Raw genomic sequence first — 71,333 nt, 5'->3', positions numbered from 1 at the left:
TAATGGTTGTATGTCCAATTGATGTCTACACATTCGACATTTAACCAAAGCATATGCATTCATACATAACAATATCTGAAAAGAAATTATGCTCTTCTATTTTCCAATAGAACACAGAGATCACAAATCCTCTCAACACTTAAGATTGACCTCTAACATGGCAAAGTATCATGCAAATCAAAAACTAATAGATGACATTAAAGAGCATATGCTTCTCACAGAACCAGTCATCATCACAAGGACTAAGAACAGACACCAATTATATTTGGTGCCAAATATAACACAAAAAATACAGATAATATTAGCTTGGTACTTAGAAAGAAAACAGCTTCATAATATGTGATTCACAAGGCAAACAGAGAGAGCAAAAATTACCAAGCACAACATACAACTAGTTAAGTCCAAGGAGAACAAAGTTACCTGCAACTGTCAAGATTCATTTTCTTCTTTGCAAGCATATCTTTGAGTCTTCCTGGCGTAGCAACCACAATGTGAACTCCTTTCTTCACAACCTCCAACTGAGACTTCATGTCAACTCCACCAATGCAAAGCAATGGCCTTAACTCTGGATAACCGTACTCCCTCATGGGTGCAAGAAACTGCTCCACAACTTCATAAGTTTGCCTTGCAAGTTCTCGTGATGGACATACAATTAAACCAAATGGCCCTTCTCCAGGGGCAATTGGCATCATTATTTCTTCTTGAAGTGCCACCATGATCAGTGGCAAAACAAACACCAGTGTCTTACCAGAACCCGTAAATGCTATGCCTATCATATCCCTTCCTGCTAATATAACAGGAAGACCTTGAACCTGAATAGGGGTTGGTTGCACAATCCCCTTCGCTTTCAGCTTCTTCAAAATCGGGTCAGGAAATCTCATATCCTTAAAATTCTTAATTGGTGGAGGAATATCTTCGCCATCCACAATAATATGCCACTGCTTCCTTATTGCATCACACACTTTCTTAGACAGCCTCCTTATATTCAACGGCGGTTTCCACCCCGTAAACAATGGTTCCTTGTAAGTAATCCCTTTAGCCAACTCCCGAACAGACATCAAAGTTTTGCGATCAGAGAGATGCTCAATCATCTCTTTCTCCTGCTGTACCATTTGTTCAGTAGGGCTAATTTCAGGTTGTTCTTTTTTCAACTGTGAGGCCTTTACTAGCAAACTAGGCTTTGCTTCTACAAGCTTCAATTTTTCAGCTTCCTCTTCTTCCAGGGTAGAAGATTTACCTTTCCGTTGCAATATTTTCTGGGCTTCTAATGCCCTCCTCTTTGCAACTGGGATGTACTCAACATAATCATCGTCTTCCTCCGTCATCATTATCTCCTGTGGAGTCTAAAATAGGCTAAATAAGTGAAAGAATTTGCGAAACAACAATGGAGTGTTTTATAAAAGGAAAGAAAAAAAATGTTGGCTTTTCTGTCTAATTCGCTATTCTTCATAGGGCTCTACCTCCCTCCAAGGACGATTAGAGGAATAGCATTCCGATTTCCATTAAGATAAGACAGCTGTTCTGAATATCAGCAGTGAACATGGAGTGTTATATAAATGACCTCAGTAACACTTTAGCACACGCTGTAAAATATCACCATAGAAAAACTAAACACGCTGTAAAATATCACCATAGAAAAACTAAACACGCTGTAAAATATCACCATACAGAAACTAAAATGACACCATGCAACCCATGCCAATCATGAAAAAGAAAATCCAGACTACTATCGTCATGGCACTTGATAGCTTTGTCAGATGGATTTTTCTTTTATAAGTCAAACTATTGTAAAAAGAAATCTCAACTAGTAACCATTGTTGTAAATCCAGCTTGCCCAAACTGTTAAGTGTTTTGTTTAAAGATCAAACTTCTTAAGTAAGAAACTAAACGATCTTATCCTACCTTCCTACCTAAATGCCCATGGAAGACAATGCGGAAGGGCAGAAGGGACAAATAAGGCAAGTAACAATCAAACCCCCCCCCCTCTCTCTCTCTCTCTTAAGGCAGGAAAACACAGCTAGCACTCTCAAATGTGCTCTACCAGTTCATTAGCAATGTCTGCTTTCTTATTGCCACCCAACCACAGAAGAGAGCCACAGAAACAACACAACAATTGTCTATTGAGTCATAAGCCACTATTTTTTTGCTAAATTTTTGGCAATTTTATCGAATTCAGTTCTCGAAAAGTAATTCATACTCGAAACAGATACTAAAGTGTAAAATCCCAGCCAAAAAAAAAAAATCATCCCAAACATCGACCTAGATAAAAGACTAGAAAAAGAAAGATTATGCGTATAGCGCTTCACAACCAAGAGATCAAACGCCAAATTTCTAAAATTTGATAAACATAGGTGATCACATGAACTGAAAATAGAGGTCAAATGAAATCTAAAAAAATCAGAAGCTAACAAAACCCATAAACAAAAGTACAATTTTCAGTCTAATTCACTCAAGAATCAGCTGTAACAAGTAAAGACTAAATCTTTTAAACAAATTTATCAATGCATGCATAAAGAATTTTGCACACTTCAACACTGATTTAAACCCTGACCTAATGCTCAACAAAAAGGGAAAAAAACAAATAATTATTTACATACGAATGGGAGAACCGATGTAGAGGCGTCTGACTGAAGGAAAAGTAAAGTGAGGAAGAAAATTACCAGAAAGGCGTAGCGAATTGAACGTAAAACCTAGAATTTGGGGCTGTTTCGGAAATAGGGAGAAAAAGGGGGAATGATACAAGAGATAACAGCCACAAGGGAGAGGAAGGCAATTGAAGAAGTGTAGCGTCTGAGTAAATTATGTGCGGAGAGGTACGAAGCTGAAAATCCTTTGAGAAAGAAGTGGAAAAATTATTAAAGAAGGTGAGATTTCAGCGAAAACGAAAAAAAAAAAAGAGAGAAGAAAAGAAAAGGAAGGGAAATTATATGTTTGGGACCTTCAAGTGAGACGGAAAAGAAATGGAACGAACGGATTTTGAAGCATTCCAAGTGCGGAAAGTAAAGGAAAATGAATTTGTAAATCTTTTTCTGACCAAAACGGGGCGGAAGGCAAAGGAAAATGCATGGAAGCTTACAGAACTTTCTTTCAAATTGTCCATTTTATCCTCACGAAACTTTATTGATATGTATACCCAAAATCGTTCCCTTCTAAAAACTCTCAAATAATATCAAAATTTCTTCTCCTTTCCCTTCTTTTGTTTTCTTCAATAACTTATCATTACATTACTCTTCTTTTCTTTTTTATCATAAACTCCCAAACTAGTCTAGGGTTATAATGAGGCTCGACAGTGATTTACTATATTATGAGGGGTGGGTTTTATTGAAATTTCTGGAAATTTAATTAATATACAATTGAAGGACGTGGTAATTTGGATTAGACATCATTTACTTGTAGATTGAATTAAATTTTGTACTCTACCTCTTCCCTTTATCTTTTTATCTTTTTTTTTCCTCAGCTTTGAAATTAAAAGTTTTAGCAAGAACAATCATTGGATTAAGTGGTTAAACTCATTATATTTTCTCAAGAATTTGATCTTTGCTTTGCGCAAGGTATTGTAGGTAAACACTACATTTGTAAAGTAAAAGACGTTAGCTAGTATAATCAGTCTTTAAAAAGTTAACAATATTTCAAAAAGTCAAACTTTTAGGAATAAAATTCAGATGACATAAAAGTTTATTCATTTTTTAGAATACCCCCGTACAAACAAAAAATTGCTATTTTCATGTTCTTTAAAATGTAAATTCCAAGTTTTATGAGATAAATTCTGCTTGTGATGTTCTCATTTACTTTTCTATGTCTTATTTTTAAGTTCAAAAGTTTATTTAATAACTTATGAGAGAGTACATCTCAAATGACTTTTTCATAAAAAAAATAAAAATAAAAAATAAAAAGCTGAAGCAAAAGAAACACACTCGCATTTATAAGTAAAATAGAAATTTTCTGGCTCTACAAGGCACAGCCAATGCGCAATTTGTTGTGTAAAAAATATTAAAAAATTCCCTATAACTCTCATTTTTAAAATTAATAGAACAAGAAAGATCTTAATTGTCATCATGTTGAGAAACCATGTCCATGTGCAAACTCTTATAGCAGTAGGGTAATTAAAGCAATACCCATGTCCATGCGCAAAACCAGAGAAACTAATATAACAAGGAAGCTGCAAAATAATTGAAGACTGAGGTATGTTAAAAGTCTCTGTCCCCCCAAGTTAGGATCCGTCCATTGAACAATCCCCTTTCAATGAACCAAGGTATGGAACTCAAAAGTGCTTATCTGTGCCAGGAATTAATCAGTGCATGACCAGTTCCTAAAACTAAAATTTAAGCAGAAACCAAATTATATCAAACAAATCGTGATTTGAGTGCAGATTCTACTTGTTGAGCCCCATAACATGTGGAAAATTAGAATCAAGACAGTAGAAGCAGGGGAAATGCTCTTTAACTGGTCTTTGGTCCTAAGTATGATAGTCACTAAAATGACAATGCAGTAAAAGTCAAAAACAATTGATAAAATTATGAGTGTGTTTGGATTGTGAGTTATTTGGCCAAATATATTTGCTTACATCACCATTACAATTTTCAATACACCTTTTTATCTTCCCAATTACCTTTTTATCTCACATACATCACATCACAAAAAGTGCTACAGTAAAAATATCTCAAATAACTTACAATCCAAACACACTAATGTTTCTGGGTCTATCAAAGTATTATTTCCAATGGAATTTAAAGATAGTTCGAGCCATTGCAAGACATTAAAGGATCATTCAGCATACAAACACAAAGGGAAAAGTAAAATCATTTTTGTTTAGGACCAAACAGTAAGCTAAAGAACATCTCTCAAATCATCTAATACTCCATAACAATGGGACACGTAAATTTTCAGAAAACTAAACCAGTGTAGTGGTAAAGCTACCTTTAGAAGCAAATCATCAAACACAAAACATGCTACTATTGTAAGAGATGATCACACACCTTAAACACTGGATGTTTACTTTGCTGTGCTTCTTCTTGATTCTTTCAAACTTACAAAACAATCAATAATAAAAAAAAGCAAACATTTCGGCTAGGAGGTCAATTTTGGGGGGAAAAAAAGACTAGAAAAACTCAACAATAAATTCATCAAGTGACCAAAAATTGATGTGAAAGTGTGAGTTTTTCTTCATGTTTTTGGCTAGGAAGGCAAATAGGAGTGGGGAGGGGAGATGTATAGTGCTTTCCCCTCTTTGATTCTCTCCTTTTTCTGGGAAAAAAAAGAATTGCATGGTTGGGAGATGAGATAGTGTACATAGAAGGTAAATCTGAAGGCCAAGCATAAATTGGGGAGGAAAATCACTAATTTTTTGGCCAATAAGAATGTTTTTTAAAATATACTTTATTAATATTTCGATGCCTTAAAATACCACATAAAACCAGTAACACGCGGCTATATCTTCGTAAGAAGCATAAGCAAAATGTGACAGCCCCATCTCCCCCTAAGGCGTACCAAAGGGTTCGGCGGGTCGCCTGCCCAACTCTCGCCGGGACTCACTCACTCACTACAGTCCTCCAATGAAGTATAAAATAAATCTCAAGTATTACATCCAATTCTCCAAGAATTACATATCACGAGTACCAGAAAGTAAAACCTAGAAAAACTGATAACTACAACCACCACGCCAACTATATACACAAGAAGAAATCCAAAACTCAAACCATACGTGAGATAATCCATCCGGTCACATGAATACGTGCTACAAGCACTTCCTTCATCTCGAGCCCTGTGGAGGGGAATAAAACATTTTGGGGGTGAGCTAAAAGCTCACCGAGTAACCAATAAAATCGGTAAGCAAATCAGTTTCACAGTCGTTCATTTAAGTGATGTCATGATTCTAAGATCAAATGTACATTTATTGCTCTCGTGAGCCAGTGAAATCGTTGTACTTAAACACCCAACGCTCCAAACAAACATTTAACAGTAAATAGTCAGAGGGGGAGCCATTTGCTCCAAATGAACAGTACACAGAGGTGGAGACGTTGGTGTTCAGCACACGAATTCCAAGTACTCATTTAAGCCAAAACATGTCATGGGCCACATGCAAGCACTCATGATATGCAATCAAGTAAATAGTACAATAAACGGTTCATAAGTAACTTTGGAAACACTTTAGGGTCACTCACCTCCACGGCTCAGAACCCATCCGTCATATACCATTATCTTGTCGGAATCCAAGCCCTAAAACCCAAAACAGATTTGATGTCATTAGCGGTTTTGGCACCATTGGCACTACGATTATCGGATGGGGGTGTAAGATACACCGTTTCGAAGCTAAAAGACAGGGCTACAACATTACAGAAGGTCACTCAACCCAGTTTTGAGTGCAAACAGGTCAAAAATGCAAGATACTCTATCGAAAACGTAAAACAGATTCACCAAAACGTATTCTAGCGGAAACATCATAACTCAGGCTCTACAAGTCCAAATCCAGAAATTCCAAAGGCATATGGTAGCTAATACATCAAGCTACATTTCATCAGAAGACCTCAAAGGCCAAGTCGTGCATTTTCATGATCGAAAATGGAAGACTACACGAAAACAGAAATCTGGGCGCGAAACAGGTTTCAAAAACAGTCAAGGGTATTTCGGTCATTTCACATGCTACAGTGGTCGGATCAAGCTGAAAATTTACAGGCAACTATTTTATAGCCTTGGCTACAACTTTCATGTTTTGGCTAAAATCTAATTCGGTGAGAATCAGGGTGAAAGGTCACGGTCAAATTGAGTGAAAAGGCAACCCTGTTCGCAGCACCCCTTCCCAGACCAGTCTCAGTATTTCCGACTTTTCTCACTGCACACTACTCCAATTGACCTGAAATTTTACAGGCACCTTTAAAACATCAATACCTACAACTTTTATGTTTTAAGCCAAGACCAATTCGGCTTCTAACCATGAGATACAAAACCGGACAGAATTGGGGATATAAAACCCTAACTTTCTCAAATTCCTTCCAAACCCAAAATTGGTTGCAATTACCAATCATTTACACCTACTAGAGTTATTAAACATCATTTCCAACCATCATGGACAGCCACAACATCATGATCAAATTAAACCAGAAAAATCATCAATAAATCAAAAACTTCACCAATTCATCTCAAACCAAGAAATAAACCACAAATTTCAGCACTTTAGCTCCCACTAGGCATAACTTAAGCTTCATTAAGTGTAGGAGGAAACTCAATCACCACTCACCTTAACAATAGAAGAGAGAGAACAACTAGGCACTTTAACCTTCCAAATAACTCCACCAAGAGCTTCAATCTTCCTTAGCTAGCAAGTTTTATAGAGTAATTTGCAATTTAATCGGTTGGAACTCAAGATTTGAGCAAGAATTGAAGTTGAAGTTGAAGAAACTCTCTCTTGTTCTTTCCTCACCAAAAATTTCGACCAAGACAATAAAAATGGAAGAAATTGGGTCAAAATTTGGTTTAGTAAAGGTTAAGACAAGTCCAAGTCAAAGTCAAGGTCCAATAGTTAGGTGACAAATGGTCCTCTAGGATTTTAATCTTATCCTTTTATCTCTCCAAGATTAAACCATCTAAGTAACCTCTAATTATCTCTTAGCACCTTGTAAAATAATATCACTTAATACAAAATTCCTACAAGTTGTCAAAAATATAATGCATTTACCGCACTAGCGGGTCCCACGTCCAAAATACGCTTTTAATTTCTCAAAAACAAACCGATACTAGAAAAATCATTTTAAAACTATTTTTGCTCATAAACTTTATCTGGGAAATTTTTCTAGTCAAAAAAATGTAGAAAAGGCGGGCGTTAAAAAAAAAATAAACCCTAGAAAATTAGAAAATTTCCGGGTTCTCAAACTCTTTTTTTTCGAGGCGTCACACAAAAACTTATCATAAGAGTAAATAGCCAAACATATAGGCACATAACACTAATATTAAAATATTTAAAATATCAGCCCATATAATATTAACAAAAATTTCAGCAAATTAATGATACAAATCAGAGGTAAACTAACCTGGAATGAACAGAAATTTTACTGTAAAACCTTTTCTATTTTCGGACCAAAGCTGAAAATTACAAAAAAAAAATATTACTGATCAGTATATATGTCCGTGGTGAAAAAAAATAAAGAGAAAAAGAATGGCAAGAAATGTATTTACCAAGATGCAAGGGAACAAAAGGCACCAAACCCCTTGCAAGGATTTTCCACTTTCCAAACAAAGCTGAAAATACCAAAAAAAAAAAAACACTAATTGTGTAGCATTCGTGTGTTTGCTATGCGAAGAGGGAAAAAAGCAAACAAGTTTTAAATTTTTCTTTACCATAGAGGAATACACCAAAAGGCAAGAAACCTCTCTATTTTTCTTTTCACCTATGAGAAAATGTGTGACGCCCCGAAAGAATGAGTGCGAGAACCCGAAAAAAATTCTAAATTTCTATGGTTTATTTTACTGATCACCCGCCTTTTCGACATTTTCTTTATTAGAAAATTTTTCAGATAATTTTATTGAGTAAATATAATTTTTAGATGATTTTTCTAGTATCAGTTAGTTTTTGAGAAATTAAGAACATATATCAGATGTGGGACCCACTAGTGCGGAAAGTTCGATAAAATTCGGCCAGTTAGGTTAAGTAATGGATACTGGGTTTATTTTAGCAGGTGCTAAGAGATAACTAGAGGATATTAAGTGAGTTGGTGTGAGAGAGACAATGGGATAGATATGCATTTAATGAAGTGACAAGTGTCACTTGGAGAATAAGTCTTGAGTTATGACTACTATTCATCCTTTTACCATTTAAATCAAAATATTGACCAAAATTCACCCTTATTTTTCAAGCTTCTTGGCCGGCCCTTGCTCAAGAAAAAAAGAAGAAAAACTACTCAATTTTCTTACCTTCAATCTTGCTCAATCTTTCATTTCAACCGGTTAATCTTCAAATTACTCCATAAAACCTATTAGTTTAGGGGTATTTGGGTGATTGGTGAAGTTATTTGGAAGCTTAAGGTGCTAAGTGGCCTCTTTCTTTGGTTACTAAGGTGAGTGACTATGGAACCCCTCTCTTCTATCTAATGATGTTTAATTAAGGACTTATGGTGGTTATAAGTGTGATTTGGTGGATTATTTCTTGATTTTAGTTAAGATTAGTGAATTTTTCTATTTATGTGGGATTTTTCTGTTTTCATATGATTAATATTATGTGACCATGTATGATAGTTGGAAATGGTTTAGAATGAAGCCTTAGTGTTAAGATAGCGGCTATTTGCGGAAAATTTCCGCATTGAACGGAAAATTTTGGAATTAGGGTTTCAATTACCCCCTTTCTGCCCGGCACTATTTATCATAGTTAGAGGCCGAATTAGCGTTGGGTTAAAACATAAAAGTTGTATGGAATAATATTTTAGAGATGCCGGCAAAATTTCAGCTCAATCGGAGCAACGTAGCTGGTGAAAAGACCGAAATACCCTGCTGCCCTGTTTCTATCCGAACTTGATAATTGCTTCTGTAATTGGTTAATTTGGTTGGGAATACTTATGATTTGGTTGTTGATGTCTTCTTAAGAAATTTATCCTGGTGTCTTAGCTTTCGGATGGCTTTGGAATCACTTGATTTGGACTTAGGTAGCCTGAATTACGGTTTGTTAACCAGAATGCGGTTTGTTAACCTGTTTTTACGGTTCTGGTTTGGTACATTGACATTTTGACCTAGTTTCACTACAAACTGGACTGAGTGTCCTTCTTCAAAATTGTATCCCTTTCTGTTAGCTTCGAAAAGGTATAAAATTCATCCAAATCCGAGTCCCATAGCTCCGGTTATGACCAAAACAAGATCCGTTGTCAGAACTACCTTCGAATTTGGACAGTTCTGACAGGAATGTTTGGACCCATTTTCCTCCATGCTCTGTATCGATTCAGCTTCTGGTCTAAACATAAAAGTTATAGCCTTATGTACTAGCTTTCCAACGCCTTTGGAATTTCTTGATTTGGATTTGTTACCTGTGAGTTATGGCCCAGCAAACAAACCCTGTTCGTCACCCTAAGACGTAAATTTCTGGTACTGTTTTCCATAATTTCGACCTGCTTCCATTCAGATCTAGATTAAGGTGTCTTCAGGAGAATTGTATCCCTTCCTCATAGCTTCGAAACGGTGTCTCGCTCACCTTGATCCGACATTCCTAGCCTAACGTTTGATCAAAACGGTTGGAGATGACAGATTTGGCCATTTCCGTTTGCCGTTCCGCGCGTGCGCGTGCACCCATTTTACCGTTTTTGCACTTGCATGTGTCGATTTTGCCGTTTTACTTGTTTTGGGCATGTTAGTGGCCGTTTGTAATAATATGTGATACAATCTTCTATTTCAGACAGTGATGAGTTAGGCGGAGTCGGTGGGGCCCACTACTAGCGAACACGCGCGAAGTGCTTTTGCTCTTGTACTACTTTTGTATTTTGAATAAGTATTCAGGCCGTTTATGTGTACAAACTGCTTATATGTTTTGATGTGAAAAGGGGGACTTAGGCGAGGGTGTACTTTATCACACTCGACCTAAACCCTAGTTTGTACCTATGTTTCTCCATGAGATGTGTATATATGAATTATTTTGGGTTTGAACCCCTTGAGCTTGGAGCTCGAGGTGACTTTCATGAGTTCGTGAAATATGTTGAAATTGTGGGCCCGATCTCAAGACTTGGATGGACTATTCGAGTCGGCCGGGGCTTGGTCGGAGCCAGTCCAACCTAGTCTGAGGTCACCAAGTTCGTAGGTTCCAGTTGTGAACCAAGTTTGTGACCCGAGCTTGTGACTCAAGCTCAAGTTTGTGATTTCGTTCGCCCGGGCAAGTTTGTGAGGTGACTGGCCAGTGAGGGTAATAAGATGTTCGGTGGGTGTACAAGTGGAGTTCTACGGACTTTATTTATGGTCGACGAAGTGTCGACAGGAGATCACGTATGGCAAATGACTTGGTTTTGGAGCCAACCTGTATCCTTCCTTTGTATTGTTACTTTTGTACTTGACTTGACATTTTGTGCAATAGTTGTTTATTTAAATGTGAAATTTACGCTTTTACCCCTGTTTACTTACTAAGCTTCTAACTTACCCCGTTTCCTTTGTTTTCTTTAGCAGGGGACGACGCGGGGAACTTTGGGACACTGTTGCTAGTATAGTTAGGTTTAGTTTGTATTAGTTGGACAGTTAAGATGATCCTTTTTGTTTTGGTAATTTGTATAAGGACCCACCTTAGGGTCCATCTTCTGCTGGTTGTTATTATAATGTATTAGAGTAGTTTGACTCGATACTTTTGAAGATGTAAATAGAACTTTTTGGCGTTAGATATATTGTGAATACTACGCTTGTGGATTTATCTAGTTTTATTGTTTTGAAATTTTGAATCCTGGCGCGAGCTAGGCAGGCGTCCCGCCGATACCCTAGGGTTCGCCCTTGGGAGAAGCGGGGGCGTCACAAAATGAAATAAGATGTATATCCTATAAAGCCTCTAACCTCAAGCGCCCTTTTCTATTCCTCCGGTTTTTAATACTAATTCTACTTCCCTCTTACTAAGCAGCCATCAAATCGAAGCCGAGAGAGTAAAATTTAGAGTCAGAAATTGTTGACAAAGATCTAAAGGTTGAGAAATAAGGGTTCGTACGGGCTTAGTGAATCAGACAAGGGACCATTTTTTGAGCAAAAAATCCGGATTTTAGGGTAAAAGTGTACACTTAATCTATGGAAAAATTTGTGGGTTTCATGTCTGCAAGTATAAATACCTGATAAAAGGAAAAAATCTACAGTGAAAATAAGAAAGAAATTGTGGTGATTGTCAGGCATAAAAAGGGAAGAGAAAGGAAATAAGAAACAGAGAAGCCAGATAGAGAAGAGAGGGGAGACTTACCCCAAAAAGAGAAGAGACGGGAGAAGGAAGATAACAATCATCAGTTCGTGCAAACTCTCCAGGTAAGGAAAACAATCAATTCTTTAATCATCATTAGGAATGATCCAACAGTTCTCAGGCATCAATCTTAGATTAAGACACGATCCAACGGCAGAATGTTGCTAGAAAAATCTTTATTACCCTAACAAATGCAACTAAGGGGGAGATATGATTCGAAATTACAATAGTACCCCCCAACAGTTAGGAACTATTCTGGCCTTCTTTTATCCCTAAAGGGCTTAGTGGACATTTAACACTTGGACAAACGAAAATGCCCATGAATAGTAGAGCACTATTTGCCAAAGCAATCAAAACTCAAGGGCTTAGTTGACATTCGCCACTAGGGGTGTGCATTCGGTGCAAAATCGGTAATTCGGTGCAATGAATTCGGTTATTCGACTTATAGAAATCTAAACCGTTTTCAATTTTGAATTGGTCACAACTGAATTCATTCCACAACCGATTTCAAATTCAAGAACGGTAATGAATTTGGGCTAACCGAATTCATCTTAGAAAAGAAAAGATTAATCAAACATTTGATAGAACACCTTCCGAGTCTGCTCCATATGAACCACACAAAAGTGAAGTAAAATCTCTACCATATAAGGATGATATGCATCTCAATTCTGTCAAGGTCAAGATTTCCAGTATATTGTTCATAATGCCGACGAAATCAAGCAGTATATTTTCAAAATCCAGTGAAAATGCAACAAGATAACCTAGTAGTAGACAAAATTATAATTCGACATAATGATTTTCCGATTGCAGAGCTAAATAACAAGTATATCGACTTAAAGCTTGCAAAAAGAATTAATATTTCGAAGCACCGGTGACATATATATACAGGCGTATTAAAGAAAACGGAAAAAAATTTAAGCTTTACCTCAAGTGGAGTCCTATTGGTGATTTCAGAGAGGCCGATTACGTTTTCTTGCGGTGAAGCTGTCGGGAGGGAGGTGCTGGGAGTAACGGTGGTGGAAGCTTAGACAAAAGTGACAACCAGGATGGGTTCAGTGATAGCGAAGGGCTTTTACCCTAAGGCGCCTGTTTCTGAAAATGGATAATTTCATTTTCCTCCCCTGATGCATATATAATATCAATTGTATCCCTAATATCTTTTATTTATTATTTTTTTAAGGAATACATAAAAAGTGATTAATTTAAAATAAACCTTAGACTGTATAATGATTTAGTGATAATTTATGAATTTATAATTTACAATGATTAATAATAAGTAATATTAGTTAGTAGTTACAATAAATTTATAATTTACAATGATTAATAATAAATAATATTAGTTACAAACTTACAAATTACAATGATTAGTGATAAGTTATATTAGTTACAAACTTATAATTTATTTAAAATCAAAATAAAATTTATTTACTTACATATGTTATTGTGAAAATCAATGCACTAATATATTGATTTGCAATTCACATGCATTCACTTATACTGTTTAGTTGTCTTGTCTATGCTTAAACCCTTAAGATTAGTAAATAGATAATATGAATTTTAACTTATTTGATTACTTATACCTAGAATCCTTAGTCTATGATTTAAGGAACACATAAAAAGTGATTAATTTAAATTAGAATAAATCTTAGACTATACAATGATTAGTGATAATTTATGAATTTATAATTCACAATGATTAATAATAAGTAATATTAGTTACAAACTTATAAATTACAATGATTAGTGATAAGTTATATTATTTACAAACTTATAATTTATTTCAAATCAAAATAAAACTTATTTACTTACATATGTTATTGTGAAAGTCAATACACTAATACATTGATTTGCAATTCATATGCATTCACTTACACTACTTAGTTGTCTTATTTATACTTAAAACCTTAAGATTAGTGAATAGATAATATGAATTTTTATTTTAAATATGTAATGTGAATTTAGAGCACACTAATACTTGCAAATTACAGATTACGCATTCAAATATTCAATAATTCAAACATGAATGATGTATCAAATTATCAATATCTAGATTCTAATTACTAATTATGTTTATTGTTTAATATTTAGTATTATACATATATGTATTAATTATTATCTAATTCTAGTCATGTTACTCATGTATAAAATAATAAGTATTATAGTTATCTTATATTGTTATGTATTACTATACATTTGTATTATTATAGTCATATAACAATTAACAAATACTAAAATAATATGTTGTACATTATTATATATTATAAGTACATGATATGATGATAATACCATATACTAATTATTATTAATAACATTTACCTATATAATATAATAATATATTAGTAGTATATACTAATAATAAATAGCATTTATCTATATATTATATAATTTTATATACCAATTTGGTATTCGAATGCAGTAATGCGGTACCCTATTTCAATTACCAAATTTGATTGCGAAATCGGTTATTACCAATTTCATAATCTCGTTACCTATTTCATACCATATTAGAATTCGGTGAATTCGGTATGTACCGAATTTGTACCAAATTACCAAATATCTGATTTCAAATTACCAAATTGAATTTAAATTCGGTTATGAATTCGGTATGAACCGAATTTGCTCACCCCTATTTGCCACAATTTCAACACAAATTTTTCAAAGTCCCTCGGTCTCCTTCGAACGTGTGGCACAATGTGGTGCAAAGTCTTGTGTTTTAATATAGATGTAAGATATTTTATTTTGTCAGTTATTTGTGTGCATAATACATTTCAAAATAGTTCATCAAGAATACTATGATCTATCTCCAAAGTAGAGTACAAATTACACTTGTCTTAAAATTTTAATAAAATATTAACAATCTCAAGACTTGAAAATTCCATGTTGAATTTCTTTTCTCTAACATCTAAGAACATCACTAATTTGAGGAAGATTCAGAAAAAAAAAATGTTGCCTCGATATGGGCGGGTTATGTTCAAGTGGACAATTACTCCAAATTTAAGAAAATGTAATTTAAATTGTTGAATTCTCCTTTACAATCTTTTTGGATAAAATTCTCTTTGTGTCCAGGCGTAACCTACCACCCTTTAATTTTCTAGTTCATGCTCTTCAACGGAGCTAAGAAACAAGTGTATCTTTGGCTTTGTTACTTGGAAACAAGTCAATGGGTTATCACATGTGGGCTACCTTATTCTCTTTCTCGTTCATACTTCTTAATTTTGAGTTTTCAAACAAAGAAGCAGTTAGGTTTTTTTCTCTACCCTCACTTCTTGATGTATATGATGAATCAACAAAGCTATGGCTGACCATAAGATACAATAAAATTGGCGAGAAAAAACTAGGGTAGACGCGAATCGGATACTCCTCTCATCCACCATTTTGGCTAATCCAAACCGCACCTTGCGGGTCAACCATTTTTTGGCCCTTTCCCGCTTCGTACATCAACAAGTACCCAATTATAGGGTACCGGATACCCGTTAAAATGGGTCAACGGATATTCGTTCCGCTTCATTTATCATTTAATTTTTAAAAAATATGATTTATACTAATTTAATTTTGTATTTTACACATTTATCTAACATTTAATAAATTTTTTTTTCTCAAAAAATGTCTCCCACCACAAAACAAGCATGTGAAGAATAAATCTTAGACTATACAAGCATCTGATTGTATTTTATATACAAGAATAAATCTTAGACTATACAAGAATAAATCTTGACTTTAATTTTTGCAGGATCATGGATTTAAAAGTAGGAAGTTCTAGACCTAAAACTCCTCAAGACTATGAGATGAGTCTTACTCCAATAACTCAAAATAGATTTCAATTATTGCAAGATTTTCCAGCATTGACTTATAGTCAAGCTGCTCGTACTCAAACTTCTTCTCAAATAAGACCCATTCAACAAATTTCAAGAACCCCAGAAAAAACCAATGAAAATCCATATTTTACCAAACCTATTACTCAACATATTACTTTAACCAAATTCCAAGAGGTGCCTCTTTACAATGCACTTAACTCTTTTACTCAAAGACTTTTTCCTCCAAAATGTTTCTGACAACCAAGAAAAAGGAAAAAAATCAAAAAGAATTCAAAATCAATAAAAAGTTTGAAATAAATAACACATTTTTTTAAATATATGTTCCACATTAATTAAACTCTTTTTTATAAAATATAAGATCATGATTTCTACAAATGAATCTTGTAAATAAACTATAATCTTTCATATTTGTAATATAATTTATTCAATGAAATTGTTTATTTAGATCTAAAAATATTATTTTATAATGTATATAAAAATAACACACACACACACACACACACACACACACACATATATATATATATATATATATATATATATATATATATATATATACGCGCACAAAGCAAATCATGTACCCACAAATTTTTAATTATGTGACCATTATCCTCCGCACATCTTAGTGAGTACTCAATCCTCTTTTGATCCAATCAAATAATACAGATTAGATATCCTAATTTATGGATCGAATGAATACGGTTGATTTTCAAGTTAGTGAATAATTTTGCTCACCCCTAAGAAAAATGTATCTGTAGACAATTAAAATTGTTTATCTATTGTGTATCTGCAGCCGCAGGATAGAAACTGCAAACTTAACTAAAAACAAAGAAAAGTTTTAGTTAAGGAAAACGCACATGCAGATATATAGACACGAAAAGAGGGGAAGAAAAAATAAATAAAAAAGAACAATCGAAACTTTACAGAAATTAAGTCCAGATATGGATCCTCTCAAAATGATCAGATCAACAACAAAACATTGGTCACTGAAGAAGAAATTATTGCTCTCCTATAGGCAACTTACCACCAGCCTAAAACCAAAGCTTTGGAAAACTATTAGTCTAAGCCACAAAGGCAAACAATTAGTCTAGCTCACATATGGAAACAACGTACCAATCATCTTACATATTTTTTAATTATAAAGATCAAAAAGTAACAATCTCCAAGCATCTCTAATACACAACACAAACTATGCAAATGCAATTTCGGCCTAATAATCACCTAGGTGCGTAGCCGCCTTCTGAGAATTACCATCCTCGCCACTTGAGAAACATTCTTACCATTTCTTCGTAATCCCCACCGGGAAAATCACACCACCACCTCTTAAAAATATTCTCATTATCAATAAACCAAGCGCTAGTATCCAACTACAAGAAGTAAGGTACTCCTGTCCTGGGTCCTCTCATTTGGTTGTTTTCCTCAGTTTCAGTGAAGAACTTCACTTCTCTCTCCTGGAAACACAAATCAAGAACAGTTGTGGAGAAAAACGAGAAGCTCATTAAGTTTTGACCAGTTAAAAAAAGCATTAGATAGAAACAACAATCTAAACAATGATTTGCATAATAGTAACACAATTTTTTATTATTAAAACAGCCTACATTCTAATTAACAGCAAAACCACCCCCTGCCTATCCTCATACTGGGTAGTGGGTTCTACCAGGGGCCGATGTTTAACTACCCTGCAATCCCGTATCAGAATATAAAGTATCCCCTTTCTCCTATGATTGTTGTATTGCAGGGGATTGTTAGAAACTATCTTCCCGTTATAAGCAAAGAAAGTCTCTATTTATGTGTCAACTACTAATAGTCTATATGCAAATAGCTTTTCTTATTTTCCGAGTATGTTTCTCAACTCTCTTTGTTTTCTCAATTTTGAACAAATGTATGATTCAAGTATTCAAAGTGATATCACATGTTAATCATGCTCCACTTCATTAAATCACCAAATTCCTTTTATCCTTTTAACAATTTCCATAGCTCCTTTGGTTCTAACGAAGAAAAATTACTCCCTCTTATATCATTTCTGTTGTCCAGAGTCCTTTCTAACAAGTCTCCAAAATATTCACCACTATCCTAAGTCAAGTTCATTATCACCAAATTTTCTATACCACCCCCCCCACCCCCAAAAAAAAAACTTCTTTCAAATGTTCATTAGAGTCGAGAATCAAAGTTCAATATATGTAAAAGAAGGGGAAACTTCAGCATTGTTTGGAAAAAAAAATTTACACATACAAGTTAAATCACTTTTCATTGCCTATGCATTTGGTCGAAAAGCCGAAAGAAAATGGATCTTAGAAAGAAAAAATGACCACTTTGATCCAATCTTATGACCAAAAACATGTATCACTAAAATGGACAGTCACAGAGAAAAGAGAGGTGGAAACAAGCATAAGAAGTTGGATTTGGTACCATATTCTCATTGAAGCTCAAAATTGACGCTACATTTCCACAACGATAGCAGTAATTTGGTGCAGACCATACCTGCAAACAAATATATTAGATGACATAAAGACACGAGTCTAAACTACGGAATCAAGTCAAAATTTCAGTGGCAGAAATGAGAAAAGAACTCACAGTAACTAGTCCTTTATCTTGAAACATGTATTTTAGGCCTTCCTGCACTAGTTGGTGGGCCCGACAAACTAGATCAAGCTTGTTAATATGATTGAACTGGAGAAAGAGACAAACAGTTAGTACAAGATGAATGATAAAGTGCACACATTCACACGACTTACCTCAGAAGTAACCCTGGATCCAAAGAGCCAGCCTGCTCCTCTTGGACTGACTGCCCATGTTTCAATATCTTCAGGGTCACTCCACATGAGGTCACAGAAGGGCCCTTCATGGGGAATTTCACAATTCCTTTCAATGACCCTAATCTGCCAGGCCAATAACAAAACAAAATGTCAGTTCTTTAAGCATACCATAGTTATGAGAAGGAGAAAAGTGTCAGGAACTCGTACTTCAATAATAAAATGGTATTAGGGATTATCAGCAATCCTATAGTCCTAAAGTTCCAAAAGAATCCCCATACCACAAAAAACTACTACAAGTACATAAACAAAGCAGAGAATAGGTAAAATGACATTAACAGACTGCTAAAATTCCATGGTTACCATAAACTTCAACAGGAAAGGACTTGAAAGGCTGTAAAGCGATTAACTTCCTAGTTTTGTATGAAAAATGGCAAAAAAGTTGTAGCTGTTGACTCAAGGGCAAGCTCTGGAGAAAGAAAGCATTTATCTTTGACTATTGCACAAGACAGAACAAAAGCCCATTGAACACCTTCTGCTCCATTGCCAAATTACTTCATCTTTTGGAGTCGATTGGTGGTAAGTTTGGTCTGAACCAGCCCTTTACCAATAACTGCAAGAATACAGTCCAACAATTCGGACCTTATGAAAACAAAGAGAGGGGCAGAGTTTCACAATCCTCCTTTTCAGTAGATTTATGAAAGGTCTCTTGTGATTGTTTCTCCAAAGGAGTTTTAGCCCACACTGCCTTGTTGACATGTCTATGAAGAGAAGAACAAGCCCAGAAAATAACTAGACTTCGCCCTGTATCATTATTGGGTTGCTGATCATATTATCACGAAAGTACAAGTGGCATGCATCACAAACAATGTAACAATATACCATTTCATAATCAGTACAATTTTCTCTTTGTGTTCTCTGCAGGATTGGCAGCTTAATGATGCCCTAGTAATGTCTAAAACATCCTACATAAGATAACAACTGGATCGTGAGGATATAGAGCAAGACAAAGAGCAAGAAAATATGACAGGATTATCAACAATTTCTGTAGTTATTTCTTGTGGATTGGGGTGGATCATCAAACTAAAGTTATCTATTTCCTAAATAAGCAAGATTTCCAAGATACTTCAAAGCATGGTAAAACAAAAGTTGCACAAATATCATGTGCTATACGTGCAAATTGCCAAGTATTTTTTTTTAGCTTAAAAAACCAAGAAAATATTTCTCATAAAAAAAGATGCATGACGTGCCTAGTGCAAAATATGCACAATAAGTATGATGTTTGCAGAACCCAAACCTGGTCAATAGTTCTAATGTCCGGAGAAAGGCCACCATGGACGCATAGTACCTGGGATTCATGAAAAATCTCAGTAGAGTAGAAATCATAATCAATATACATTAAGCAGTAACAGGCAGACCCCCACAAACACAGTGAGGGAGAGAGATGCAGCCAGCTTACTGTTCCATCTATAATAGCTGACAGTGTTAGATAGTCAAAAACGTCAGTGCAATACCGCCATGCATTAGCATTTCCGTACTTCCTCTGGCATTCATCATAGAATCCATACACCTATAAAGATGGTAAATGAATGTCCTCAGAACTTTGCACTAAAGGAAGGTGAAATACCTATAAATAGGGTGTACGTGTTTTAGAAGCACTAATTAACATGCATCTCAGATTAACAATGAAGGAAACTCTTTCCATGATAAATTTAATGAACAAGCTATCAGGATAGAAAGCACAACTTGATTAATCATCTATTTGGAGCCTTGAAGCCACCATCCTAACCAAATAAAGATAACTCTTTTCATCAGAGAAAGCGAAACAAAGTGCCAGGCCAATTACACCAGATAACCCAAACAATTTCTCAAAAAGTTCTAGTATTTGTACCCAATGTTCCTCAATGACTTTAGTTCAGAAATTGACCCTAAAAAACTAGAAGAGAGGGGGAAAAAACCAAAATCTCTCTGAGATATAAGACTTTACTTCAGAAATTGACCATAAAAAACTAGAAAAGAGGGAAAAAAATCATAATCTCCCTCAGATATAAGGTTTCTGTCTTCCAAGAACTTTAAAAAGCTCAAAAGGAGTATAACTCTAAAGCATATCAAGCAGATCCAGGGTTACATACAACAAAATCATATCATGAGACGCCAATGGAATTCATTCCATCTATGCACTGTCATAGGATGAATAACACTGGAGAACTAACAACCTCTCAAACACAGATTTTTTCTTTTCTTTTTGTTTTTGGGAAAAAAGGGGGGGGGGGTATACATTCAAGCCAATAATTCAACTAGACATCTTGCATGGAAGTGGTTCAAGAACAGGGGTTGCAATCTATGCTTCTAGATTGTGGAAACATACATGTTGAGAGAGAGACAGAGAGAGAGAGAGACCTGGGTTAGTTGTCTGCTTTCATGGTTTCCACGTAGTAGTGTAATATTAGCAGGGTATCTGGCAGCAAAATAGAAATCATGCCAATGCATAAGTAACATGTCATGTCAAATGTCATAGACAAAAACTAAGTCGAGCAGTAACTACGGGAACACTGAAATAGAATTTACTACAGCAACTTACTTAGAAGGAGAAAGTGTCCACTTGTTATTTTGTTGTTTGGGTTGGGGGGGGGGGGCGTGCATGAAGGAAAAAGAAAACATTACCTGACATAACTCAAACCCTTATTAAACCCAGAATGAAAAATCTTGTCTATGACTTTTCGAGTAATCCTTTTCGTATAGAGTCAAATCTTTCAGAGTTAGTCAAAACTGTCTCTGGTGGTACCACTTTAGGGTATTCGCAGCTTTTTGACAAAGCTAGACAGAAAATCAGTAAAATTATTGTAGAAAAGCTTTAGCAATTCTTGGGAAAATTGGCAAATTCCTCAGCTGAAGCTAAACATAATACTCAAACTAATGTTTCGGCATGAGTTATGAACTCATTATTGAAATCGTTAGTAGTTACTTTTCACAAAATAATAATCCCAATGGCTGATGAAAGCTAATATGTACAAATACTCAGAAATATTTCATGTATTCACAATTGCTAGACATCAATCATCAGAGTACTGGCATCGACATAATCATAAATTTCATTCTGTTCCTTAAAACTAGTTAGCAACGCTAAGTACCACATGATTGATATCTAAGACTACTAAAACCAATTTCTCAGTCCACAATATACACATCTCCCGTCATAATCACTCACATCAATCCATTAATCTCAAATCAAACCCTTACTTTAGTATGCAAATATACAATAATTGAGTATTTTATTACGAGGTAAATTGATTTGATCTCAACTAAAAAACCAAAAACCAAAAGCATCATACAGAAGAGTCAATGGCTACCACTGTATTTGCACATACCTTGCTTTTAGGAGCAACAGAATAGTGAAAACTTCTAGACTATTATATCCACGGTCCACAAAATCTCCCTAATAATGCACAAGATTGTTTATAAAGTCATTAAATCACTAAAGAATAACCACAAACCAAGAATAACAGACACCACGTATTCTGCACAAACTTACCATAAAAATGTAATTTGTCTCCGGCACATGACCTCCGGTTTGGAAAAGTTTCATTAAATCATGAAATTGGCCATGAATGTCACCACAAACTGTCACTGGACTATTGACAGGCTGCACATTTGACTCCTCAATCAAGATTTCCTTCACCTGAAAAGTTTCAGTGTTCAAGGACAGTGTAAGAGGAAACAAACTGAAACAGGTGATTCATTTCAAACAACAAATTCCTGTTATATTAGAAAGTTTGACAGCAAACTTAATAAGAAACTTAGCACATAATCAACTGTACAGAGGCACCTAAACAGCGGCAGGGAGCTCCATTATATACAGCATTTATTACCAGATCTTTAGCAAAGTTTACATGCTAGATGTACACTCTGAGAATGAGCCTGCACTTCATTAATGTCTCATGGCCTTCTATAGCTTGATCTCCATATAAATATGTAAAACATATATGCGTAATTGCACTTATTTACACATCATGCATTGCATTATTCTGATAACAATATAACAGGGGTACCCTGATGTCACAAGGTTGCGAACCACATGGAGCCTTAATAATGAGCATTGAAAAGCAATAGAACCCTGCAGGTCCTTTTCTTGGAAGAATTAGAAGCTGCTATAATAATAAGTTACATAAACATACGCAACTGACAAGTGGTCAGGTATAATGACTAGTAAACAGAAAGACCTGATATCCACAGGATGTGGCAAACACCATTACTTGATTGGTGAACATGTAAGTTTTTAGAAGTTTAAAGCATTTTGTCACCTACCCACAGCCAAACCATCAACAACTCATCATCCTTCTTCAGCTGACAAGATCTATCCATCTTTCTTCTTCTTCCTCCTCCTCCCTGGCAGCGATGTTACCTAGAAAGTAAATCCATCAACAACCAATCATGCTTCGTCATTCAACTTTCTTCTCTACTTCTTCCTCTTCCCTGGTTCCCATATTCCCTACTAAGCCAACTCATTATAACCAACGAATATTTCTCTTTCACTTCTCTAAATCTGAGTGGACATAATTCCTCATCAACCAATCTTAATAACATCTATTGAAAATCAAATTGAACATGTCCATAAACCAATTTTCAAGTTCTAATTCGAGTAGAATATCATGTCCCCTAATGCGCTAAGCTATTCCTCTTCTCCTTCTGCTTCCACTACCGCTACTACTTATAATAATAATTCTTGCAGAATAATAGTTACCAAAAGCCACCAACTAAAATCATATCCTTATCGACCCTACCAAGAAACCTAAAACCTAAAACCTAAAACCCGAGTCTTGACAAAAAATCCACCTTAAAAAAATCGACGAAAATTCAACTAATTGCAGCAAAAAGTAACCACAAAAAAAAAATTAGTGAAAAATGCATCTTTTGCCCTAAAAAGAAGGCAATCAACGACAAGAGATTCACCAAAAAGAAAAGAAAAGAAAAAGGAAATACGTATTCGCAGAGAAGCTGGAGCTCGTCCTCCGACAAGTGTTGTCCCTCTTTAACCTTTGCTATCCACTGATCCAAATCCATCACCGTCATCTTCTTCGATTTCAATTCCGTTTTTTCCTCTTTTCTTGAAAAGAAAATCAGAAATGCGAAGAGTAGGCGAGGGCAACCGCAGCGCAACGACGGAGAAAACAAATATGAGAAAGCAAATGGAAAAATGAATAATTAAAATCAAAATTACAAAAAAACAAGGCCTTAACGAAGTATAGAAAGTCGACGCAATGAAGCTTTCGACTGGAGAATGGACCGGACGGGGAAAATCTAAAGATTTTTCTTTTTCTTTTTGCCTTTTTATTTCCCTCCTTTTTTATTTTATTTTTTTTCCTCCTTTGGTTTTTTGCTCTTGTTTTGTCACTGGGCAGAATAGTTTTTGATTTCACATTTTCAAAGTCCACTTAAATCTTTAACACGAAAAACAATGGTGATGCGACAGCCAAAAACCAGATCCGAGCTGGGCTGTAGCGAGCCGAGCTGAGCAGGCGCGATTGACCTGAGAGAGGAAGCCGAGCTAGCGTACCTACACAGAAAGATCAAGTGCGGGACTGATGTCCCCGGAATATCTCCGACGATCAAGTCAGTGAGCTTGCACACGGAGCAATAGTCTAGAATACTTGTGTTTGCGTACCTTGTATTGTCTTTACGCTAGCTATATATAGAGCAGAATGGGTTGTAGTTTCCTTGTTGGAGTCAGTGTCCCCTTAGGGTTCGGAGTCTTCTTAGGGTTTCGTGCGGCGGCTCCTACAAGTTCGGAGGCGGCGGCCCATAGGCCCATCTTAGTGAGCAACAGGTGAGGCCGAGCTAGCATCCGCATGCCGAGCTGGTACCCGTGAGTTGTGAAGTCTCCACCGCCGACCCAGCGCGTACAACTTGCCGAGCTGACACGTGTCATGTGCAGATTTGCCCCACTACACTAGCCCCCTTGAGTCTAGAGTCACTGATGAGTCACGTGGGTCTGGACCAAATTTCGAAGCGTCACGTCGGGGTCGTGCAGGACCCACGATCCCATGATCATGTACCTCCTCCGAGAAACTGCCACGTCCGTCGTAGTAACCGTCACTTCAAGGGTCACGTCCTTCATGATGGCGGTTTGTCAGCTCACGCGTCTTTCAAGGTAACTGCCCCCTTGCCATAAATTCGAACTTCTTCCTCGGGACTCTTCGGCTTCCCGCCCAGGGAGCCTATAAATAGGCCCCACCAAACGTCACTTTCAAGTCTTCCTTCTCATTTTCTCTTCTCCTCCAGTCTTCTCCAGCTCGCTCCGCATTCCGTGAGGTCGTCCGAGAGTAGGATTACCTTCTAAGCACACCTCCCCTCATTCATCAGTAAGTTCTCTTTTCCTTTTATGTCGTCTTCCTCCACACACTCAGACCTCACCAGCTCGGCACCTAGACGTAGAGTCCCCCGGCCTGTTCTTATAGACATACCATCCTCCAGCCCTTCTTCTTCCAGCTCGTCTGGGTCTGAATATCTTCCTCCCCCAGCCCCACCCCTTGCTATAGCCATGAACCAACCTGGCCCATCTGCTCAGCCCGGGGCTGGAGCTGCTGTCCCAGGGATTCCTCTGGAGGTAATTCCAGCTCGCTCTAGGGTAGGACCCCCTAGGGGGCCAGACATCGACTTTGGAGAAGTCGAAATTATTCCCCCCCTTCTCGACCAGGGGGACGTAGACGAGCTGGTGGGGAGGTATGACATCCTTCCCCAGTTCGAGGCTAGGGCAGCCCAGCCAGGGGAGTACGCTTGCCGACCTCCCCCTGGGTTTGTGGCTATCTACAGAGATCAGCTCGTGGCTGGTTTTCGCCTTCCCATTCTCCAATTTCTTTACGACATCCTAACCTTCTGGGGCATTCGAATTACCCAAGTCGTTCCCAACGCCATTCGGTCCATCCTCGGCTTCTTTATTTTGTGCCGAGCTCTTGAAATCCCCTATTCTCTGGACCTATTTAGGTCTTTCTTTCAGATGAAGGTAAGCGGCCCAATTCATGGTTGGTTCTACTTCGCTCGCAGGAGCGGAGGGGAACTCCCTACCCGCGAGCTGTTCACTCAGATGCCTTCTTCCATCAAGGGCTGGAAAGCCCAGTTCTTTTTTGTGAAGAATACTGGGTTTCCTCCCCTAACTTGGAGGGAGGATACCCAGGTAACCGATCCAATCCCTTCTCCCCTGCCCGAGGCCGAGCTAGACCGCTTGGTCAGCTCGGAGGCTCAACTGAAGGTGAAGGAATTTAACAATGCCCAGCTCTGGTCGGCGGGGCTAATCCGAGCAGAGGTGAACGACCCTGCCCCCGATCTCCGACCTATCACCCCCGAGGAGCTGACAGCTTGTAATTTTCTCGACCTCCTCCTTTCCATGAGTCCACATCATCCTGACTGACTAAGTGTTTCTGTCCTGCAGTGAAGAGGTTTTCCCAGCTGCTGAACATTGGCGGAATTGGCAGTGTGAGCACGCCAACTCCTGCGCCTTCCACAGCGCCGAGCAGCACGGTGCCTCCACCTCTACCTGTGTCCACTCCCCAAATTGCCGCTCAGTCTTCACTGGGGGAGGGATCAAAGAAGAAAAGAAAGAAGTCCACGGCCAAGAAGGCCAGGACAGAGGCGGCTTCCCCCCAGTCCCAGGAGGAGCCCTCTATTGCCATTGCCTCTCATTACAGGGTGAGCTCCGCCGAGCAGCAGGCTTCGTCACAATCTCCCCCCGCTATGTGACGCATGAGGAATGTGATTCCCATGAAGCCCCCTACCGAGCTGGGCTCACACCCGCACCCCCTCCATTTCTGTCCGAAGTGGGGGTTGTCGGTGAACGACCGAGCTCAGTTCCCTGAAGTGGCGAAGGAGCTCGTCAAGGGCGCGGTACTCCCCCGCGATCACCACTTCATCCAACTTGCCACCAACGCTGAGCTGTTAGAGCACTTCTACCTCAGCACCACCCAGGTAACTCCTTAACCAGCACTTTCTCTGACATCCTTTCGAGTTTTGCTGCCTACTTATCCTGTAACTAATATGCAGCTCAATGTTGCGGGGGCCGAGCTGGCTCAGCGGTATGAGAACATGGGGGTCAACCTGTCCCAGGTTGACGCTGCCAAAGAGAAGTTGTCGAGCCAGCTCGAAGCTGCAGAGTCCGAGCTGGAGACCCTGAAGAAGCAACTTGCAGATGCCAACTCCTCCTGCGAACTGGAAAAGAAGAGAACGGCCGAACTGGCTGCGACTCTGGAGGCAGAGCAGTAAAAATCTGCCGATCTGGTGGAGGCGGCAAGGGAAGAAGGACGCCAGCTAGGCGTCAAAGAGTTCAAGAAGTCTGAGGTCTTCATGAACGACCTGGCCCTCCTCAACGGCCCTGTCCCGCAACTCGGCTACACGAAAGCCTTGATGGATGTGGAGTCCCTGAAGTTGCCAGGCTTTGACCTGAGCAAATGGCCTGACTACAACCCCCAATCCACCAACCAAATTGACAGGCTCGTCACAGGCTACTCCAATGGGCGCGACCTGGCTGCCCTGATTGCCGATCCTAATCTTCCTGCACTCTCCCCAGAGCCAGAGCAAGAGCAACAAGGGGAGAGCTAAGCTGATAGGGCTTAGACTAGCCTTGTAGGATGTTAGACTAGAGTAGGGTCCGAGCTGGCCAGCTCGATTTTGTATGGCCCCCTACCTGTACATGCTTTCTGATTTTGAATATATGTGGCCTTTTCCTCTCTCAACACTTGTAAAAAATTTTTCTTTTATTTCAAAGCTTTGAATACATTCATAATTCCCAATGCCGAACTATTAGAATAAAAGCAGACCTGTCCAGCCGACCATTTTCAGCTCGGGCAGGATTCTTAAAGAAAAAGCCTTAAATTTGTGTTGTGCCACATGCGTGGGACTTCGCTTCCATCCAGACGAGCTAGTTTGCAATAGCCTGCTCGGTCAGCTTCCTTTACCGCATAGGGGCCTTCCCAATTTGGATCTAACTTGCCTGTGCCCAAAGCGCGGCTCACGGAGTTTTTGCGCAGCACCAGATCACCCGTCTTGAAGGAGAGTTGCCTCACCCTGGCATTGTAGTAACGTGCGACCTGGCTCTTATACTTAGCCATTCTTATAGCCGCCTCTTCCCTTTTATGCTCGAGCAGATCTAGGTCGAGTCGCATTTCCTCGTTGTTGCCCTGGGCCACGAAGTGTTGCACCCTGGCTGATGGCATCCCAATTTCCGCAGGAATCACTGCCTCCACCCCATATGCCAGAGCAAACGGAGTCTCCTGGGTAGCTGTTCGAGGAGTAGTTCGGTAAGCCCATAGTAGTGGGCAGCTCGTCCAGCCAACTCGTCCGAGCGGATTCTATCCGTGTCTTCAGACCGTGCAGGATGGTTCTGTTAACATTCTCGACCCGTCCATTGGCCTGGGGGTGCCCTACTGAGGTGAAGTGTTGCTGAATGCCGAGCTCAGTGCACCACTCTTGAAGCGAGCGATCCGCGAACTGTCGGCCGTTGTCCGAGACGAGAACCCTAGGTATGCCAAATCGGCAGACGATACCTTTCCATAGGAACTTCTGAATTGACCTACTGCTGATTGTGCCGAGTGGCTCGGCCTCCACCCATTTGGTGAAGTAGTCAATGGCTACCACCAAGTATTCGTAGCCCCCTGGAGCTCGTGGGAATGGTCCCAACAGGTCAACTCCCCATTGAAAGAACGGCTATGGGCTACTGAGAGGGATCATCTCCTGAGTGGGAGTGTGGTGAACTGGAGCGTGTAGCTGGCAAGACTTACACCGAGCTACCAGCTCGGTCGAGTCTCTGAAGATGGTGGGCCAATAGTACTCGGCCAGCATTCCCTTCTTGGCTAATACCCTGGAACAAACGTGATTGCCACAGATGCCCTCATGCAACTCGCGCAAGACATAGCTCCCTTCCTCAGGTGTTATACATCTCAGCCAGGGCTGCAAGTAGGATTTCCTATACAAGACTCCCTGCACGAGCGTGTACCTCTGCGACTTAAGGAGGATTTTGCGGGCCTCTATCCTGCTCGGGGGGAGTTCCCCCTGCGCCAAGTATAGAACAATGGGGTCCATCCAGGAGCTCACCACCTGGATGACCGCGGCACTGACCTGGTCATACGCACGACTTCTGATGACCTCCACAACTATCTCCCGACCTAGGGTGCCAACCGAGGTGGAGGCCAGTTTGGACAGGGCATCAGCTCTCTTGTTCAGACTCCGCGGGATCTGCTCTAGCACGAACTGATCGAACAAGCCCTTCAGCTCATGTGTCTTGGCCACGTATTTTCTCAGCGTCCCCTCTTTGACCTCGTAGCTTCCCCATACCTGGTTAACTATCAGCTGTGAGTCGCTATAAACTTTCAACGATCTGGCCCCTAGCTTCCGAGCCATCTCCATTCCTGCAATTAGAGCCTCGTACTCAGATTCATTATTAGAGGCTCTGAAATCAAACCTTAACGCGTAAGGCAGCTCCTCTCCCGTAGGGCTGATTAGGAGGAGCCCTGCTCCGCATCCTTCTTTGCTTGACGCACCGTCCACATACAGCGTCCACGTGAGCTCTGTTTGCTCCGCCGTTTCCCTAGCCTTCCCGTCTCGGGCTGCTGTCCTGGCCAGTTCGGCCTTGGCAGTCTCTTCGGGATATGCGACCTCAGCTGCGTCCCCGACCTGTTGGACCTCCGCTGCGTTTATGGCCTGCTTGGCCTCTGCAGCCTCTTGGGCCGGCCCGGTCTCCCCAGCTTCTCTGGCCGATCCGCCCTCCCCTACCCGACTGGCTTGGGCGACCTCAGCAGTGTCTTTGGCCCGTGGGACCTCGGCTGCCTCTCTGATCTGCACGGCCTTGGTAGTCTCCGGGATCTGTGTGGCTCTGGCGGCGCGCGTGTCCTTAACTTCCTTATTCGGTCTGTCCTGGTCTATCTCTCCTCCAGTCGACCCAAAAGAGATGCCATCGGCTATGAAATCTGCTAGTGCTTGAGCTTTGATGGCCGTTCTGGGCTGATATCCCAGGTCATACTCAGATAATTCCACCGCCCATTTTACCATTCGACCTGAAGACTCGGGTTTGGACAGGATCTGCTTCAGGGGCTGGTCCGTTATGACTACCACGGGATGAGCTTGGAAATAGGTCCTCAGCTTCCGAGCTGCGTGAACTAGCGCCAAGACATATCGCTCTATCGCCGAGTACCTGGATTCGGCCCCCTGCAGGGCGCGACTGACATAATACACTGGTTTCTGTAACTTGTCCTCCTCTCGCACCAACACTGCGCTTACAGCCCCCTCTCCCGCAGCTAAGTAGATGAACAGGGTCTCCCCCACCTCGGGAGAGGTCAGAGCTGGCAATCGAACGAGGTGTTCCTTAAGCTCGTCAAACTCCTTCTGGCACTCCGGGTTCCACTCGAACTGCCGACCTCCTTTCAGGGCCTTGAAGAAAGGCGACCCCCGAACTGCCGATTTGGACAAGAACCTGTTCAAGGCAGCCATCCTCCCTGTCAGACGTTGCACCTCTTTAATATTCCGGGGTGGAGCCATGTCCATGATAGCCTTGATCTTATCTGGGTTAGCTCTCACCCCCTCTTTGGAAATCATGTACCCCAGAAATTTTCCTGATCTGACCCCGAAAGTACACTTCTTTGGGTTTAGCCGCATTCGTGAGTGTCGAAGGACCTCGAAAATCTCTCTCAGGTCGGAGATGAACTGCCCCTGGGTTCGACTTTTCACCAACATATCGTCCACATAAACCTCCAGGTTTCGGCCGATCTGATTCCTGAACAACTTGTTTACCAGCCTTTGGTAGGTTGCGCCTGCATTTTTTAAACCAAACGGCATGGTGACGTAACAATATGTGCCATCCTCGGTGATAAACGAGGTCTTCTCCTGATCCTCCTCGTCCAAGGCTATCTGATGATACCCCTTGAAAGCATCCAAGAAACAGAAAATCTCATAACCTGCTGTTGAGTCCACGAGCTGGTCAATCCGGGGAAGTGGGTAACAATCTTTAGGGCAAGCCTTATTCAAATCTGTGAAATCCACACACATCCTCCAGGCTTTCTCCTCCTTTTTGACCAGCACCGAAGCTACCTTGTTGAAACGATTGCTCTTGTATGTGTGAGGGAGTTGCGGATTGGCCGTGAACTTTATAGTTTGGTGCCAACCGACTTGAACAAGGGTTTGTGGGCAAGAAGACCAAAATCTGATTTCCTAAACCTAATTGGGAAGGAATTTGGGAGGTTTCTAAAGGTTGTTTCCAAGAGGAAATGGGTTTTCTAAAAGTTTCCAAAACTAACTTGTTTCCCAAAATCAACTAGGAAACTAAGTAGACAACTTGGGTACTTCTTTCACTTCCACTTGGACACGCTCCTACATTTTAGGAACTAGGGTTTCGGTTGTTTCCCTTTCACACTAGCGCACCATTCCATTTCTGTCCGCCACTAGTACACTTCCAAAAGCATCCATTCTTGTTTCCTTTTGCATCCGCATTCGTGTCTTGCCTTCTTGATTACTTTTGTGGATAATTGGTGACAATTATTGGACTTTGTGTGGCATTCCTCAACTACTCAACCCGATAGGTAAAGGAATTTTTGGTAAGAACATTAGAGTGCTTTGAGTGAAAATACAAGAGTGAGCAAAACACTAAGGAAGTGAAGTAAGGTTATATTTGTCCTATTTTCTTGTTCACTAACCTTTTGCAGGTAAGGCAAAAGGCATGGAGTAGGCTCAATCGACCACTGATTACTCATTGATGTTCACTGCTATGAAAAATGAGCTTAAACGGATCAGTGAGCAACAAATGGAGGAGATGCACACCTGCTTTGATGAGCTCTCAAAGAGTTTCACAAGAGACTCTCGATCTAGATCTCGCAACAAAGGTAACCATGGTACCAAAGGAGCAAATTATGAGAAGTACTCGGCTAGTGACCCCGAGGCTTACCTGGAATGGGAAGGCCGCATTGAGATGGTCTTCGACTGCTATGACTATAGCGAGGAGCAAAAGGTAAAAGTTGCCACTGTTGAATTCATCGACTACGCACTAGTTTGGTGGGACCAAATAAGGACTAATTGAAGGAGAATGGGAGAACCACGAGTCTGGACTGTGCGAGAACTCAAGGCATTAATGCGCAAGAGGTTTGCTCCTAGCTATTACAACCGCGATCTCCACTTTAAGGTTCAAACCCTCACTCAAGGCAGTATGAGTGTGGAGGATTACTACAAGGAGATCGAGATGGCCATGATAAGGGCAAACATTCAAGAAGATAGTGAGGCTACAATGGCAAGGTTCCTTAGAGGTTTCAACCCTGACCTTCAAGGAGCTTTGGAACTCCAACATTACTTGGACATGCATGATCTTCTCGAACTAGCCATCAAGGCCGAGAGGGGAAAGAAATTGAGGTGAGGGGTCCGTACCTTCCAAACTTCCAACTCGACTTCATGGAGGGGAAACCAACCACGGAGGACAACCCACGAAGGTAGAACTTCGGCTACACCAACTTCTTCTAGCCGAATTCAAGGTAGTGCTCCTAACGGAAATTTCCAATTTACCCCTAACAAGCTAGTTGATGCATCCAAGTCCACTTCTAAGACCCCTCATGAGACTCCTAAGACTAGGAGTAGAGAAATAAAGTGCTTCAAGTGCCAAGGGTTTGGACACATTCAGTCCTAATGTCCAAACCAAAGGGTCATGTTAGTCACTCACAAAGGGGAAATTGTGTCCGATGACGACGATTGTGAGGATATGCTTGGATTGATCAAAGGTGATTGCTTGGAGGATGACTCGACTGAGGAAGAATGCTCTCTTACGCAAGGGAAAATCGGTTGTTTGGTGGCACGACACGTGCTCACTGCTCGAGTCAAGGAGGACGAGCAATTGCAAAGGGAGAACTTATTTTACACTCGATGTAAAGTAAGTGATAAGGTGTATAGTCTCATCATTGATGGTGGAAGTTGCACCAATGTGGCAAACTTACTCATGGTTGAAAGTTTGGGCCTTCCTACAACTAAACATCCACACCCATACCGTCTTCAATGGCTAAGTGAAGTAGGAGAGGTGTGTGTCTACAAACAGGTACGTGTTCCCTTTTCAATTGGCAACTACATTGATGAAATTGTGTGTGATGTTGTCCCCATGCATGTGACACATGTAATTTTAGGAAGACCTTGGCAATTTGATAAACACGTCACATTTGATGGTAGGGCAAACAAGTACACTCTTTTGCATAATAGTAAACGTATGGTCCTAACACCATTTACACCTACGCAAGTCTATGAGGACCAACTAAAATTGTAAAGGGAATGTGACTTAGACCGTCAAAAGAGGAAGCAAAGGATGGTCAACCCTGGCACTTGCTCCACTTTCACAAGTGAGCAATCGACCAAGGGTCAAGTGAGCACATCTAGTGTACCACATGACCATGCATTAACTAAAACAAACACTAGAAAGCAAAACATGATAATTAAGGTTAAGGATGTTCGAAAACTTGTGAATGATGACCAACCTGTATTACTCATGATTTGTAAACACATGCTGCTAAATGTTGATAAACTCGATAAGGCATTGCCTTCGAGTGTAGTTGCTCTTTTGCAGGAATTCGAGGACGTGTTCTCTGATGAGATCCCTGATGGCTTACCACCCATTCGAGGGATTGAGCACCAGATAGACCTGATTCTTGGAGCACCACTACCCAACAAACTCGCTTACTGCATGGGCCCTGAGGAAATAAAGGAGTTTCAAAGGTAAGTCGATGGCCTATTAGGTAAGGGTTGGGTAAAGGAAAGTCTGAATCCTTGTGTTGTGCCCGTGATACTTGTCTCTAAAAAGGATGGTACTTGGCGCATGTGCACTGACTACCGAGCCGTTAATGCTATTATTGTTAAATATCGTCATCCCATTCTTAGGCTAGATGATATGCTTGATGAATTTGATGGTGCTGTTATTTTCACTAAAATTGATTTAAGGAGTGGCTATCATCAGATTAGGATGAAAGAAGGCGATGAGTGGAAAATGGCCTTTAAAACAAAATATGGTCTTTATGAGTGGCTAGTCATGTCTTTTGGGTTGACTAACGCCCCTAGTACATTCATGAGATTAATGAACCATGTTTTGAGACACTTCATTTGCAGGTTTGTGATTGTCTACTTTGATGACATTTTGATTTACAGTCACAACATGTAAGAACACATGGAGCATTTGAGATTAGTTCTTAATACACTTCAAGAGGCGCGTCTATACACTAACCTTAAGAAGTGCACCTTTTGTACTAACGATCTTGTGTTTTTAGGATATGTTGTGAGTTCACAGGGCATCAAGGTAGATGAATCTAAGATCATGGCCATCAAGCAATGGCCGACACCAAAATTCGTCCCTGAGGTGCGTAACTTCCATGGATTGGCGAGTTTCTACCGGCGATTTGTTAAAGACTTCACCACCTTTGCTGCTCCATTGACCGCCGTGACAAAGAAGAATTATAAATTCCATTAGGAAGAAACCCAAGAACAAGCATTCCTTACTCTCAAGGACAAACTCACACATGCACCTGTTTTGACATTACCAAATTTTAACAAGACCTTTGAAATTGAATATGATGTTTCTGGTGTAGGTATTGACGCTGTTCCCATGCAAGACAAGAGGCCTTGTGCATTCTTTAGCGAGAAATTGGGAGGTGCTGTCTTGAACTATCCCACGTATGACAAGAAGTTTTATGCATTTGCGAGAGCATTGGTGACATGGCAACACTACCTCCGCCCAAGAGAGTTCGTGATATACACTGATCACGAGTCATTGAAGTTTCTCAAGGGGCAACCAAAGTTGAGCAAGAGACATGCCAAATGGGTAAGTTTCATTGATACCTTCTCTTATATCATTAAGTACAAGACTGGCAAAACGAATGTAGTAGCTGATGCCTTATCATGTAGACATTCCTTGCTTGTTTTTCTTGATGCTAAGTTGTTAGGGTTTGAGATGATTAAAGAACTGTATGCACATGATCTTGATTTTGGTGATATATATGCTTCCTGTGCTAAGAGTCCACATGGAAAGTACTTTTTGCATGATGGTTTCCTGTTCTATATGGATAAATTGTGTGTGCCTAATTCTTCTATTCGTAATCTTTTGGTTCGAGAGGCACATAGTGATGGTCTCATGGGACATTTTGGCATTGTTAAGACTTTAGCAATATTGCAAGAGCATTTTTGTTGGCCTCATATGTGTAGGGATGTTGAACGCATGGTTGGTAGATGTGCCACTTGCCACAAAGCCAAGTCTAAAACAAATCCATATGGCTTGTATACCCCATTGTCCATTCCACATTATCCTTGGGTAGACTTGTCTATGGACCTTGTCTTGGGCCTACTTAGATCATCAAGAGGTAATGATTCTATCTATGTAGTAGTCGATAGATTCTCTAAGATGGTTCATTTCATCCCTTGTCACAAAACTGATGATATATCTCACATTACTAACTTGTTCTTTAAAGAAATTGTTCGTTTGCATGGTATACCCCAAACCATTGTTAGTGATAGAGATGTGAAGTTTTTGAGTTATTTTTGGAAGACTTTGTGGTCCAAGCTTGGCACGCGATTGTTGTTTTCGACCACACGTCATTCACAAAACGATGGACAAATTGAGGTTGCCAATCGCACACTTGGTACATTACTCAGGGTCTTGATTAAAAAGAATCTTAAATCTTGAGAAAAGTGCTTGTCATATGTTGAATTTGCTTACAATAGAACTGTTCATAGTGCAACACACTACTCACCATTTGAGATTATTTATGGCTTTAACCCCCTGACCCCTCTTGACCTGGCACCATTACCTTCCTCTGAGCATACAAGCTTAAATGGGAAAAAGAAAGCTATTTTTGTGCGTAGGTTACATGAAACTGTTCGAGCAAACATCGAGAGGCGTACTGAACAATACACCTAGCAAGCTAACAAGCATCGTCGTAAGATGACTTTCGAGCTTAGAGATTGGCTTTGGCTGCACTTAAGGAAGGAGCGATTTCCTAAGCAACGACAAAGCAAGCTGTCCCCAAGGGGTGATAGACCCTTTCGAGTGCTCCAACAAGTCAATGACAACACCTACAAATTGGAGCTACCTGGGAAGTATAATGTTAGCGCGACCTTCAATGTCGCGGATTTGAGCCCGTTCCTTGAGGGAGATGATCCAGATTTAAGGACAAATTATTCTTAAGTGGAGGGGACTGATGTGTGCACGGACCTTATCCCACGCAATGATCCAAATGATCCAGTTCAAGTGCCGTTGGGCCTAGTCACACGTGCACGGGCTAAGCAATTCAAGGAGTCATTTCAAACCCTTGTGCGAAATGTTCAAGACCAACAAGGAGTCCATCGGACAATTGAAGGCTTGGAAAGTGATAATCAAGTTGTCTACACATTGCTCCAAGCCCATCAAGAGCCAAGTGGAGTCCACGGGCCCCCTGAGTAGAATCGGCCAACTGTTGGGCCTTCAAAGTCTTGAGTTGTCAAGTCATTGTTTAGATTAGCTACTAGTTGAGTCATGGATTCGGCCCACCTAGTCCAAGGGATGGCCGAATCTCCCTTTCCCTTTTCCCCCTAGCATTAGGGTTTCTTAGTCGCGAGTCTATATATAAAGGGTTACTTTGTACGAGTTGAGGGTTAGACGTTTCATCAATAAAATTCATTGTTTCGATTCTCTCTAGTGTGAGAAACTCGATCCTCTACTTGCTTTTGGCAAGGGTTCTTGAGCAATCTCGTGATTATTTTTTATTGTTCTACCCACCTATCCACTAGAGTATTCACCTCGATTGGAGTCGTCATTCTACCACCTTCAATCAAGTCGTGTCGTTCGTCTTGATTTTGGGTTTCGCAAACCAAACATTGGACAATCTCGCTAGATCCTTGGATAAACGTGCTACGTGTCTCAAAACACGTTGATCGAGGAGCGTATCATTAACATTATAGACATGCTCCATGTGAAAACAATTAGTACTATCATGATTACCATCGTATGTTGAACAATAAGCAACACTTACATGAGAAGTTGACCCATTTTTTCCTTATTTATTTAGCAACCTCTCAATGTTATCCATTCGAGAATCAAATATTTTTTCTAATTTAGCACTTAAAAAGTTGAGAGTGTCATTCTCATACATACCGGTCGCTCTTCTTGAGTTATCTTTTTCATTTGCCTATTAATAGTTGTTAGAAGTCATTTTCTCTATCAAAACTTGAGCATTCTCGGTTGAGTTTTCCATTAAAACTCCACTAGCGGCGGCATCTATGTTGATCTGGGTTGGGTATTTGAGTCCATTATAGAAAGTTTGAACAACTAACCGATCGGGGAGGCTATGATGGGGACATCTTCTTTGAAGATCCTTGAATCTCTCCCAAGTTTCATATAACAACTCGCCTTTATATTGAGTAAAACTTGTAATATCCATGCGAAGTTTAGCCATTTTTTCAAGCGAAAAATATTTATTCAAGAATGCTTTTATCACTTTACCCCAAAAAGTGAAAGTATTAGGTGAATAAGAATTAAGCCATACCTTCGCTTTATCACAAAGTGAAAAAGGAAACAACCTTAGTTTAATTGCACCATCACTTACTCCATTTATTTTAATTGTATCACAAAAATCCATGAAGTTAGTTAAATGAGTGTTGGGATCCTCCATTGCATTTCCTCCAAATTGACTTTGTTGAACCATTTGTATGAGTGAGTGCTTGATTTCAAAGTTGTTTGCATTAATTGCTGGCTTTGCGATGCTAGTTTGTGCTCCGATTCATTTGGCAATGCATAATCCCTCAAAGGTCTTAGCCTTTGCTCCTCCATTTTGAAGAAAGTTTCACCCATATTTTCCACCTCAATTTCTTCTTGTTGGGCACGTCTTCTCCCATTTCTCGCCATGTTTAATTTTTGAAGGCAAATTGTGCCTTTCGTGAAGAATTTCGTACCTACAAATAACAACTAAAACATAGAAACTATAAAATTAGCAAAATAAAGAGAAAGTAACGAAGTCCAGATTAATAAAAATTTAACTCTAGTGTTACACCTAAGTGCCCGACAACGGTACCAAAAATTGATAAGGTCTTTCTGCACTCTACAAATTTTAAAACCTTATTATCCCATTTTTCCAACTGCATAGTTCATTTCTTGAGTATAGGGATAATAGGTGTCAATGCCCCAGGGACAGAATATGGCAATCACTTGAGTTTAATTGCTTACTTTATTATCTAGACAATCCAAGTTTTAAGAAAGTAAAAACTAAGAAAGTGAACTAGGTGGTAAACTTGGCCATAGCAAATGTTAGCTTAGGTGGCACAATCGACCATAGAAAATGTTAGTTTAGGTGGTACAACCGGCCATATGACATAAGTAATAAATATAAAACTGACCATTGGTGGTAGAACCAATCATATAGGCAGTATGTTGCAAGAAAGTAAATAAAAGTAAAGACAATTTAGATCAGAATTGTTTAAAGATTTACAGAGAGAATCCTAGGGATTAGAATCCCTTGTTATATCAAGATTAGAAATTAGTTAAGGTGATTATATTTATTCTTCCATGAATTGTCAAGGAATAACTTCCAAATGGATGTTCTTGCTTTCACCAATAGACATTCTAGAGAGAAACCGCCTTGACTAATTCCTTTAGAAATTACTTTCATCAATTTCTTTAACTCCTTGAATCATCCTTCACCTAGTTCGTAGAGAAAAATGTAAGAAACAAGTTAAATAAACTCAATGAAGTTATTATATGAATTCAATCAACCATTATTCACTACTTTGGTGAGAATAAAGCTAACATTTAATAATTTAGATATATTTGAAGGCAACTTTCATTGCTCAACAATTATCAAATCATTCATAGTTGATGGCCAAACAACTATAAAGCATAAGTACAAGTTTTCAAACTAACAAATCATGGAAAAGCATTATGAACTCCTAACTACTTCAAATCAAAACTATAACAAGTTCATCTTTACCTTAGGATAGGAAAAAGTTTAGTTAGACATCATATTAAGAACATATAAGCATGAATCAAACTTGTAACAAAACATGACAAATAAGAATAAGAGGCAGTTTAGGAAGAAAAATTCTTATTCAATGTCTTGAAGTTTGAATCTTTGAATTCTTTCACAAGTTGATCTCTCAAATAAGCTTGATACAAGAGTGTTTCACCTTTCTCTCAAAGTTCTCAAACTAAGAAAGAAGCTCTCAATATAAAACTAAAGCTAAACTACTTCTACCTCTACTACTAAGAAAGAAGCTCTCAATATAAAACTAAAGCTAAACTACTTCTACCTCTACTTCTACTCTACTCTACTTCAAACTACAAGATGCTAAAAGATTGCAAAAGATTACTGAAATGAATGAGATACAAAGGGTATTTATAGATGTTTTTTGATGAGAAAATGTGCTCATAATGTGGTTATAAAATTATTCTTTACTTTTCCAACTCAAGATTAGCTGGTTCTAATCAGATTCTATCATAAAAATTGGTCCACAAAGCAGTGTGAAATGAGTGTAAGTTACAAAATCAAGTTGTAGCTATTTCTCAAGGATCTGTGAGCCTAGATCCATGAGGTTTTGCTTTGTACTCAGTTTTGCACTTTCTACTCCAATCTGAACTTTGCTTTATTTTTGTACCAAATTCAATTGGATTTTTCTTAATGATATAAGCCGAATTAGATCTTACACAAGACATTAAAGTTATATCTCTTTGAGTTTTCTTTCCAATTAATCAAGAATAATCTCATTTGAATCTCTGTATACTGAGAAATGACAAAACTACCCCTAATTGGTTGATGCTTTGTTTCAGATTTTGACAAAAATTTTTCTGACTATATTTCAATGATTGAGCAAATAAAAGAATAGGATTTCAATGTCTTATAGGAATTGTAGAGCTATGTTCTAGTTTAAAAATGGCTTAAAAATCATCTCAATTCGATACTTGTAGCTAAAGATACAACCAAAATATCAAGGTGTGTCAAAGCTATCAATCTCTTCTTGTCTTGAATCAATTTAAAGGATACCAAAACCTACAAAACAACACAAATTTGCATATTAACCCACACTTTTACATGTTTTGGTTAACTAACATTACTTGCATGAAAAGTAACTTATAAAACAATTTAATTCTTTCATTTTAATTTAAAACACACCAAAAACTTACCTAAAACCTAACTGGGAATAGGTAAAATAAATGCTAACCACTAGCGTATTTGTGGAGCATGTTAGTGATGAAAGCACTGGCTGAAACCTATGCTATGGCTAAGTAGTCACCGAGTTCTAGCCTGGATAATTGCTTTGTGTAGTTTGCGTCCTGAGGCAGCACAGAATTGAGGAGAAGGTCTCTAGTTGTTTGCGAGTTCATGCATCAATTGCTGATGTAGAGGGCCTAAGGTGGGCAAAAATATTCCCCCATATGTCTGACCTCAATATTGGAGGGCTTCAGCGGTGGAACAGGGTACCTATTCCATAAAGAGGCCCCATTGTGACTGAGAGGAAGGATTGCAAGGATTACCCTCTTTCGTAACATGAAGAAGGTTTCGTAACCCTCAGGTTGAGATGCATTTTGGAATGTATATGGGGCGGGCTGAGGTTCCCTTGAAAGTAATCACCATGGGAGTAGACTGGGTAAGGGCTGAGTTGCTCTTATACTGTTTCTTCTTATCTCCAACTTGGGCAATGGCCTTGCATTTTTTGCCTCTTCACCACAGAGCCTTAGTCATTGCTAGAATACTAAAATCACTTTAGTAAAAAAAAGGAATTTACAAGTTTTGCCGAGCCTAAATGAGTGATAAGGTTTTTGCTCGGGTATATTAGGGCTAGACTGATGCCTCTATTTACTAAAACTACTCGGGGAAGAACCAACTATTTATCATAAGGCTCGACCCCTTGAGCTTTTGAAAGTTTGCCTCCTCAACCTCTCCTGAAGGATAAGCAGGTACATTAGTGAGCCTCCACTAGAATCCCCTTGGAAAGTCTTCAGCAAAGACGAACAAAAAATTGTTTTCCCAACTCTTGATGGACGTAGGCGCATCATTTACTAGTATTTTTATCCTATTGAATCGGGTGCCAAAATAGAACAAGCCCTTCTTGTTCCCACTATTCTTCATAGTGTAGAATCTCTAGAAGGGATCTATAGTGGGAACAATTCCTGGCTCTTAACACAACATCTCAAACCTCACTAAAGCCTGAATAGCATTTGGGGTTAATTGTATGATTTGAGTCCTCTAGTATCGTAAATTGTCTCGAAACAATCAAGATACCGACATTCTTAGGCCCATTAGCAATTGGTCGGCATATACGTCTACCAACCTATCTGGAAGGATTGTGGACACTTCATCTAGTTCATCCCAAATCAGACTTTTCTTGAAATTTTCATAACTTCTCCAAGGTCACTATAATGTCATTGTCCCTTGAAATCATGGTTAGCCAAAATTGTGACCAAGGTGAATACTCCATTGATATTTGACATGATTTATATGACAGCTAGCCATCCTATGACTCAAGCCTACTTCTAATACCATTGCTCTACTCTACTCCATGAGATCAAACTATAATACTAGATCTCATGATTTCATCCCTAAGTTGCACTGATATAAATACTGGCCATTTGCTAACTTGTGATATATGTAACATTACTTATCTAAACTTACCTTTCCCAATAGGTACTTGACTTAGGTACCGGAGTGAACCCGAAGGAGAAAGCCCTGATCTCCTTTCTTTGTGATTGCTAGTGAATTGTTCTCATCATTGACCTTATCCAGCTTGTGAAACTTTGTCTCTACATTGGCTTGATTGTTTCTTGGGGATGAACATTTTCATGGGTTAATTGTTTCTTCTTTTAAGTTTGCAATTTTTACCATGGCAAAGTCAAGTAGGGCCATGAAGGTGACCAAAATTCCAGTTACACCCCCACTCCATCCGTTCTCGAACCAAAGCAATGCGAGCTCATCCAAAAGAATGCACCAACTAAAAGTACTTGTACCCAAATTTAGGGGCGAGCTTGATGACCTTCCTCTTGAGTAGAATTCCATTATGGCCCAGAACCACACCACCTGCCTTGCCCACATTAGATTTCAGCTTCCCTTTTACCCCTCCTCAATTTTTGGTTCTATAATCAGGGAAGTCCTCTTGTTCTATTTTGCTCATTATTTTCATCCATTGAGGACAATGTCTGATTTAGGTGTGGGGAATGGGATATTTCTATGGAATTTTTGTGCAAATTTTTTAATTTTTACAATTTCTTAGTTTTTTCTTTGTTTTTGGTGAAAATGTAGTCAAAATGCAAATATAATTGGTATAATTCTGTTGGCATGAGTATTTTTTTCTTAGCAATTAGTTCAATTGATAGATGTGCCAAAATTAATACATGTTTAACCATTGAGGGAATTTTTGAACCTGTAGAGCATTTCATTAATCATTTATGCTCATGGTTTTTTTAGTAGTTATTAACATGAACATAATATTCTAGAAGTGGCTCTGTTATGCATGTCAATACCACATTTTATTGGATTCAATGCATTAAAATGACAAGGGCACTTTAGGATTAACCTCTTTTGATTTTCTTAAAAAGCCTAGCATTATTCTAATTACCTTTGTTGTGAGGACCCGTAAAATTTTCCTAGTTTATATTCTTTTATTTTATTTTTCCGCACGCATTTTCCTTACTTTACTTTACTATATTAATTTTCCAAAGATTTTTATCAGCGAATATAGTTTTAAATCATTTTTCCCAGTATGGGTTAGGTCATGAAGAGTTTGAAGTGTATTATGGACGTGGAACCCGCTAGGTTAGTGTGATAAAATTTTGACGATTAGTTGGAATTTTTGTAAAGGAATATTATTTTACAAGGTCCTAAGAGACAATTAGAGGTTAGCTAGATAGATTAACCATTAGGAGAAAGAAGATAAGCTTAAACCCTAAAAGGTGCCACGTGTCGTGACTTGATTGGAAGTTGGATTTTGACCTAATTCTTACCTTTACTAATATCTAATTTTTGACCAAAATCATCTTCATTCTTCATGAAGCTTGGCCGAAATTTTGAGGGAAGAAAGAGGAGAAAAACTTCATCTTGCACCATCCTTTCTTGCTCCAATATTGGATTTCAACCATAAATCTTACAAACCACACCATATAAGTTGCTCTTTAGGGAAGATTAAAACTTGTGGTGGAGTGATTTTGGGAGGAAGAAGCCTAAGCTATCATTTTTCTTGTTTTTAGAAGGTAACTTTCCAAGAAAACCTCTCTTTACTTCTAATAATTGTATCATAATGGTTTAAGGTTGCTAAATATGTAGTTTATAGGAAAAATGATGGCTTGAGGTGATGTTATGGAAAATTTCAGTTTTATTAGAGGATTTTCTGCCCTATTATGAAGCTTTATGAAGCTTAATGTTTGACCATGGATTGATAGCTTTGTGATGTGTATTATTGAGCTTTCATATGCTAGTTCTAGTTGCCTAAAGGAATTTCCAACTTGTGTTTAAAATTTCAGATTTAGGGTTTCTAATTTGGTCTTGTTTGTGGTTGGTTTTGGAGCTCTCACTTGGTGAGATATGAAGGGTAGTTAATGGTTTATGATTTGTATGTGAAGTTTTGGCTGAAATGAGATGAGATTGGGTGTTATTGTTAGGTTGGAAAAGTAAAGAGAAACAAAGGGAGTGCTGCTGAAATTTTCGCAGGACCCTTGAGCAGTCTTGGGGAATCTGCTATATCTTGATGTAGAAAAATCAGAATTGAGTTCCGTTTGTTGCATTTTAAAATAGATTCATAGGATATAAACCATGTAAATTTCAGATCCTGATTATATCTGTACGATTTACGGTGATTTTTCAAAGTTGATTGAAATTGCGTACCTGTTCTGTCTTTTACTGGACGAAGCAGCAACTTGAGGCTTGAATTTAACTGATTTGTGATCTGAATTTTAAAAATGTGTCTTCTAAGAAATTTTACTCTTTTGAGTCTATTTTCTAACGGTATAAAGTTTACCAATTTTGGATTTAAAAATCTTGAGATATGATTTTTCAAATGTTGGTATGTAAAACTAGAAAATCCTGTTTTCTTAGAATTATTCTTACTCTTATTTTGCACCTTGAGTTTGGAGTTAATAAATCATTGAGGGTATGTTTTGGGTAGAAGCGAAGGGTTTTTGGATCATTCATATCTGTAATACCAACTACTATCTTTTCACTCCAAAACTATACCTTTGTGTGCATTGGTAATTTACTTGGTTAGACATATGACTCGTAATCGAGTCTCAATTGTTCTACCTTATTGGTTTAGGACGTGCCAGTGATCCAAGTACTTCGGGAAGAAATGTTTGAAGTTATTTGTTTAAACTGGTGAGTGTACCACTCCCTTAAGTTGTTGCTTATCTGTGACTTCTGTATAATTTATATGAAATGAGAGTGTACTTCATCACACTCATTTCTCTCATCTGTTCTTTTTGGTTCCTGTATATTATATAAATCTATATTTGTTCTCTGTATTTGTTATCTGTATCTGTTCTCTGTATGTGTTGATGTCGTTTGGAGGGTTGAATCCAACAACCATTCTATGACCTATGAGCTTAATGCCGGTGGCTAGTTACTCGAGTCGAGCTGGCAAGCGCCTGGTCGATTAGATAACGAACCACGGTAATCCACTTTTAGGAAAGCTTGGGTATTGGAGACTCTGAATTTCTGGTATATTTGAGTATTACCATTTATGTTTCTGTTGAGGTGTTTGGGCCCGGTGAGGGGTAAGTTTGGTGGACGAAGTTGGCGTTAAAGTGGTGCTCTACTGGACTGGTTCCTTTATTTGAAAGTTGACAGAGTGTCAACTACTTTGATCAAGCTTTGGTGAAGTAAGGAGAAATTGGCTCTTGAGAGCCACCTGTATCTTTTCTATTCGAAGTCTTTGTTTATTTCCCTTATCTGGTGTGTATATTTTACTATGTGTATTTTGGGTACCTCACTGAGCTTCTAACTCACCCTGTTCCCATTACTTTGTTTTCCTTACAAGAATACTATCTTGGAAATCATGATTTTTGGAAGGAAGAGTTGAGCTAGTAGATGTGTATCATTTTGTTAAGTTCCTTTGTAATTATAAACTTTAAATGTATTTTGTATAAGTATGAACTTTTGTCATACTTTTGACTTGTACTTCATGGAATCGTGAAAACATCAATGTATATATGTTGGTAAGTGTATACTATATATATATCTCTTGAGCAATGCATGTCTTGCATGTCTTTATGGTTATTTAAACCTTATTTGAACCTGTGGGCAAGATCGGGCAAGTGCGGAATTTAAACGAAGAAAGAAAATTTCTGGCGGGAATTTCTGTGTGAGAATCCGGCCGCAAATCTGGCCAATTCTTGGCTGGATAGCTAGCCGGATTGGCAGGGGAATTGGATCACTTTGGTGTTTAGCTACTGTCTCCAATCCGGCTAGGAATCCGGCTGGAAATTCGGCCAGATCTCAGCCAGATTGTGACGTGCCAGCGGTACTTTTGTTTTGTATTTTTGATTTTTTGTTGGAACATTGTAGCAAAGTTCTATTGCATCTTTTAGTTTAGTTATTTTAGTTTCCAAAAGTTCTTTTCTCGAAGTCCCTTTTGAATGTTTGGTAGGGTTTACTTTCGTTTCGAATCCGTAGTCCCGACGAGAGTTGGGCAGGTAGTCCGCCGAACCCTTTGGTTCGTCTTAGGGGAAGGTGGAGCTATCACAGTTGGTATCAGAGCCTACTTTGCGTGGTCTCTGCGCGAAGTGAGATTGGGCCGATGGTTGATATGGTTTTGCTTAGGTGATAATGTGTAAAGGATTAAAGTGCACTTCTTGGGTGTATTTTGAATCGTGCTTGCTATAAGTATAAATCCCTCATCATGACACATGGGGACAATAGATATATATGTTAGGTAGGAATTCTTAATATGAGTGATTTACTTTTGGGACCGGCTGGCTCGAGATATGAATTGTCTTATTGTGGATTCTTGTACTTGAGTATCAAATAGTGAGAACGCTAGAATAGAGGCATGTATCTTGATTGCACTTGAGGTGAGTTTTGATGGCTAAGGTTAAGGCGTGGAAGATTTTAACATTTGACCTAGTAAATAGACTGATAGAGGAGATTGGATCTAGGAAGTGTTATCATGGATGAATCTAGTAATAGTCTGGTTAGGGTTACTATAGAGGATGATTAGGTTGTAGTATACATCAAGAAATGAGCACCGAGGACTTGAAAGGTGTTTATTTGATTCTGAGGTGGCTTAACTGCACTTATAAGTAATGAGGAGGGGCTCAAGGCTGCTCAAACTTCTAGTGCTCAGGTCATGCAAATACCCAGTGGTCCAATTACAAGAGCGCGTGCTAGGAGAATTCAAGAATCACTTCAAGCTCTTGTTTGCACGATTCAAGAACGAGTTGGTGATGACTTGAGGACCATTGAAGGATTACATAATGGAGAAACTACTCTATACACTTTCCTTCAAATGGAAGAACCAAGTGAAGACTAGTTCACGGAGTACTAGCTTGCTAATTCGGGTTTTAGTTTCCATTATTAATTGTTTGTTAGCATTAATAATTTTTGTCAATTTTCACTTCACTTTGACCGAATTCAAAGTCTTAATTTTAGTCAATTAGTTGTTAGACATTTTCACCCTTAATGAAGGGCAAGGTCGTCCATTGGGCATTCTAGGGTTTGAGTCCTGTAAAGTTATATATAGCCTAGGTTTTCATTCATTAAAGGACAGTTTTCAGATTTTATAAAATATACGTGAGTTTATTCACTCTCTCTTGTCTCAAGAGAATTTTCTTTGAATACTTGAGAATTAATCTCAAATTGTTCATCGAACTTATCAATCAAGTAGTCTCCTTGATTGTGGCGTTCTTCTATCTATACTTTTGGTTCACTAAATTTGCTAGTCATGGGTTAAGGAATCTCCTTAGTTCGTGGCTTGTGATTCTAGAAGGGTCAAAGTTCCGCCAATCATCCCAACTTGGTCTTCGTCTAGATCCGTCTCACATCAGTTGGTATCCAGAGCTAGTCGACGACATCAAGTATATCCCGTTGAGGTTTTTTGTTTTTCTCCTTTTCTTTCCTTCATAAGTTTTCTAGTATTTGTCTTCAAATCTGGTCGTGTCTTTCTTTGTGTCAAGTCCGATTATTATTACAAAAAAAAAAAAAAATTCTGTCCGCCTTTGTTTGTTCTTGTTGCGTCACTCTTTGTTGTTTTCTTTTGCTTCGTGACCACTTCGTGCATTATTTGTTGTGTGATTCTGTCTTGAAGCCTGCCTTCAAGTGTAACCGAGTTGTGTGCCTTGCATATTCTGTTTGAATAGGAAAAAAAAAAAATTTGCGACGGCTAGGGTTTCACTTGCAACTAGGGTTTCCTTGGGCGCAAGTTTCTTGCCAAATCTGTCCAAACTTTAGTTTATTCCACCAAGTTGTTTTCATTAATTTCCTAAACTGATTTTTGTGGTTAAACTTGTTTGGGGTTGGAATCTTGAAGAGGGACTACAATAATCTAGGGATTCTTGAGTTTCTTGAAACTAATCTTGAAGTCTCAAAGTTTTGATACATGTTTTGATAGTTATTGGAGGATTGAAGGAGAACATTGGAGTGACATTAAATTCTGGAATTTTTACCCAAAAAAACAGCCAAGTAATTGTGTGTTCGTAGAGTCAAAAAAAGAAAAAAAAAGGAAACACACGATCGGCTAGGACAAGGCCGAACAAGAAAGAAAAGAAGGAACTTGATTCTTTATTGCCAAAACCTGATTTGCTACACTTTGTTCCTTGAATTTGATCCGCAAAAAAAAAAAAATAAAAAAATAGAAATTTAAGGCAAAGGAAGGGTTTAAAAATTCTGACCAACTTCTTCTTGAAAATCTTGAGCACCTTGAGTCTTGATCACTTGTATCACCCGTTGAGATTTTTGAGGATCTTGACCATCTTGATTCTTGAAGATTTACACCTCCCTACGTATAAAAAGTTTCTTGTACGTCCTTGCATCCATACGGGGCTTCCTTGGCTTAGGAGTAAACCTCTTGGGAGTTTCTTGAGCAGGCAGCTTGGAGTATTCTTGGGTGACGTCGCTTGTATCATCTGGTGAAGCCATTGATTAGAACCAAGCGTCGAAACTGTCCTTGTGTGGAGCAAAGAGGAGAGGGCCGAATTGTTTGTTCTTGAGGGAGAGTAAGGGACGAAAATTTTGGGGGCAAGGGTCGGCTTTAAGAAGAGGAAATTCTGGAAAATTTTTGGGGTTAGGAAGCTACCAAATCTGGAAAATTTTTTAGGAAGTTCTAGCCGACTTTGAGGGGAATTTAAGAAGAGGAAATTCTGGAAAATTTTTGAGGTTAGGAAGCTACCAAATCTGGAATATTTTTTAGGAAGTCTAGCCGACTTTGAGGGGAATTTAAGAAGAGGAAATTCTTGAAAATAATTAGAGGTTAGGAAGCTACCAAATCTGGAAAATTTTTAAGGAGGTCCTAGCCGACTTTAGGGAGATTTCCAAAGAGGTTCTACACCTAACTTGGTTCCAAAAAAATCAATTAGGAAATTAAGTAAACACTTGGGAAACTCTATCATTGTACTTGGACATTTTTTTTGTACATCAATTCTTCCTCGTTCCATTCCTTGTCGAATTCATTACTTGAGCTTTCCGTTTCTACTCTTGCTACTTGTTTCTTTGGTACAATTGGATGCTGTTTGATCAAAGTTTGATTGAATTTCTTTGAGAAAATTTCTGATTTCTTCAAAGGCAACAATCAAGTAGGCTTGAGGAGTGAATTGGTGAGAGCATTAAAGTGACATAAACACTTGAGTGAAAACACGAGAGGAGTGAAACACTTAAGGGAGCAAGTGAGGCATTTTCTACTAACAATTTGTCAAGTTTTGCAGGTTTCACCATGTCTCAGGAAAATGAACTTTCCATTGCTCAGTTATCACTAAAAATGGATGCTATGTGGAAGGAAATGCAGAGGAGATTTGACCAAAGACTGGAAACGATCCATGAGCAGATTGATCAACTAAGTTCATCTAGGGTTTCTTCTAGGAAATCTAGAGGAAAATCCACCCTGGAGGAATCTAGTGACTCCAATGCCGATTCGGAACATGAGGCATACGAGCAAAGATGACTGAAGCGAAACACAAGAGCAATCGGTGATGCAATCAAAGGGATAAAGATGAAGATTCCTCCGTTCCAAGGCAAATCCGATCCGGATACATACCTTGAATGGGAGAGTCGGGTAGAGCTAGTATTCGATTGTAATGACTACACCGACGCACAAAAATTGAGACTTGCCGTAGTAGAATTCACCGACTATACCCTAGTTTGGTGGGAACAAGTGGCTACCAGTAGGAGAAGGTGTGGTGAACCACCTCTAACCACTTGGACTGAGCTCAAGAGACTGATGAAGAAGCAATTTGTACCAAGTCACTACCATAGAGACTTGTACCAAAAACTTCAAACCTTGACACAAGGTCCACGCTCAGTTGAGGACTACTACAAGGACATGGAAATCTCCATGTTGAGAGCTGATATTCAAGAAGATCGAGAGGCTACAATGGCAAGATTTCTCAGTGGTCTAAGGGTTGAAATAGCCGATCAACTTGAGCTTCAATACTATGTGGAGATAGACGATATGGTGGACAAGGCCATCAAGATTGAGCAAAGGCTCAAGCGGAGGGGTACCACCAGAAATTATAACTCTAATCCACAACCATTTACTCGACCATTCCAGCCCAGGAGGGAGGAGAGAGGTCCGAAAACTTGGAATCCTCCAAAGCCGAAGCAAGATCACGGGTCAAGCTCACGGCCACCTTTTACCAAAACCGACTCCAAGGTTGTTTCAAAGACAACAATTGAAACTTCAAAGCCTAGGAACCGTGACACGAAATGTTGGAGGTGTCAAGGAGTTGGGCATATTGCGAGCCAATGTCCAAACCCAAGGACAATGCTTGTCCTACCAAATGGAGACATTGTCACTGATGATGAAGAGGAGGATTACAAAGACATGCCTCCCTTGGTTGAAGAGGAAGATGAGATAGAGGAAGTTCCAACTCAAGACAAAGTTGGATTGGTAGCAAGGAGAGCACTAGCTACTCAAGCTAGTAGAGATGAGCTTCAACGTGACAACATCTTTTACACGAGGTGCCATGTGACCAACAAGGTATGCAGTTTGGTAATTGACCCCGGCAGTTGCACTAATGTTGCTAGTGCATTGATGGTGGAGAAACTAAACTTGCCAACTAGTGAGCACCCCCGTCCCTACAAGCTTCAGTGGTTAAACAACAGTGGAGAGGTACGTGTTCTTAAACAAGTTTTGGTTACTTTTCGCATTGGTAGGTATGAAGATGATGTTATGTGTGATGTAGTACCAATGCAAGCTGCACATATACTCTTAGGGCGTCCTTGGCAATTTGACAAAAGAGTCACTTTTGATGGTTTTTTGAACAAATACTCTTTTATGTATAATTGTAAAAAGATTACACTTGCACCTCTTACACCTCAACAAGTACATGAGCATCAAGTTAGTCTACAAAAAGAGTATGACTTGCATGCTACCACCAAGAAGGACAACGCCAAAGCTAAGAAATTAGTGTTGGCCGACCCTTCTTCAAGCAAGTTGGATCCCTCTCATTCGGTCTTCGAGCCCGCACAGGAGAGAAAACCCAGCATGCTTGCCAAGGTGAAAGATGTGAGAAAGGCCTTGCATTCTAATCAGGTTTTATTTATTTTATTTGGCAAGGAATCCTTACTCACTAATGCTCTTGATGCTTCTTTGCCTAGTGTTATTACTAACCTCTTACAGGAGTATCAAGACGTCTTTCCTGAGGATATACCTAATGGTTTGCCTCCATTAAGGGGAATTGAACATCAAATTGATTTCATTCCTGGCTCTTCCCTTCCAAACAAGGCACCATATAGGACCAATCCTGAGGAAACCAAGGAGCAACAACGACAAGTGGAGGAGTTGCTTGGTAAGGGTTGGATTCAAGAGAGTCTAAGCCATTGTGCTGTACCAGTTCTACTTGTTCCAAAGAAAGATAGAGGATGGAGAATGTGCACTGATTGTAGGGCAATTAATGCCATCACGGTAAAGTACCGCCATCCCATACCTCGTTTGGATGACATGCTTGATGAATTACATGGTGCTATCATTTTTACTAAGATTGATTTGAAAAGTGGTTACCATTAAATTCGCATGAAAGAAGGAGATGAATGGAAAACTGCATTTAAAACAAAACATGGACTTTTTGAGTGGTTGGTCATGCCTTTTGGGCTAACCAATGCACCAAGTACTTTTATGAGACTCATGAATCATGTTTTACGCTCTTTCATTGGTAAATTTGTGGTCGTTTACTTTGATGACATTTTGATCTATAGTAAGACTCTAGATGAGCATGTTGTGCATTTACAAATGGTTCTCGATGCACTTCGCAAGGCAAGCCTCTACGCTAACCTTAAGAAGTGTACCTTTTGCACAAATCAATTGGTTTTCCTAGGATATGTTGTTAGTGAGCAGGGAATTCATGTTGATCAAGAAAAGGTGAAGGCTATTAGTGAATGGCCAACCCCTACCAATGTAAGTGAGGTGAGAAGTTTCCATGGCTTGGCAAGCTTCTATAGGCGTTTTGTCAGGGATTTTAGCACAATTGCTGCCCCACTTACGTCAATTGTCAAGAAAGATGTGCAATTTCATTGGGGAGAGGAACAAGCTAAGTCTTTCCAATTACTTAAACACAAGCTCACACATGCACCTGTTCTTAGTTTACCTAATTTTGACAAAGCTTTTGAAGTAGAGTGTTATGCTTCTGGTATAGGTATTGGAGCTGTTTTACTCCAAGAGGGTCGCCCGGTTGCCTACTTTAGCGAGAAGTTGAATGGAGCTACTCTAAACTACTCAACCTATGATAAGGAACTCATGACCTTAGTGCGAGCTCTACAAACATGGCAACATTACCTTCGCCCTCGTGAATTTGTCTTGCACACCGATCATGAGTCGCTCAAGCATATCAAATCCCAAGACAAGTTGAGTAAGCGACATGCGAGATGGATTACCTTCATTGACAGTTTTACCTTTGTGATCAAATACAAGACAGGTAAGACGAATGTTGTGGCTGATGCACTCTCACGAAGGTATACACTTATCACTACATTAGATGCTAAGTTGCTTGGTTTTGAATTTCTTAAAGATCTTTATGCCACTGACTCAGATTTTGGTGAGATTTTTATCTCCTTGCCACGACACTCTCGTGAGCACTATTTCATCTCTCAGGGGTTCTTATACTACAAGGACAAGCTTTGCATTCCCAAGAGCTCCATGCGCACACTCCTGGTGAGAGAAGCTCATGGAGGAGGACTAATGGGACACTTTGGCATTGCTAAGACCTTAATGATTCTCCAAGAGCATTTCTTCTGGCCACGCATGAGGAGTGACGTAGAACGGCACATTGAAAGGTGTGTGACCTGTCACCAAGCCAAATCAAAGGTACACCCTTATGGTCTCTATACACCTTTGCCAATTCCACATGAACCATGGGTTGATCTGTCAATGGATTTTGTGCTTGGACTACCTAGAACTAGAAAAGGACATGATTCAATCTATGTGGTAGTTGACCGCTTCTCCAAAATGGCCCATTTTATTCCTTGTCTTAAAACAGATGATGCTAAGCATGTTGCGGATTTATTCTTTCGTGAGATAGTTAGATTACATGGCATGCCACGCACTATTGTTTCTAATAGGGACGCCAAATTCCTTAGCTATTTTTGGAAAACTTTGTGGTGTAAACTAGGTACTAAATTGCTATTTTCTACTTCTAGCCACCCACAAACTGATGGTCAAACCGAAGTGGTTATGTGACGCCCCGAAAAAAAAACTGAGTTTGAGAACCCGGAAATTTTCTAATTTTCTAGGGTTTATTTTTTTAATTGCCCGCCTTTTCTACATTTTCTTGATTAGAAAAATTTTCCAGATAAAGTTTATGAGCAAAAATAGTTTTAAAATGATTTTTCTAGTATCGGTTAGTTTTTGAGAAAATAAAAGCGTATTTTGGACGTGGGACCCGCAAGTGCGGTAAATGCATTATATTTTTTTTACAACTTGTTGGAATTTTGTATTAAGTGATATTATTTTACAAGGTGTTAAGATATTTGTAATTGGAGAGACAAAAGATAAGTTTTAAACCTAAGGGTGACAAGTGTCACCATAAGATTAAGTCTTGGACTTTGACTTACTATTCAACCTTTTACCATTTACCATAATAACTTCAAAAATTGACCAAAATATCTTCATTGCTAAGCTTCATATGGCCGGCCACCTTCAAGCAATAAGGGAAGAGAAGCTCTCCAATTTCTTTGCTCCAAGCTTGCTTAATCTTCACTTTTAACCGTTTAATTTTAGTTTTACTCTATAAAAACTCTTCTCTTGGTTGGATTAAGGTTCTTGGTGAAGTGATTTGGAAGATTTAAGTGCAAGGTTGCTCCATCTCTTTGGTTACTAAGGTGAGTTGAGAAGGACCCCTCTCCTCCCTCTAATGATGTTAAATTCATGCTTGGTGATAGTAGGAGATGCAAGTTTATGGATTAAAACTTGATTTTGGTTGAATTGGTGAAGTTTTTTATTTTTTTGAGGAATTTTCTGGTTTAATGTGATCATGGTGTTGTGGTCATGTATGATGATTGGAAATGATGTTTAATGACTCTAGGAGGTGGAAAAAGTGATTAAGTGCAATCAATTTCTGTTTTGGAAGAAATTTCAGAAAATTAGGTTTTGTAGTTCTTCATTCTGCCCGAATTTATTGCACTATGTTAGAGGCCGAATTGGCCTTTGATCAAAACATGAAAGTTGTAGGTATTGGTGAGTTTGAAGTGTCTGCAAAATTTCAGGTCATTTGGATATGTGTAGAGTGAGTTATGTCGATTTTACTGTTGCTGATCTGGGTTGCTCAGAATGTGAAAAACTGCGCTTGTAATCGTTTGTTTTGACTGGAATTGGTTTGGATTTTGTTGTTGGTATCTTCTGAGGAAATGTAGCTGGATGTCTTAGCTAACATATGCCTTTGGAATTTCGGCATTTGGACCTGTATAGACTGAGTTGTGTTCATTACAGCATTGTGTGATTTGTAAACCTGTTTTTGGTGGTTCTGGTGTAGTATTTGGCATATTTGACCTAGTTGTGCTAGGATTTGGATTGAGTGGCCTTCTACATTGTTGTAGCCCTGTTTCTTAGCTTCGAAACGGTGGGTCTTGCACCTTCATCCGACAATCGTCGCGCATTTGGTACCATTACCGCAAAATGACGTCAAAACTGTTTTTCTGGTTTTGAGCTTAACCTTCATTTCCGGACTTTTCCCTAGCTTGACTTGTATTAGTACTACTTGGAGCTTGCTGAATGGCTATGGATGAACTTGTTGTTGTGTGTGTACCTTTGGGACTGGCTGAGGAAATAATGAAGCCATGATGGCTGGAAAAGTTAGCAAATGTAGGGGAAGTGCTGTCCGAACTTTTAAAGGATTTGTTTGCATTGAGTTTGTGATCTAAGACTTGGGTTTGAGCAAGGCAATGATACATGATGGATGATTTCTGAGCCATTGAGGTGAGTGACCTCAAACTACTTCTAAAGTTATTTATGAACCGTTTCTTACATTATTTACTTTTGAACTGTTTCCAAAGTTACTTTTGAAATGTTTTCTTGCATATCATGTGTGCTGGCATTTGAGTGTGCCTTGTTTGCTATGTTTCTTGACTTCATGACTTGTATTTTGGTTGATAACGTGTTAAGCGCTTATAATGATTTCCAAAACGAGTTTTCGAGGCGAGTGTGTACTTTATCGCACTCGACCTAAATAGCTGTGCAATTTTCAAGGATTTAATTATTGAAATGCTAGTTGCGCATGATGTAAGCCTTTTGGGCTGAACTGGCCATTGCCCCTTGTTACCGGTCGTCTTGAGCCAGAAGCGGACTCGGTCAGGCGATTAGGAACTTGGGTGAACGTTTGGTATACTCGAGTATTACCTATGTAGGTTGGTGGAGCCTGGCCAAAAGCCAGGGACGGGGTGAATGAAATAAAATGAATGACCAAATGAGCGAGGAAATGTCAGGAGAATGAATGTATCCTTTCATGAATGTTACTATCGCTTTCCATTGTAAATGTTTCTTGAATTATTGATAATCCATATTTACTGTTTTGCAAATGTTGTAGTTGTTTCCGGATTTATCATTGCTATATGACATCATTGAAATGAACTATTGTGAAACCGATTTGATTACTGATTTTAATGGTTACTCGCTGAGCTTCTAGCTCACCCCAAAAAATGTTTTATTTCCCCCCCCAGGGCTCAAGGCGAAGAAAAGCTTGGAGTGCTTATTCACGTGACTGGATGGCTTATATCGTGTACAGTTTAAGTTTGGATCTATTTTATGTACGAGTTGGTCTTGTATAAATATTTGAAATTGATATGGATGTAAGTATACGTTCCACGATTGGAATCAGTTTCCGCTGCATTTGTGATATGTAATCATTGGAGAATTTGATGTAATTTTGAGATTTATATTGTAATTGGGTTCAGGACTGTAGTGTGCGACTGAGTCCCGGCTAGAGCTGGGCAGGCGGTCCGCCGAACCCTCTGGTTCGCCTTAGGGGAAGGTGGGGTCGTCACAATTGGTATCAGAGCTTAGGCTTGAGATCTCTGTAGTGTATCCTAGGCTTGAAGTTTAGGATGCCGGACTGTGGGTTTGATTTGACTCTTGAGAGATTTGTGCAGGATGTCTTGACTTGATTGGTACAAGAGGGAATGTCGAGGACGACATTCTTTTAAGGAGGGGAGATTGTGACGCCCCGAAAAAAAAACTGAGTTTGAGAACCCGGAAATTTTCTAATTTTCTAGGGTTTATTTTTTTAATTGCCCGCCTTTTCTACATTTTCTTGATTAGAAAAATTTTCCAGATAAAGTTTATGAGCAAAAATAGTTTTAAAATGATTTTTCTAGTATCGGTTAGTTTTTGAGAAAATAAAAGCGTATTTTGGACGTGGGACCCGCAAGTGCGGTAAATGCATTATATTTTTTTTACAACTTGTTGGAATTTTGTATTAAGTGATATTATTTTACAAGGTGTTAAGATATTTGTAATTGGAGAGACAAAAGATAAGTTTTAAACCTAAGGGTGACAAGTGTCACCATAAGATTAAGTCTTGGACTTTGACTTACTATTCAACCTTTTACCATTTACCATAATAACTTCAAAAATTGACCAAAATATCTTCATTGCTAAGCTTCATATGGCCGGCCACCTTCAAGCAATAAGGGAAGAGAAGCTCTCCAATTTCTTTGCTCCAAGCTTGCTTAATCTTCACTTTTAACCGTTTAATTTTAGTTTTACTCTATAAAAACTCTTCTCTTGGTTGGATTAAGGTTCTTGGTGAAGTGATTTGGAAGATTTAAGTGCAAGGTTGCTCCATCTCTTTGGTTACTAAGGTGAGTTGAGAAGGACCCCTCTCCTCCCTCTAATGATGTTAAATTCATGCTTGGTGATAGTAGGAGATGCAAGTTTATGGATTAAAACTTGATTTTGGTTGAATTGGTGAAGTTTTTTATTTTTTTGAGGAATTTTCTGGTTTAATGTGATCATGGTGTTGTGGTCATGTATGATGATTGGAAATGATGTTTAATGACTCTAGGAGGTGGAAAAAGTGATTAAGTGCAATCAATTTCTGTTTTGGAAGAAATTTCAGAAAATTAGGTTTTGTAGTTCTTCATTCTGCCCGAATTTATTGCACTATGTTAGAGGCCGAATTGGCCTTTGATCAAAACATGAAAGTTGTAGGTATTGGTGAGTTTGAAGTGTCTGCAAAATTTCAGGTCATTTGGATATGTGTAGAGTGAGTTATGTCGATTTTACTGTTGCTGATCTGGGTTGCTCAGAATGTGAAAAACTGCGCTTGTAATCGTTTGTTTTGACTGGAATTGGTTTGGATTTTGTTGTTGGTATCTTCTGAGGAAATGTAGCTGGATGTCTTAGCTAACATATGCCTTTGGAATTTCGGCATTTGGACCTGTATAGACTGAGTTGTGTTCATTACAGCATTGTGTGATTTGTAAACCTGTTTTTGGTGGTTCTGGTGTAGTATTTGGCATATTTGACCTAGTTGTGCTAGGATTTGGATTGAGTGGCCTTCTACATTGTTGTAGCCCTGTTTCTTAGCTTCGAAACGGTGGGTCTTGCACCTTCATCCGACAATCGTCGCGCATTTGGTACCATTACCGCAAAATGACGTCAAAACTGTTTTTCTGGTTTTGAGCTTAACCTTCATTTCCGGACTTTTCCCTAGCTTGACTTGTATTAGTACTACTTGGAGCTTGCTGAATGGCTATGGATGAACTTGTTGTTGTGTGTGTACCTTTGGGACTGGCTGAGGAAATAATGAAGCCATGATGGCTGGAAAAGTTAGCAAATGTAGGGGAAGTGCTGTCCGAACTTTTAAAGGATTTGTTTGCATTGAGTTTGTGATCTAAGACTTGGGTTTGAGCAAGGCAATGATACATGATGGATGATTTCTGAGCCATTGAGGTGAGTGACCTCAAACTACTTCTAAAGTTATTTATGAACCGTTTCTTACATTATTTACTTTTGAACTGTTTCCAAAGTTACTTTTGAAATGTTTTCTTGCATATCATGTGTGCTGGCATTTGAGTGTGCCTTGTTTGCTATGTTTCTTGACTTCATGACTTGTATTTTGGTTGATAACGTGTTAAGCGCTTATAATGATTTCCAAAACGAGTTTTCGAGGCGAGTGTGTACTTTATCGCACTCGACCTAAATAGCTGTGCAATTTTCAAGGATTTAATTATTGAAATGCTAGTTGCGCATGATGTAAGCCTTTTGGGCTGAACTGGCCATTGCCCCTTGTTACCGGTCGTCTTGAGCCAGAAGCGGACTCGGTCAGGCGATTAGGAACTTGGGTGAACGTTTGGTATACTCGAGTATTACCTATGTAGGTTGGTGGAGCCTGGCCAAAAGCCAGGGACGGGGTGAATGAAATAAAATGAATGACCAAATGAGCGAGGAAATGTCAGGAGAATGAATGTATCCTTTCATGAATGTTACTATCGCTTTCCATTGTAAATGTTTCTTGAATTATTGATAATCCATATTTACTGTTTTGCAAATGTTGTAGTTGTTTCCGGATTTATCATTGCTATATGACATCATTGAAATGAACTATTGTGAAACCGATTTGATTACTGATTTTAATGGTTACTCGCTGAGCTTCTAGCTCACCCCAAAAAATGTTTTATTTCCCCCCCCAGGGCTCAAGGCGAAGAAAAGCTTGGAGTGCTTATTCACGTGACTGGATGGCTTATATCGTGTACAGTTTAAGTTTGGATCTATTTTATGTACGAGTTGGTCTTGTATAAATATTTGAAATTGATATGGATGTAAGTATACGTTCCACGATTGGAATCAGTTTCCGCTGCATTTGTGATATGTAATCATTGGAGAATTTGATGTAATTTTGAGATTTATATTGTAATTGGGTTCAGGACTGTAGTGTGCGACTGAGTCCCGGCTAGAGCTGGGCAGGCGGTCCGCCGAACCCTCTGGTTCGCCTTAGGGGAAGGTGGGGTCGTCACAGTTGGTATCAGAGCTTAGGCTTGAGATCTCTGTAGTGTATCCTAGGCTTGAAGTTTAGGATGCCGGACTGTGGGTTTGATTTGACTCTTGAGAGATTTGTGCAGGATGTCTTGACTTGATTGGTACAAGAGGGAATGTCGAGGACGACATTCTTTTAAGGAGGGGAGATTGTGACGCCCCGAAAAAAAAACTGAGTTTGAGAACCCGGAAATTTTCTAATTTTCTAGGGTTTATTTTTTTAATTGCCCGCCTTTTCTACATTTTCTTGATTAGAAAAATTTTCCAGATAAAGTTTATGAGCAAAAATAGTTTTAAAATGATTTTTCTAGTATCGGTTAGTTTTTGAGAAAATAAAAGCGTATTTTGGACGTGGGACCCGCAAGTGCGGTAAATGCATTATATTTTTTTTACAACTTGTTGGAATTTTGTATTAAGTGATATTATTTTACAAGGTGTTAAGATATTTGTAATTGGAGAGACAAAAGATAAGTTTTAAACCTAAGGGTGACAAGTGTCACCATAAGATTAAGTCTTGGACTTTGACTTACTATTCAACCTTTTACCATTTACCATAATAACTTCAAAAATTGACCAAAATATCTTCATTGCTAAGCTTCATATGGCCGGCCACCTTCAAGCAATAAGGGAAGAGAAGCTCTCCAATTTCTTTGCTCCAAGCTTGCTTAATCTTCACTTTTAACCGTTTAATTTTAGTTTTACTCTATAAAAACTCTTCTCTTGGTTGGATTAAGGTTCTTGGTGAAGTGATTTGGAAGATTTAAGTGCAAGGTTGCTCCATCTCTTTGGTTACTAAGGTGAGTTGAGAAGGACCCCTCTCCTCCCTCTAATGATGTTAAATTCATGCTTGGTGATAGTAGGAGATGCAAGTTTATGGATTAAAACTTGATTTTGGTTGAATTGGTGAAGTTTTTTATTTTTTTGAGGAATTTTCTGGTTTAATGTGATCATGGTGTTGTGGTCATGTATGATGATTGGAAATGATGTTTAATGACTCTAGGAGGTGGAAAAAGTGATTAAGTGCAATCAATTTCTGTTTTGGAAGAAATTTCAGAAAATTAGGTTTTGTAGTTCTTCATTCTGCCCGAATTTATTGCACTATGTTAGAGGCCGAATTGGCCTTTGATCAAAACATGAAAGTTGTAGGTATTGGTGAGTTTGAAGTGTCTGCAAAATTTCAGGTCATTTGGATATGTGTAGAGTGAGTTATGTCGATTTTACTGTTGCTGATCTGGGTTGCTCAGAATGTGAAAAACTGCGCTTGTAATCGTTTGTTTTGACTGGAATTGGTTTGGATTTTGTTGTTGGTATCTTCTGAGGAAATGTAGCTGGATGTCTTAGCTAACATATGCCTTTGGAATTTCGGCATTTGGACCTGTATAGACTGAGTTGTGTTCATTACAGCATTGTGTGATTTGTAAACCTGTTTTTGGTGGTTCTGGTGTAGTATTTGGCATATTTGACCTAGTTGTGCTAGGATTTGGATTGAGTGGCCTTCTACATTGTTGTAGCCCTGTTTCTTAGCTTCGAAACGGTGGGTCTTGCACCTTCATCCGACAATCGTCGCGCATTTGGTACCATTACCGCAAAATGACGTCAAAACTGTTTTTCTGGTTTTGAGCTTAACCTTCATTTCCGGACTTTTCCCTAGCTTGACTTGTATTAGTACTACTTGGAGCTTGCTGAATGGCTATGGATGAACTTGTTGTTGTGTGTGTACCTTTGGGACTGGCTGAGGAAATAATGAAGCCATGATGGCTGGAAAAGTTAGCAAATGTAGGGGAAGTGCTGTCCGAACTTTTAAAGGATTTGTTTGCATTGAGTTTGTGATCTAAGACTTGGGTTTGAGCAAGGCAATGATACATGATGGATGATTTCTGAGCCATTGAGGTGAGTGACCTCAAACTACTTCTAAAGTTATTTATGAACCGTTTCTTACATTATTTACTTTTGAACTGTTTCCAAAGTTACTTTTGAAATGTTTTCTTGCATATCATGTGTGCTGGCATTTGAGTGTGCCTTGTTTGCTATGTTTCTTGACTTCATGACTTGTATTTTGGTTGATAACGTGTTAAGCGCTTATAATGATTTCCAAAACGAGTTTTCGAGGCGAGTGTGTACTTTATCGCACTCGACCTAAATAGCTGTGCAATTTTCAAGGATTTAATTATTGAAATGCTAGTTGCGCATGATGTAAGCCTTTTGGGCTGAACTGGCCATTGCCCCTTGTTACCGGTCGTCTTGAGCCAGAAGCGGACTCGGTCAGGCGATTAGGAACTTGGGTGAACGTTTGGTATACTCGAGTATTACCTATGTAGGTTGGTGGAGCCTGGCCAAAAGCCAGGGACGGGGTGAATGAAATAAAATGAATGACCAAATGAGCGAGGAAATGTCAGGAGAATGAATGTATCCTTTCATGAATGTTACTATCGCTTTCCATTGTAAATGTTTCTTGAATTATTGATAATCCATATTTACTGTTTTGCAAATGTTGTAGTTGTTTCCGGATTTATCATTGCTATATGACATCATTGAAATGAACTATTGTGAAACCGATTTGATTACTGATTTTAATGGTTACTCGCTGAGCTTCTAGCTCACCCCAAAAAATGTTTTATTTCCCCCCCCAGGGCTCAAGGCGAAGAAAAGCTTGGAGTGCTTATTCACGTGACTGGATGGCTTATATCGTGTACAGTTTAAGTTTGGATCTATTTTATGTACGAGTTGGTCTTGTATAAATATTTGAAATTGATATGGATGTAAGTATACGTTCCACGATTGGAATCAGTTTCCGCTGCATTTGTGATATGTAATCATTGGAGAATTTGATGTAATTTTGAGATTTATATTGTAATTGGGTTCAGGACTGTAGTGTGCGACTGAGTCCCGGCTAGAGCTGGGCAGGCGGTCCGCCGAACCCTCTGGTTCGCCTTAGGGGAAGGTGGGGTCGTCACAGTTGGTATCAGAGCTTAGGCTTGAGATCTCTGTAGTGTATCCTAGGCTTGAAGTTTAGGATGCCGGACTGTGGGTTTGATTTGACTCTTGAGAGATTTGTGCAGGATGTCTTGACTTGATTGGTACAAGAGGGAATGTCGAGGACGACATTCTTTTAAGGAGGGGAGATTGTGACGCCCCGAAAAAAAAACTGAGTTTGAGAACCCGGAAATTTTCTAATTTTCTAGGGTTTATTTTTTTAATTGCCCGCCTTTTCTACATTTTCTTGATTAGAAAAATTTTCCAGATAAAGTTTATGAGCAAAAATAGTTTTAAAATGATTTTTCTAGTATCGGTTAGTTTTTGAGAAAATAAAAGCGTATTTTGGACGTGGGACCCGCAAGTGCGGTAAATGCATTATATTTTTTTTACAACTTGTTGGAATTTTGTATTAAGTGATATTATTTTACAAGGTGTTAAGATATTTGTAATTGGAGAGACAAAAGATAAGTTTTAAACCTAAGGGTGACAAGTGTCACCATAAGATTAAGTCTTGGACTTTGACTTACTATTCAACCTTTTACCATTTACCATAATAACTTCAAAAATTGACCAAAATATCTTCATTGCTAAGCTTCATATGGCCGGCCACCTTCAAGCAATAAGGGAAGAGAAGCTCTCCAATTTCTTTGCTCCAAGCTTGCTTAATCTTCACTTTTAACCGTTTAATTTTAGTTTTACTCTATAAAAACTCTTCTCTTGGTTGGATTAAGGTTCTTGGTGAAGTGATTTGGAAGATTTAAGTGCAAGGTTGCTCCATCTCTTTGGTTACTAAGGTGAGTTGAGAAGGACCCCTCTCCTCCCTCTAATGATGTTAAATTCATGCTTGGTGATAGTAGGAGATGCAAGTTTATGGATTAAAACTTGATTTTGGTTGAATTGGTGAAGTTTTTTATTTTTTTGAGGAATTTTCTGGTTTAATGTGATCATGGTGTTGTGGTCATGTATGATGATTGGAAATGATGTTTAATGACTCTAGGAGGTGGAAAAAGTGATTAAGTGCAATCAATTTCTGTTTTGGAAGAAATTTCAGAAAATTAGGTTTTGTAGTTCTTCATTCTGCCCGAATTTATTGCACTATGTTAGAGGCCGAATTGGCCTTTGATCAAAACATGAAAGTTGTAGGTATTGGTGAGTTTGAAGTGTCTGCAAAATTTCAGGTCATTTGGATATGTGTAGAGTGAGTTATGTCGATTTTACTGTTGCTGATCTGGGTTGCTCAGAATGTGAAAAACTGCGCTTGTAATCGTTTGTTTTGACTGGAATTGGTTTGGATTTTGTTGTTGGTATCTTCTGAGGAAATGTAGCTGGATGTCTTAGCTAACATATGCCTTTGGAATTTCGGCATTTGGACCTGTATAGACTGAGTTGTGTTCATTACAGCATTGTGTGATTTGTAAACCTGTTTTTGGTGGTTCTGGTGTAGTATTTGGCATATTTGACCTAGTTGTGCTAGGATTTGGATTGAGTGGCCTTCTACATTGTTGTAGCCCTGTTTCTTAGCTTCGAAACGGTGGGTCTTGCACCTTCATCCGACAATCGTCGCGCATTTGGTACCATTACCGCAAAATGACGTCAAAACTGTTTTTCTGGTTTTGAGCTTAACCTTCATTTCCGGACTTTTCCCTAGCTTGACTTGTATTAGTACTACTTGGAGCTTGCTGAATGGCTATGGATGAACTTGTTGTTGTGTGTGTACCTTTGGGACTGGCTGAGGAAATAATGAAGCCATGATGGCTGGAAAAGTTAGCAAATGTAGGGGAAGTGCTGTCCGAACTTTTAAAGGATTTGTTTGCATTGAGTTTGTGATCTAAGACTTGGGTTTGAGCAAGGCAATGATACATGATGGATGATTTCTGAGCCATTGAGGTGAGTGACCTCAAACTACTTCTAAAGTTATTTATGAACCGTTTCTTACATTATTTACTTTTGAACTGTTTCCAAAGTTACTTTTGAAATGTTTTCTTGCATATCATGTGTGCTGGCATTTGAGTGTGCCTTGTTTGCTATGTTTCTTGACTTCATGACTTGTATTTTGGTTGATAACGTGTTAAGCGCTTATAATGATTTCCAAAACGAGTTTTCGAGGCGAGTGTGTACTTTATCGCACTCGACCTAAATAGCTGTGCAATTTTCAAGGATTTAATTATTGAAATGCTAGTTGCGCATGATGTAAGCCTTTTGGGCTGAACTGGCCATTGCCCCTTGTTACCGGTCGTCTTGAGCCAGAAGCGGACTCGGTCAGGCGATTAGGAACTTGGGTGAACGTTTGGTATACTCGAGTATTACCTATGTAGGTTGGTGGAGCCTGGCCAAAAGCCAGGGACGGGGTGAATGAAATAAAATGAATGACCAAATGAGCGAGGAAATGTCAGGAGAATGAATGTATCCTTTCATGAATGTTACTATCGCTTTCCATTGTAAATGTTTCTTGAATTATTGATAATCCATATTTACTGTTTTGCAAATGTTGTAGTTGTTTCCGGATTTATCATTGCTATATGACATCATTGAAATGAACTATTGTGAAACCGATTTGATTACTGATTTTAATGGTTACTCGCTGAGCTTCTAGCTCACCCCAAAAAATGTTTTATTTCCCCCCCCAGGGCTCAAGGCGAAGAAAAGCTTGGAGTGCTTATTCACGTGACTGGATGGCTTATATCGTGTACAGTTTAAGTTTGGATCTATTTTATGTACGAGTTGGTCTTGTATAAATATTTGAAATTGATATGGATGTAAGTATACGTTCCACGATTGGAATCAGTTTCCGCTGCATTTGTGATATGTAATCATTGGAGAATTTGATGTAATTTTGAGATTTATATTGTAATTGGGTTCAGGACTGTAGTGTGCGACTGAGTCCCGGCTAGAGCTGGGCAGGCGGTCCGCCGAACCCTCTGGTTCGCCTTAGGGGAAGGTGGGGTCGTCACAGTTGGTATCAGAGCTTAGGCTTGAGATCTCTGTAGTGTATCCTAGGCTTGAAGTTTAGGATGCCGGACTGTGGGTTTGATTTGACTCTTGAGAGATTTGTGCAGGATGTCTTGACTTGATTGGTACAAGAGGGAATGTCGAGGACGACATTCTTTTAAGGAGGGGAGATTGTGACGCCCCGAAAAAAAAACTGAGTTTGAGAACCCGGAAATTTTCTAATTTTCTAGGGTTTATTTTTTTAATTGCCCGCCTTTTCTACATTTTCTTGATTAGAAAAATTTTCCAGATAAAGTTTATGAGCAAAAATAGTTTTAAAATGATTTTTCTAGTATCGGTTAGTTTTTGAGAAAATAAAAGCGTATTTTGGACGTGGGACCCGCAAGTGCGGTAAATGCATTATATTTTTTTTACAACTTGTTGGAATTTTGTATTAAGTGATATTATTTTACAAGGTGTTAAGATATTTGTAATTGGAGAGACAAAAGATAAGTTTTAAACCTAAGGGTGACAAGTGTCACCATAAGATTAAGTCTTGGACTTTGACTTACTATTCAACCTTTTACCATTTACCATAATAACTTCAAAAATTGACCAAAATATCTTCATTGCTAAGCTTCATATGGCCGGCCACCTTCAAGCAATAAGGGAAGAGAAGCTCTCCAATTTCTTTGCTCCAAGCTTGCTTAATCTTCACTTTTAACCGTTTAATTTTAGTTTTACTCTATAAAAACTCTTCTCTTGGTTGGATTAAGGTTCTTGGTGAAGTGATTTGGAAGATTTAAGTGCAAGGTTGCTCCATCTCTTTGGTTACTAAGGTGAGTTGAGAAGGACCCCTCTCCTCCCTCTAATGATGTTAAATTCATGCTTGGTGATAGTAGGAGATGCAAGTTTATGGATTAAAACTTGATTTTGGTTGAATTGGTGAAGTTTTTTATTTTTTTGAGGAATTTTCTGGTTTAATGTGATCATGGTGTTGTGGTCATGTATGATGATTGGAAATGATGTTTAATGACTCTAGGAGGTGGAAAAAGTGATTAAGTGCAATCAATTTCTGTTTTGGAAGAAATTTCAGAAAATTAGGTTTTGTAGTTCTTCATTCTGCCCGAATTTATTGCACTATGTTAGAGGCCGAATTGGCCTTTGATCAAAACATGAAAGTTGTAGGTATTGGTGAGTTTGAAGTGTCTGCAAAATTTCAGGTCATTTGGATATGTGTAGAGTGAGTTATGTCGATTTTACTGTTGCTGATCTGGGTTGCTCAGAATGTGAAAAACTGCGCTTGTAATCGTTTGTTTTGACTGGAATTGGTTTGGATTTTGTTGTTGGTATCTTCTGAGGAAATGTAGCTGGATGTCTTAGCTAACATATGCCTTTGGAATTTCGGCATTTGGACCTGTATAGACTGAGTTGTGTTCATTACAGCATTGTGTGATTTGTAAACCTGTTTTTGGTGGTTCTGGTGTAGTATTTGGCATATTTGACCTAGTTGTGCTAGGATTTGGATTGAGTGGCCTTCTACATTGTTGTAGCCCTGTTTCTTAGCTTCGAAACGGTGGGTCTTGCACCTTCATCCGACAATCGTCGCGCATTTGGTACCATTACCGCAAAATGACGTCAAAACTGTTTTTCTGGTTTTGAGCTTAACCTTCATTTCCGGACTTTTCCCTAGCTTGACTTGTATTAGTACTACTTGGAGCTTGCTGAATGGCTATGGATGAACTTGTTGTTGTGTGTGTACCTTTGGGACTGGCTGAGGAAATAATGAAGCCATGATGGCTGGAAAAGTTAGCAAATGTAGGGGAAGTGCTGTCCGAACTTTTAAAGGATTTGTTTGCATTGAGTTTGTGATCTAAGACTTGGGTTTGAGCAAGGCAATGATACATGATGGATGATTTCTGAGCCATTGAGGTGAGTGACCTCAAACTACTTCTAAAGTTATTTATGAACCGTTTCTTACATTATTTACTTTTGAACTGTTTCCAAATTTACTTTTGAAATGTTTTCTTGCATATCATGTGTGCTGGCATTTGAGTGTGCCTTGTTTGCTATGTTTCTTGACTTCATGACTTGTATTTTGGTTGATAACGTGTTAAGCGCTTATAATGATTTCCAAAACGAGTTTTCGAGGCGAGTGTGTACTTTATCGCACTCGACCTAAATAGCTGTGCAATTTTCAAGGATTTAATTATTGAAATGCTAGTTGCGCATGATGTAAGCCTTTTGGGCTGAACTGGCCATTGCCCCTTGTTACCGGTCGTCTTGAGCCAGAAGCGGACTCGGTCAGGCGATTAGGAACTTGGGTGAACGTTTGGTATACTCGAGTATTACCTATGTAGGTTGGTGGAGCCTGGCCAAAAGCCAGGGACGGGGTGAATGAAATAAAATGAATGACCAAATGAGCGAGGAAATGTCAGGAGAATGAATGTATCCTTTCATGAATGTTACTATCGCTTTCCATTGTAAATGTTTCTTGAATTATTGATAATCCATATTTACTGTTTTGCAAATGTTGTAGTTGTTTCCGGATTTATCATTGCTATATGACATCATTGAAATGAACTATTGTGAAACCGATTTGATTACTGATTTTAATGGTTACTCGCTGAGCTTCTAGCTCACCCCAAAAAATGTTTTATTTCCCCCCCCAGGGCTCAAGGCGAAGAAAAGCTTGGAGTGCTTATTCACGTGACTGGATGGCTTATATCGTGTACAGTTTAAGTTTGGATCTATTTTATGTACGAGTTGGTCTTGTATAAATATTTGAAATTGATATGGATGTAAGTATACGTTCCACGATTGGAATCAGTTTCCGCTGCATTTGTGATATGTAATCATTGGAGAATTTGATGTAATTTTGAGATTTATATTGTAATTGGGTTCAGGACTGTAGTGTGCGACTGAGTCCCGGCTAGAGCTGGGCAGGCGGTCCGCCGAACCCTCTGGTTCGCCTTAGGGGAAGGTGGGGTCGTCACAGTTGGTATCAGAGCTTAGGCTTGAGATCTCTGTAGTGTATCCTAGGCTTGAAGTTTAGGATGCCGGACTGTGGGTTTGATTTGACTCTTGAGAGATTTGTGCAGGATGTCTTGACTTGATTGGTACAAGAGGGAATGTCGAGGACGACATTCTTTTAAGGAGGGGAGATTGTGACGCCCCGAAAAAAAAACTGAGTTTGAGAACCCGGAAATTTTCTAATTTTCTAGGGTTTATTTTTTTAATTGCCCGCCTTTTCTACATTTTCTTGATTAGAAAAATTTTCCAGATAAAGTTTATGAGCAAAAATAGTTTTAAAATGATTTTTCTAGTATCGGTTAGTTTTTGAGAAAATAAAAGCGTATTTTGGACGTGGGACCCGCAAGTGCGGTAAATGCATTATATTTTTTTTACAACTTGTTGGAATTTTGTATTAAGTGATATTATTTTACAAGGTGTTAAGATATTTGTAATTGGAGAGACAAAAGATAAGTTTTAAACCTAAGGGTGACAAGTGTCACCATAAGATTAAGTCTTGGACTTTGACTTACTATTCAACCTTTTACCATTTACCATAATAACTTCAAAAATTGACCAAAATATCTTCATTGCTAAGCTTCATATGGCCGGCCACCTTCAAGCAATAAGGGAAGAGAAGCTCTCCAATTTCTTTGCTCCAAGCTTGCTTAATCTTCACTTTTAACCGTTTAATTTTAGTTTTACTCTATAAAAACTCTTCTCTTGGTTGGATTAAGGTTCTTGGTGAAGTGATTTGGAAGATTTAAGTGCAAGGTTGCTCCATCTCTTTGGTTACTAAGGTGAGTTGAGAAGGACCCCTCTCCTCCCTCTAATGATGTTAAATTCATGCTTGGTGATAGTAGGAGATGCAAGTTTATGGATTAAAACTTGATTTTGGTTGAATTGGTGAAGTTTTTTATTTTTTTGAGGAATTTTCTGGTTTAATGTGATCATGGTGTTGTGGTCATGTATGATGATTGGAAATGATGTTTAATGACTCTAGGAGGTGGAAAAAGTGATTAAGTGCAATCAATTTCTGTTTTGGAAGAAATTTCAGAAAATTAGGTTTTGTAGTTCTTCATTCTGCCCGAATTTATTGCACTATGTTAGAGGCCGAATTGGCCTTTGATCAAAACATGAAAGTTGTAGGTATTGGTGAGTTTGAAGTGTCTACAAAATTTCAGGTCATTTGGATATGTGTAGAGTGAGTTATGTCGATTTTACTGTTGCTGATCTGGGTTGCTCAGAATGTGAAAAACTGCGCTTGTAATCGTTTGTTTTGACTGGAATTGGTTTGGATTTTGTTGTTGGTATCTTCTGAGGAAATGTAGCTGGATGTCTTAGCTAACATATGCCTTTGGAATTTCGGCATTTGGACCTGTATAGACTGAGTTGTGTTCATTACAGCATTGTGTGATTTGTAAACCTGTTTTTGGTGGTTCTGGTGTAGTATTTGGCATATTTGACCTAGTTGTGCTAGGATTTGGATTGAGTGGCCTTCTACATTGTTGTAGCCCTGTTTCTTAGCTTCGAAACGGTGGGTCTTGCACCTTCATCCGACAATCGTAGCGCATTTGGTACCATTACCGCAAAATGACGTCAAAACTGTTTTTCTGGTTTTGAGCTTAACCTTCATTTCCGGACTTTTCCCTAGCTTGACTTGTATTAGTACTACTTGGAGCTTGCTGAATGGCTATGGATGAACTTGTTGTTGTGTGTGTACCTTTGGGACTGGCTGAGGAAATAATGAAGCCATGATGGCTGGAAAAGTTAGCAAATGTAGGGGAAGTGCTGTCCGAACTTTTAAAGGATTTGTTTGCATTGAGTTTGTGATCTAAGACTTGGGTTTGAGCAAGGCAATGATACATGATGGATGATTTCTGAGCCATTGAGGTGAGTGATCTCAAACTACTTCTAAAGTTATTTATGAACCGTTTCTTACATTATTTACTTTTGAACTGTTTCCAAAGTTACTTTTGAAATGTTTTCTTGCATATCATGTGTGCTGGCATTTGAGTGTGCCTTGTTTGCTATGTTTTTTGACTTCATGACTTGTATTTTGGTTGATAACGTGTTAAGCGCTTATAATGATTTCCAAAACGAGTTTTCGAGCGCGAGTGTGTACTTTATCGCACTCGACCTAAATAGCTGTGCAATTTTCAAGGATTTAATTATTGAAATGCTAGTTGCGCATGATGTAAGCCTTTTGGGCTGAACTGGCCATTGCCCCTTGTTACCGGTCGTCTTGAGCCAGAAGCGGACTCGGTCAGGCGATTAGGAACTTGGGTGAACGTTTGGTATACTCGAGTATTACCTATGTAGGTTGGTGGAGCCTGGCCAAAAGCCAGGGACGGGGTGAATGAAATAAAATGAATGACCAAATGAGCGAGGAAATGTCAGGAGAATGAATGTATCCTTTCATGAATGTTACTATCGCTTTCCATTGTAAATGTTTCTTGAATTATTGATAATCCATATTTACTGTTTTGCAAATGTTGTAGTTGTTTCCGGATTTATCATTGCTATATGACATCATTGAAATGAACTATTGTGAAACCGATTTGATTACTGATTTTAATGGTTACTCGCTGAGCTTCTAGCTCACCCCAAAAAATGTTTTATTTCCCCCCCCAGGGCTCAAGGCGAAGAAAAGCTTGGAGTGCTTATTCACGTGACTGGATGGCTTATATCGTGTACAGTTTAAGTTTGGATCTATTTTATGTACGAGTTGGTCTTGTATAAATATTTGAAATTGATATGGATGTAAGTATACGTTCCACGATTGGAATCAGTTTCCGCTGCATTTGTGATATGTAATCATTGGAGAATTTGATGTAATTTTGAGATTTATATTGTAATTGGGTTCAGGACTGTAGTGTGCGACTGAGTCCCGGCTAGAGCTGGGCAGGCGGTCCGCCGAACCCTCTGGTTCGCCTTAGGGGAAGGTGGGGTCGTCACAGGTTAATAGGACTTTATCTACCCTATTGCGCGCAGTTATTAAAAAGAACATTAAATCTTGGGAATATTGCTTACCACATGTGGAATTTGCATACACTCGCACTGTCCATTCTGCTACACGTTATTCGCCGTTTGAAATTGCGTATGGTTTTAACCCTCTCACACTTTTGGATTTAACTCCTTTACCTGTTCATGAGAGAGTTAACTTGGATGGTAAGACCAAGGCTGCATATGTACGTGAGTTACACACTAAGGTGCGAGCCAACATCGAGAAGCGTACACTTCAATACATCCAAAGTGTCAACAAGGGGCGCCGCAAGATGATCTTTGAGCCTGGCGATTGGGTATGGATACACATGCGCAAAGAGAGGTTCCCAGTCAAACGGCATAGTAAGCTATTTCCACGGGGAGATGGTCCATTCCAAGTCCTGGAGCGTATAAATGACAATGCCTACAAACTTGACCTTCCAGGTGAGTATGGGGTACATGCTACTTTTAATGTATCTGACTTGAGTCCTTTTCATGCAGACGATGAGTTTGATTTGGGGACAAATCGCCTTCAAGAGGAGGGGATGTAACATCTCGAATATTAGGAGGTTGTTTGTGAAGAAAATATTAAAGTGTATTTCTTTGGGGTTTGATTTAAAACCTTATTTTGTTTTAAAAGACTAGAACCCTAATTTTTTTTTACTGGAATTGAAAAATTATCATTTATTAAAGCCCTACTATCCAATTATTCCATAATAAGTGCAAATGAATCTAGAAAGTAGGGTTTTATTCTTCGGTTTCAAGTTTGGAGCAAAATTAGGGTTTTTGCGATTTTTCACCGGATGAATTTTCGGTACAGGGTAAGGATTAATTTTGGGGATTAAAAGTGGTTTTTAAGTGAGAAATAAGATGTGACTAGTGGCAATGGTATAAGGTTAGTGAATGAGAAGTAAAAACCCTAGTACGTGAGTTTTTAAGAAAAACGGCGCGAACCGGCGGGTCCCGCGTATTACCGATTGAACGCACCGCTTGACCACCATTTTTCTTACCCAACAAGTTTGTTGAATTTTGTACATAATATCTTCTTATATTGTAGCAGCCTTGACCGAAATTAGTGGCCAAGAAAGGCAAGAAAGAAAGAGAAAAAGGAAGGGTGGTGGTGGTGACACTTGTCACCACCTCATGGCTTCTTACCCAAGACAACACTTAGCCAATTTCTTCCTCATTTCTGCTGCTGCTGGCCGAGAACATCAAGGAGAAAAACTCCAAGGGAAAATCTTTCATTTCATCTCCAAATCCAACAAATAAGTGAGGAATCGAGCAAAGTAAACCGATTAAACTTGTTCTTGAGTGACTAGCTAGTGAGTTGTGGTGTGATTCTTGAAGGGGAGAGCTTGTGCTACTCTT

The 71,333-nt window shown here is 38.9% G+C and overlaps 4 protein-coding genes, 1 long non-coding RNA gene and 1 other non-coding gene across 12 annotated transcripts in view; 2 read left to right on the top strand and 4 right to left on the bottom strand.

Moving 5' to 3' along the window:
• LOC113740009 (DEAD-box ATP-dependent RNA helicase 35-like) overlaps nt 1–2,996 on the bottom strand; it is a 5,426-nt gene extending 2,430 nt beyond the window's left edge. The window contains exons 1-2 of one of the 5 annotated variants that reach the window (XM_027267475.2): nt 2,598–2,996; nt 421–1,343 (exon numbers count right to left, since the gene is read on the bottom strand). In XM_027267475.2, coding sequence (XP_027123276.1) covers nt 421–1,328 — 908 coding nt within the window. In that variant the 5' untranslated portion in view covers nt 1,329–1,343; nt 2,598–2,996. Of the gene's footprint in view, nt 1–420; nt 1,344–2,593 lie in introns of all 5 variants that reach the window. The other 4 variants (XM_072046182.1, XM_027267474.2, XM_027267473.2 and 1 more) reach the window with 4 other exon arrangements.
• A 2,362-nt stretch (nt 2,997–5,358) lies between these two features.
• On the bottom strand, nt 5,359–12,977 carry LOC140004954 (uncharacterized). Of its 3 annotated transcripts, XR_011812774.1 has the most exons (5): nt 12,816–12,977; nt 8,170–8,232; nt 8,025–8,076; nt 6,162–6,216; nt 5,359–5,761 (listed from the first exon to the last, which is right to left on the bottom strand). It is a non-coding gene; the product is annotated as an uncharacterized lncRNA (long non-coding RNA). The 3 variants fall into 3 exon arrangements; XR_011812772.1 differs by lacking the exon at nt 8,170–8,232; XR_011812773.1 differs by lacking the exons at nt 8,025–8,076; nt 8,170–8,232.
• A 3,784-nt stretch (nt 12,978–16,761) lies between these two features.
• On the bottom strand, nt 16,762–23,739 carry LOC113740008 (phytochrome-associated serine/threonine-protein phosphatase). The gene is made up of 10 exons (XM_027267471.2): nt 23,439–23,739; nt 21,991–22,137; nt 21,827–21,894; nt 20,859–20,916; nt 19,918–20,028; nt 19,756–19,806; nt 18,441–18,584; nt 18,280–18,375; nt 18,115–18,186; nt 16,762–17,156 (listed from the first exon to the last, which is right to left on the bottom strand). Exons 1-10 carry the CDS (start codon nt 23,526–23,528, stop codon nt 17,073–17,075), a joined length of 921 nt encoding a protein of 306 aa, XP_027123272.1. The 5' UTR covers nt 23,529–23,739; the 3' UTR covers nt 16,762–17,072.
• Nucleotides 23,740–26,756: 3,017 nt separating this feature from the next.
• On the bottom strand, nt 26,757–30,485 carry LOC140004741 (uncharacterized). The gene is made up of 4 exons (XM_072044884.1): nt 28,226–30,485; nt 27,815–28,099; nt 27,435–27,726; nt 26,757–27,000 (listed from the first exon to the last, which is right to left on the bottom strand). Exons 1-4 carry the CDS (start codon nt 30,483–30,485, stop codon nt 26,757–26,759), a joined length of 3,081 nt encoding a protein of 1,026 aa, XP_071900985.1.
• Nucleotides 30,486–36,764: 6,279 nt separating this feature from the next.
• LOC113740486 (small nucleolar RNA R71) lies at nt 36,765–36,871 on the top strand. The gene has a single exon (XR_003460482.1). It is a non-coding gene; the product is annotated as a small nucleolar RNA R71 (small nucleolar RNA).
• Nucleotides 36,872–48,593: 11,722 nt separating this feature from the next.
• On the top strand, nt 48,594–70,516 carry LOC140004740 (uncharacterized). The gene is made up of 3 exons (XM_072044883.1): nt 48,594–50,532; nt 51,235–52,128; nt 69,975–70,516. The coding sequence occupies exons 1-3, from the start codon at nt 48,594–48,596 to the stop codon at nt 70,514–70,516; spliced, it is 3,375 nt and encodes a 1,124-aa protein (XP_071900984.1).
• The last annotated feature ends 817 nt before the right edge of the window (nt 70,517–71,333 follow it).

This window comes from Coffea arabica, chromosome 4c (genome assembly GCF_036785885.1).
Source record: "Coffea arabica cultivar ET-39 chromosome 4c, Coffea Arabica ET-39 HiFi, whole genome shotgun sequence".
NCBI classification, from domain to species: domain Eukaryota; kingdom Viridiplantae; phylum Streptophyta; class Magnoliopsida; order Gentianales; family Rubiaceae; genus Coffea; species Coffea arabica.
Note: the sequence above shows the minus strand (reverse complement) of the source record. Positions and strands in the feature narration are given on the sequence as shown.

Bases quoted from the DNA above. Each gene is read 5' to 3' on its own strand.
- LOC113740008 (XM_027267471.2), bottom strand. From the start codon at position 23,528: ATGACGGTGATGGATTTGGATCAGTGGATAGCAAAGGTTAAAGAGGGA. The intron at 19,807-19,917 runs GTAAGCTGGCTG...CATGAATCCCAG, and splicing joins CAGCTATTATAGATGGAACA to GTACTATGCGTCCATGGTGG. The intron at 18,585-19,755 runs GTTTGGGTTCTG...TTGGCCTGGCAG, and splicing joins ACATTAGAACTATTGACCAG to ATTAGGGTCATTGAAAGGAA.
- LOC140004741 (XM_072044884.1), bottom strand. From the start codon at position 30,485: ATGTGTGTGGATTTCACAGATTTGAATAAGGCTTGCCCTAAAGATTGT. The intron at 28,100-28,225 runs GTAAGTCTTGCC...CACGAGCTCCAG, and splicing joins GACCGAGCTGGTAGCTCGGT to GGGGCTACGAATACTTGGTG. The intron at 27,001-27,434 runs GTTAGATCCAAA...GGGAGAGTGCAG, and splicing joins CGCGCTTTGGGCACAGGCAA to GAAGATTAGGATCGGCAATC.
- LOC140004740 (XM_072044883.1), top strand. From the start codon at position 48,594: ATGAAGATTCCTCCGTTCCAAGGCAAATCCGATCCGGATACATACCTT. The intron at 50,533-51,234 runs GTTTGGATGACA...CTTCTGGTATAG, and splicing joins GTACCGCCATCCCATACCTC to GTATTGGAGCTGTTTTACTC. The intron at 52,129-69,974 runs GCATGCCACGCA...TATTGCGCGCAG, and splicing joins TGAGATAGTTAGATTACATG to TTATTAAAAAGAACATTAAA.